The sequence below is a fragment of the Kogia breviceps genome, chromosome 16 (assembly GCF_026419965.1).
Source record: "Kogia breviceps isolate mKogBre1 chromosome 16, mKogBre1 haplotype 1, whole genome shotgun sequence".
NCBI classification, from domain to species: Eukaryota; Metazoa; Chordata; class Mammalia; order Artiodactyla; family Physeteridae; genus Kogia; species Kogia breviceps.
In genome coordinates, this window is record NC_081325.1 from 66841309 (window position 1) to 66913397 (window position 72089).

Consider the following 72089-nt stretch of genomic DNA (forward strand, 5'->3'; position numbering starts at 1 on the left):
GGTTAAGAATCCACCTGCCAATGCAGGGGACACGAGTTCAAGCCCTGGTCCAGGAAGATCCCACATGCTGCAGAGCAATTAAGCCCATGCGCCACAACTACTGAGCCCATGTGCTGCAACTACTGAAGCCCATGCTCCTAGAGCCCATGCTCAGAAACAAGAGAAGCCACCACCATGAGAAGCCCACGCACCAGAATGAAGTGTAGCCCCCGCTCGCCACAACGAGAAAGCCTGCACGCAGCAACGAAGACCCAATGCAGCCAAAAATAAATTAATTTTTTTTAAAAGAAAAATTTCTTTTCTCTATCAAAAGGTTTTTTTCATTGATTTGTTTACATACTCAATTTCTGCATTCTAATTCTTTTTCTTTTCTAAAGTGCTGAGATATATCACATTTTCAAAAGAGACACATTTATTTTGCCCCTTCCTTTCCACTCTTCATATATACTTCTGTTTCTCAACTGTATTAGGAGCCTGAGAGGCCAAGAAAATGTTTTCTGCTCTCTTTATAATTACCAGTAGCATTTCATAGGTGCTAAATGTATTTGACTTGTCCTTCCCCTTTATGGTTAATCAGAGATATGTAGGCTTTTATAGGAAGCAAAAGGAATCAGGGTCTTATAGCCAAGAAAAGCACTGGTCATATTACGAATACCCTCTACTAACTTGTTTACATTAAATTCCTTGCATAATTGCTTCTTGCTATTGTCAGAAAGTCCCAGAATACAGTGTATTTCCCACTTCATCCCACCTTTTCCAACATCTTTCACTGAAGCAAAGAAAGGAGCTGGGTTTCCATGGTAACACAAGTGTGACAGTTGAGGATATATGGGCATAGGTGAGATAATTCTCAGATTCAGAGGGGAGAGGAGAAATGAAGTTTTTCTCTTTTCTTTTTTTTTTTCTCCCAGCAATGTACTTCTGAAGCTAAAGAGACCCTGAAGTGTCAGTGTACACTGTTAAGTTTTCACTATCATATAGATTTACAGCTCTTGGAGAAAATTCAATTTTATTTTATCTCATTTTTATTTTGTCTTTCCCACAAACAAATGGAGACATTTTATTTCTAAAATCACTCTCAGAATAGATAGGTCATGCTAGCATAGCAATGAACACAATTAAGAGATCAGGAGATACACACCCAATTCCCACCCAAATATTCAAAATTCTCTGCACATCCCAGCATCCTTTCTTTTAGCAGCTAATTCTTCTCTTTCACATAGAGCCTCAAATCAGGTCACTACCAAGACAGAATAGATAGGAAAATATGCTCCTACTTAACATGTTTTTTTTTTGAGTCTTATTGATTAAAAATCTACCCTTATGGCAGCACTGAGAATGAAAATTGAGGCCTGTCATTATGAGAAATATAAATGAGCTACACTACTCCAAGAGCTGTAGTCTCTACACTTCTCCTTATCAAGAAAGTTGGCACTGATGAAAGGTCAGGGAAAATAAACTGAGAAATGTCTTTAAAAACCTCTCCTCTCTCTATTATGCTAAGTAGAGTAACTGGGCACCGACTCACTATTTTTTTGTGACAACTTCTATCAGATGCACTCCAATCCAGAGCTTCTCAACTTTTGGGGACCTAAGAAATGAAAGCAGTTGCTTAAAGATACAATTTGGACCCACAATCCCAATGCAAATTTCTTTTAAAAAAAAGTCACTGGACATTTACTCCTTGCAAAGTGAATGGTTTTTCAGTTCCACTGTAATTAATACAAGGTACTACACAGGTTGTAACGATCCATACAAAGAGAGAAAGTTTGATGCTTCTTGGCTCTATTCAACCCCTAACAAACCTAGGGATTTCTTATGACTACAATACAAAAGTTGGATCTTAAAAGAGACAGTATGTCTTTTCCGTTAAAGAAGCGTAGCTGTTACCAAAGAAACCACAAAAGGCATGTAAGTTTTACACAGTATATGAGACTACTAAAAAGCTAGTTCAACACCGTATTCACCAACAAAGTCCTCTTGAAACATGCCTGCCAAAAAAGCTCAGATATGAAGCTTCACTTCAAATCCATGTGAGCTCTTAATTTTAATTCACTTATTCACATTACTAGTTTAAAATGAGGTATCAGATGCTCTTTGATTTCAATTCTCATAAAACTTTCCTCTTGATTCTTAGTTGTTTTGCAATCTGCCTTCACTGTTGATTCTGGTGGCTCAAATATAACACTCATATTTTTATAAGTAATGAAGAAATAATGATTTATATTTTACCACTTTTGTGTGTGTGTGTGTGGTACGCGGGCCTCTCACTGTTGTGGCCTCTCCCGTTGCGGAGCACAGGCTCCGAACGCACAGGCTCACCGGCCATGGGTCACGAGCCCAGCCGCTCCGCGGCACGTGGGATCCTCCCAGACGAGGGCACGAACCCGTGTCCCCTGCATCGGCAGGCGGATTCTCAACCACTGCGCCACCGGGGAAGCTCTTACCACATATTTTGACAGGACACTTGCCCGCAATTATTTTAAGCAAAAACTTGGTGTGTTATACTATAGCAAGATAATGCAAGGGTAAGTTATTCATTTTAAGATAATGGAGCGATAGGGCTGTAGGACACTGCTAAATCTGAGTACATCTTTGTAGTAGTTTGATAATTGACCAAAAAAAAGATAAAAGAACATCTCTTTTATTGATAAACTCAGACCAAAATCCTCTCTACATGATGACCTTGTGCGGAAGAGGAAGGCTGAAGAGGTATACCATGATCAAATCTTAGAACTATAGAAACTTATTATTCCCAAGAAATGTGAGAAGGTAATGGATGGGTGTAGACTAGTTCGAGAAGGACATAGATTAAGGAAGGTAAATCCAATTACCAGTTATTGCAAAATATAATCCAGGAATATTTAGGGACATAACTTCTCCTAAATTTGACGTTATGGGTGGGAGAGAGTGTGTAATTAAGATCTAATGCCACAGAGAGAACAATAAGTTTCAAAAACGTTTTCGGAGGCACGCATGGAGGACCCATGCAACTGCTGCTGTACGTCTCTCTAAGGATCCGAAATTTTCTCACCCCAAAGAGTCCCTGTTTTGTCAGTTCATCCCACTTTTCAGCCCACATCCCTCAGCACTATTTCCGTGTCTAGCAGAATGCCACGGAGACGACGTTAAAAGTGAAATCCATCACTCTCGCCCGCAACACATCCTGTTCCTTTGCCCGAATAGGGTGCCGCGACCCACCCCTCAATCAATGACTCCTCCCAGACCCCACCAGCTCTGCCCCTGTCTCCACACTACCGGCCCTTGGTGGCACGGAAACCGCGAATTCTGGTTGGCTCAGCGCATGTTTCCGTCTTTCTTCAGCTCACCTATGATTGGTTGGCAGAGTGTGCGCAGGGGCAAACGCCCAGCCTGGCCAACAGTGGCAGATGGGATGGCTGAGCCTGCGACTAGACTTTTCCCCCATTGGCTGATGGGTCAGTGTCACGTGGCATGAAGCGGCTCTCTATTGGTCGAGAATGATACCACGGGGTCCAAAAGCACGGGCTGGTTGGCTGGAATGAATCCCAGCTTCCTACTAGGTGCCCCGGCTGGCTGTTGCTATGAAGTGTCCCCGGGCCTTCTGGCTGCTGCTTGGGGATCCGCTCTCCCGGTTTTCCAAGCGCCCGTAGCTGACAGGGCGTGGGAAGAGCTCGACTTTTATCAAGCACTGAAGAAGGGCGGGGCTGGGGAAGGTGGGCGGGACCCCCGACGATATCACAGAGCTTGGGCCCGGCTTCCGCGGTCTCTGGCCTTCGCCGCCTCGGGCAGTGGGCCGGATGGGGGTCTGTCACTTCTCCCTCAGTGTCCTGACGCTTAAAACAAAGCTGCATTTCATTGTATTTATGCTCCTCCCTTAAAGCTTCTTATGTTTATACAAGATAAAACCAAAGCTCTCAGGAATGCTGACAGACTGGGTGGTGCCCAGCAAGGCCCTCACGCCAAGGCCTCCTTCTGGACCTTCCCAGTGTCTTCTCCCCGCCTCAAGTTAAAAGCCCGGAGATTGCTCTTGCCCCTCCAACATCTCGTCTCCGCCAAATTCTGAACGTGGCGTTCTCAGGTAGAAACGGGTCCTGTCGCAGGAGGAAGAACTGCGCGTGCTCAGTACGCAGGGCCCCGGGGTTCAACGGGGCAGACAGGGTGGGGTGTTGTTGAGTAACCTAGGTGGCTGTTTATCTAAACGCGGGCCGAGGCTTCCGCGCCGCGCCGAGCTTCCTGGGAGCGCGCGCGCGGCCGGTCGCCTAGGCGACGGGGAGAGCAGGGGCGGGGCTGCGCCTCCGGGCTCCGCCCTGGGCCGCCGGGCCCCGCCCCCAGCAGCGCTGCGGCTCGGGCTCGGGCGCGCGCTTCGGCGCCGGGAAGAGCGGCGGCAGCGGCGGCGGCGGCGGGCGGGGAGCTGGGCGTGGAGGCGCGAGGGGCGGGGCCGCCGGCACTGCGGGCCCGCGGTTCGGGCGGCTCCGTCGGCTCCTTGGCTCACACTCCGTGCTCGCCCTCAGTGCCTGCCGGCGCTCGCGGTGCCGCATTGCTGCCCGGCTCGGCCCATGCCCAGGGCTGCTGCTCCCTCCGCCGGCGCCCGGGGGGCTGCGGCGGCCGTGAAGTGGGGGCGGCCGCGGGAGGCGGCGGGGCCGGCCGCCGGCGCAGGGTCCGGGCGCGCAGCGCGGCGGGCGTAGGTCTATGTCGCGGGCAGCGGCGGCGGCGGCGGCCGCGGAGGGACGATGCGCGAGTACAAAGTGGTGGTGCTGGGCTCGGGCGGGGTCGGCAAATCCGCCCTGACCGTGCAGTTCGTGACCGGCACCTTCATCGAGAAATACGACCCCACCATCGAGGACTTCTACCGCAAGGAGATCGAGGTGGACTCGTCGCCGTCGGTGCTGGAGATCCTGGACACGGCGGGCACCGAGCAGTTCGCGTCCATGCGGGACCTGTACATCAAGAACGGCCAGGGCTTCATCCTCGTCTACAGCCTCGTCAACCAGCAGAGCTTCCAGGACATCAAGCCAATGCGGGACCAGATCATCCGAGTGAAGCGGTGAGAGGGCCGGGGGCGCGGGCAGGGGGCTTCGCGGTGCGGACGGCAGCCCCTGTCCCGGGGCCAGAACTCCCTCCCGCGCGCTCTGGGGTGTCCGTGGGCAGGAGGAGCTGTCTAGGGAGATAGCTCTGCGATCTTAGGCTTTATGATAATTTTTTTTTTTTTTTAACCAGCATCCTCCTCCTCCTCATCTTGAATCTCAAATTTGAGTGCTTTGTTTCACAACTCAAATTTGGCATCCCGTGAACCCACAGCACAGCTCTTTGTCTCTTGGATATTACTAGTAGCGCTTGTGCAGAACCCCAAAGGAAACAAAGTTTAAAACTTGCAGTGGGGGGAGAGGGGCGGGTAGGTTTCTGCTAGGAAGAGGGCAGCTGTGCAAGTATAGTGGAGACATTTTCAGATTGAACAACAACAGAAAACCTACCTTTGCAGTATTTGACAGCAAAAATTGCTCACACGTACGTGGTTAAAAATGTCAAGTCCAAAGAAGGAGACCTTTCTCGTTTCATAAAAGATTGAATGGTGCCAAGGCGCTTTACAAAAATGAACTCTCCAATTAAGATGAAACTTTAAAGACAGATTATCAAATTATTTGAAGACATGGCTCAATGGGATTGAGATAGTATATAGGAGCACAAGTATACCATTCACATTAAAGAATGCGACTTAACTATTTTTTTTCTTTTTGGTCTAGCTTCCTTATTCCCCTCAAAAACAAAAAAAAGAAAGAAAGAAAAGGGAGGGAAAAGGGCATACCTGGAAATAATACAAGTTTCTTCAAAGGTGTGACTCAGATATTAGCTAATTTAAAGTTAATGCAAATAAGCTCTTTCCTGATATGAACTTTTTCTAAAGTGTGCATTTAGGAAATATGGCTGGTGGCATAAATGGCTTTTATGACATTTGTGTTCTCTTAAGTGGACTGAGTATATTTTTTCCTATAATTTCAAGCATCAGAAGTGTAATATCTCAGTTCAGAGTTTCAGCAAATTTTTCTAATTACTGTTTACGTGTTACTGCTTTGTCTGATTCTTATTATTAGTTAATAATTGCTAATAATTTTGATTTAGTGTAATTTTGTTTTTCTTACCCAATTCTACCTAGAATCCTAAATTTGTAGACATTTGCTGAAAACTAGTTGTAAGTGTCTGTAGATGTAGTCTCATTTTTAGTCAGTTTGAGTCTACCCACTTTGAAAGAGCAAATACCAAGTCACATATACTCAGGGGTTGCTCAAAAATTCATTAGAAGAAGCAGATTTTTAATGCCACGTATGAGATCAAAGGGGAGGCCCTCTCCTGAAGCTCTCCCCACTTAATTCACTGAATATGCACTTTAATAGCTAACCTAAAATTTGGTATGTTACTTCTTCCATTAAATTTCAAACTAGAATAAAGTGGATATTTTTATAGCCTCTTATGGTGTTCTGAGATCTGTGAATCTGATAGCGTCTTACTTCTTCAGTCTCATTTTCTTGAAAGTTAGTTATAGTTAACATAGGAACACTTTTGGTGTTCAATGTACTAAATATCTGATATTTAAGAGGCCACATTCAAGTGACTCAAATCTTTAATTCCCCCTTCATACTACTTTAAAAAAAAAAACGTACAAAGCAGGGCAATCTAACACATTGTCACATGTCAATCTTAGGCCATATACATACATCAAATGATAAAGTAAATGCCCCAACTCCTCCACCCTTTATATTTAAACATACACAGATCATACCTGCATTGATAAAAGTCACATGCCCAGGGCGAACTTCTTGACACAAGCCTAGGGGACAGAATATGGTAAAATGACATTGGATAGTGTAGTCCATATGGTTTTGTAGTTTCTTATGATTTAGTAGAGATTACTAATAATGAGTTAGTCTAAACATAGTGTATTGGATCAATTTGTTAGCACTGTGACCCAGGAAGAAAAAAAAAAGAGTAAAATTCTATTTGCCCAGATGTCATTTACTCACTAGTCTCAGTTCCTGATGTAAAATTTGAAAAGACCAGCTGAAGTGTAGTTCATAAACTCTTTCATGGGAATTCATCCATTGTGTCCTTAAGAACCACTTGGGCCCTTCTGTGTCCTGATATTTTTTACTTCACCCTAATCTCATCATCTGGCCTCCCGGCCTATAGCCTATTATAAACAATGTTGAAAGAAAGAAGGAATCTGTGTATACTATGTATTTTACAATACAGCATATATTACGCACATACTGTGCTAAAGCAGGCATTCAATATGTTGGTTCTTTAACTTTTCCCACTTAAAGAGAATAAAATGTGATTTTCAAATAAGTGAATTTTTTTCTTTTTTGGGAATCAGTTTTTAAATTAATCAGTTGCTGTAGGAGGTATTCGGCGTTGTTCCCTCCCCTCTGCCAGTTACTGCTTTACATGTTTTATACAACAGTTGTTTGGGGATATTTAATACCATCATAATGCAGATGACATAAGTGAAGTGCAGAGAGGGTTGATATTTTGCCCGAAACTAGTCATTGGTGGAGAGAAGATTTAAAACAAGATCTGCATGAATCCATGTACTCTTCTTTTCTTCTATACCACGCTGCCTTTGACCTTGATGTTTACTGGCAAATTCAGCAATGCAGCCTTTGGTCTAGGGTAGCGCTCTTCAATTCAAATATAGTTGTGGGCCATGTGTGTAATTTTGAAACGTCTACTAGCTGATTTTTTTTTTAAGTGTGAAGCAGGTAAAATTAATTTTAATAATATATTTGATTTAACCTACTCTATCTAAAATATTGTCATTTCAACATGCAATCAGTATTCAAAAGTTGAGATATTTTAATAGTTTTTTTTTCATACTAAATTTTCAAAATCTGGTATTCAGTTTACACTTACTGCACATCTCAGTTCAGACTAGCTGTATTTCAGTTGCTCAACAGCCACATGTGGCTCCAGGCTACCGTATTGGACAGTGTAGGTCTAAGGTGTATATATTTTGGGGAAATGCTTGCTTCTCTGAGCTCCATCTTCCTTGTAGAGTATAGCATGCACCTCTCAAGAGTCTTTGTTAGGATAAAATGAGATAATATATTTTAAGGTGTCCAACACAATACCTTGAACACAAAAATTGCTTCAAAATCCCAGCTGTTCTTTAACTTTGTCACCCTGTCTGCTTAAAATTTTATCCTTGATATAAATGTAATTTGAGAGGAAATAAATTTGATTGCATTTTGAAAGTCATTACCTAGTATAGACAAGATGATACTAAAAAAGCAGTGGTGACCAAAACAATCCTTGGAAAAATTTTGTTGGTATTCTCTTAAAATATTTTTTCTTATTAAAGACCTTATGGGAAAGGGCAAGAGAATGAACATTTAACTTTAACTGTAGCACCAACGCACGGCTGACAGTGAAATGGAGCTTTTCCCTGGATTGTTCTTGTATGGAATGTTTTGCTTATAAAAAGTATAAAACAGATCCCTACTCCCTTAAGTGTCTGTAGGTTCACGGACATCCATATACAGGTTCCCCCCTGCTATCTGAAAGTAGAGAGTTCCTATGAAACCTTTACTAAGCCAAAATGGCATAAAGTGAAGACGCAATTACCTTAGGACGCATCTTGCTTACAGATGCGCAAAAAAAAAAAAAAAATCTAGGTAAAGCGCAGATGCTCACAGACACAGTTCAAAGCTATAGCAGCTTGATGCTGAGGTGCTGAGTGTGGTTCCTGGGGAAGGAACTTGGAGGTGCCTCTCTCCCTGATGGGTACGTGCTACCTCTCAACTGCTCACAGCAAACCAAGTGCTGGACGCTATTTTTACTTTTTGCCTTTTTTCATAAAAGCAAAAATCATCTTCTGATTTCTTTGGGTTATCAAAAACAGGTACTAACGTAGGTCTTTCCTGAAAGTGAAGTGTCACGAAGCAACTTTTTTTTTGGCCTCTCCTGTTGCGGAGCACAGGCTCCGGACTTGCGGGCTCAGCGGCCATGGCTCACGGGCCCAGCCGCTCCGCGGCACGTGGGATCTTCGCGGACCGGGGCACGAACCCGTGTCCCCTGCATCGGCAGGCGGACTCTCAACCACTGCGCCATCATGGAAGCCCTGCTTTGTTTTTCTAAATTGACTTTGGATGAGATCAGACACATAGGGAAGAGTGACGAGGATACAGAAAATGTTTCAATTGAAATAAAACTCAAGTTCTTTCTAATTTCATAGTTGCTTCTCCCATTCCTCCCAGGGTGAGCCGTGGTCCCGACTTGAAGTACCTTGGAACATGCAACCCAATGCCTGTTCTTAGGATAAAGCCCAGAAATCTTCAACATGGCCTTCCCCGGCCCAGCAGTGCTCTTACCCCTCCCTGCCTTTCCTCCTTCACCTCTGGCAACCTTCCTCGCCCCTTGGATTCCAGCACCCAGACCTTCTTTTAGTTCTACGAGAGTGCCCGTCTCTGGGCTTTCCTTCTACATGCAGAAATCACCCACCTTTTTGCAGAGTTAATTCCTACTTCTTGGCCCCTGCTTCGAAGGTTTCCTCCTCAGGGAAGCCTTCGTCGTCTTCCCCGGCTGACCCAATTCTGTCCTGTCTTCCCACGCTGTATTAACCTCACGCCTCACCCCTTCCCTCGGCCACCTGCGTTTCAGGCCTCAGTGGCACCCTGTGCCCCACCACTGGTAATGCTTATCAGAGTTTAATTATCTGGGCGGTAATTTAAGTACAGCCCGTCTTTCTTATTAAACTGTAATCCCATGTGGCTAGAATGGCTCCTGGCACATAGGAATCACTCAAGAAAAATGTGTTGAAAAAAATTAGTATTCAAAGAGAAAATTATTTTAGTGGCCTCAGTTTCCCCAAGCATTGGAATTTTATGATGGAGGAGGTGACTCTTTAAAGCCCATTTTGCAGCTGGAGTAGACGATCTCTGTTCCACTCTAACATTCTGGGAGCGTACTTCTATCTATCTACTAGGGGCGACCAGGGAAGAGGTAAAGTTTAATAACAAACTTGAAGAATCAGAAGCCTGGTGTCTTCCAGATGGAGGACACGGCATGGGAAATGCATAGGGTAGGTTCACTGGCTGTTAAATAGACCAGGTTGGCCAAACCAGGACTTTGTATAGAAGTGTGAGACGAGGTAAAATACATAAAGCTAAATTACGGAAGGTTAAAGACTCTGGACTTGCTCCTTCAGTCAAGGACTGTGATCAGAATTGTTATAAAAATAGCAATATGGTGGTGATATGATAGATGGCTTAGTGGTAATAGACCAGAGTCAGAAGAAGGAGTTGTATTGTCGTAATGTCATTTCTACATGAAGTATAAAGATTCTGAATTAGCATGGAAAGAATGGATGCAAATAATGTTGTAAAGAATGAATTAATCAAACTTAGTGGAAGAAGGAGAGGGAAAGGTCAAAAGTAACCTCGACATTTTGCACATGAGCGAATAGGATTAGAGAGGAATAGCTGGGGGAGATTATTTTGGCTTTGGAGATGGTAATCATCCAGGTAGATGCACCTAATTAGCAATCAGAATACTGGACTAAAGCCTGAAAGTTCAGTTTATGTATGAGTGTAAAGACTCAAAATCATCTATATAATTGACATTTGGAGAGTAGATGAACCCTGCTGGGTAGTGTATAGAGAGGTAGACGTGAATGGCCAGGAATAGAAATTAGAAGTGAATGTGGCCAAGGATAGAACTTGACATTTGTAAGGTACCTAGAGGAGACTTTATACATTGCATTAGGCTAGAAGGCATGGTGCATTTTATTTTTTTTTTAATTTTTTTATTTTTTCATTATTTCAAAGCCACCTTTTATTATTAATCACAGAGCAATAAAAGGCAAACAAGCAACAACAGCAGAAAAAACTATTTACAAAACGACTTAAATACTCTTAGGGCTTCCCTGGTGGCGCAGTGGTTGAGAATCTGCCTGCCAGTGCAGGGGACACGGGTTCGAGCCCTGGTCTGGGAAGATCCCACATCCCGCGGAGCAGCTGGGCCCGTGAGCGACAACTACTGAGCCCGCGCGTCTGGAGCCTGTGCTCCGCCACAAGAGAGGCTGCGATAGTGAGAGGCCCGCGCACCGCGATGAAGAGTGGCCCCCGCTTGCCGCAACTGGAGAAAACCCTCGCACAGAAACGGAGACCCAACACAGCCAAAAATAAATCAATGAATAAATTTAAATAAAATACTCTTAAAAACTTTTGACTTACTAATTATCTATGAAGAAGTTCTACATCAGATAAAGCATTGCAAACTTTAATACCTTAATCATTTAAAAACACCTTCATTATCCAGGCTTTAGGAGCCAGTGTCCTTTAATGGACAACAGACTCTTGAATAGTCCTTTATTGGACATTTTAAGAGTTACACAACAATAAATATTTTGGCTTCACAGAACCTGCACCATATCTACCTCATTAGCCTACCTTTGGGTCCTTTCTGATCTGGCATTTCTTTTCCCTCAACACTCAGAAATACTGCACTAGATGGCCTTTTCATTTTGGGATAGCCATTTCATTACTTATTTTTATGTGGCATGGTGCATTTTAAGACTGAGAAGAAAAATGGGGAAAGGGTGGTTATTTGTACTACCCAAAGTGAATAAGTTACTTTTTTTTTACTGTTATTATTTCATATTTCTGTATCATTTAAGTGATCACTTTTAAGAGACCCAGCTGATCGTGTGCACATTTTCTCCTCACAGTAAGTTGCCCTAAAAGCCCAATCTAAGGTAGAGGTGGACCGCCAATTGCCAACACATAGGTCAGGACCCACAACAGATAGGCACTGTGGAGCTGAAACCAGGAAATACATCCAATGATGTTGGTCCCAGTAAGTGATTTCTGGAGTCTGCCACCAATTCCTTCTTCCCCAAACACCTCCTTCCCCAGTTTGATACCTCCAGAGACCATAATTGTAATTGAACGCTCCTCCAAGGTACAGAGCCTAATAGCTGTGAGTCACTTTTTAGAGCCCAGAGTTTTTTCCTGCAAAGGAAACTTGGTTTTGCTGCCTTGTAAAATTAGAATATTACAGTAGAGTCATTTCCTTTTTACCATCCCAAGAGTAGAATTTTTTAAGTTCATTTTGTAGATGGAGTAGATGATCTCCCACCAGCCCTACATTCTGAGAATACTTCTATCTCATTGGCACAATAAGGGAAAAAATAGTTTAGTATGAACCTTAAAGAATCATCAGCCTGTGACCTGCAAATCTTATCTATTTAGGGGTTTGTGATAATTGTATCAATAAAATCTCTAATCAGAGGAATCATTACAATGTTGTTTTTTTAAAAAAAAAACGGTAGAGGGGCAGAAAGGATTTAAATAGCCAGCCAACAATTCTACTGCACACAGACAAAAGATATCACCTATCCCTGAATATTGATAAATCCTCTGACAAATGGAACAGATGGGTGATTTGAAAGGTGATTTGACTGGCCACTGAATGAGAAGTATTCGGGCCCCAGGTGGGTGGATGACATTGACTTTCTAACTCTCCTTTAGGAAAAAGTCAGATAATTGACAGATAAACACTAAGAAGGGGGAACTAATAAGATATCAATGGATGACCCAACCAACAGGGAGAGCCAACACAGCTGGAATCTTTTTATTTGTTAAAATTGTCCAGTAACAGTACACTTGGGTGATTTAATTCTGTATGCCATCTTTTCAGAAATTATATATGGCACATTTAAATGCATAGATTATATATTTACACGTTTCTAAGCAGTGATCTTTACATAAAACTATGTACACCATACACAATCTGTGATTTTAGACATCTGCATTTCAGCAAAGTATATAAGTAAAATATAAGTATATAAAGATTAAGTTTATCAAAATATATTAAAGGAGCATATTTCTAGTTGCTAAGATTTTGACATGGTATATACTAAATACTGTTTATGTACTTCTAAAAGATTGGAACCTCTTTGGAAATGTCGGACCTAATATTTCAACTATTCACCTTTTATTCTTGTAGGAAAATTCTACTAAAAAGCATCACATTAGCCTGATTTTTAATAAATTTCAGTTTAAATTAAAGGTCACTGCTATGAAATAAGATTTTTTTTCCAGCATGTGAGTCAGAATAAGGTTATTGGGTATCCGAATCAAATGTCAGCAGCATGTTATATCAAAGGCATGGCTTGGGAAATCCAACAATAAAGCAGCATTGGAATTCTTTGGAGTTTGATGCATTTTATTACTTAATGTTGGAAATGTACTTATCACACATTGCTAAAAGCTCTATCTGAATAAGCTATTTAAAATAGATTACAGCATGTGAATAAAGTATACTTGTAAATTATACATTCTTTTTAATCAAACTGGTGGAATTGGATAGATGGTTGGTTTTCTTTTGTTTTTTTGTTTTGAAAACAAACCAAATTGATATTTTATGGAGAAATGTGGTGATTAATTTTTTTGTGGGTTTTTAAAGTTCATTTTTATTGAGATATAATTAACATATAATACTGCAATCGTTTTACGGTTTTTTCACTCAGTAAAATTACGCAACATTGTAAACCTTTACATAAAACATTTAGGAGTTATTTCCCATTAAACATGATTTGATATGTGCATATATTGCAAAATGGTCACCACAGTAAGTTTAGTTAACGTCTGTCACCACACACAGTTACAGGTGTGTGTGTTTGTGATGTCAGCGTTTATGATTTACTCCCTTGGCAGGTTTCAGACATCCAATACCGTATTGTTACCTGTAGACGCCGTGCTGTACACCAGCCCCAGGACTTACTTATCGTTTATCTTATAACTGGCAGTTTGTACCGTTTTACTGCCTTCACCCATTTCACCCCCTGCTCCATCTGTTCTCTGTATCTGTGAGTTCAGTTTTGTGGTTTGTTTGTTTTAAGATTCCATATATAAGTGAAATTATACAGTATTTGTCTTTTTTCTGTCTGACTTATTTCACTTAGCATAATGCCCTTAAGGTCCATCCAAATTGTCTCAAATGACAGGATTTCCTCTTTTTTTATGGTTTAATAATAATATTCTGATATATATATATATATATATATATATATATATATATATATAAAAACACATTTTCTTTATCAGTTCATCCATCAGCGGACACTTAGGTTGTTTCCACATCCTGACTGTTGCAAATAATGCCGCAGTGAACTTGAGGGTGCACATATCTCTTCGAGATAGTGATTTTGTTTTCTTTGGGTAAATTCAGAAGTGACATTGCTAGATGTTCTATTTTTAATATTTTGAGGACCCTCCATACTGTTTTCCATGGTGGCTGCACCAATTTACATCCCTACCCACCGTGCACAGGAGTTTTTCTTTTCTCCACATTCTCACCAACACTTGTTTATTTTTTGTCTTTTTGGTGATAGTCATTCTAACAGGTGATATCTCATTGTGATTTTGATATGCATTTCCCTGATTATCAGTGTTGAGCACCTTTTCATGTACTCTTTGGCCACCTGTATGTCTCCTTTGGAAAAACGTCTGTTCAGATCCTGTGCCCATTTTTTAATTGCATTTTTTTTCTATTGAGTTGTATGAGTCCTTTTTATATTTCAGGTATTAATCCCTTTTAAGATATATGATTTGCAAATATTTTCTTCCATTCTGTAGATTACCTTTTCATTTGGTTGATGGTTTCCTTTGTTGTACAGGAGCTTTTTAGTTTGTTGTAGTCCCATTTGTTTTTATTTGCTTTTGTTGCCTTTGCTCTTTGTGTCAAATCCAAAAAATTATTACCAAGACCAGTGTCAAGGAGCTTACTCCCTGTGTTTTCTTCTAGGAGTTTTATGGTTTCAGGTCTTATGTTCAAAGCTTTAGATCCATTTTGAGTTGATTTTTGTGTGTGGTATAAGGTAATATTCCAGTTCCATTCTTCTACATATGGCTGTTCAGTTTTCCCAGCACCAGTTACTGAGGAAACTATCCTTTCCCCATTGCATATACTTGGCTCCTTTGTTGTAAATTAGTTGACCATATATGTATGGGCTTATTTCTGGTTTCTCTAGTCTGTTCCATTGATCTATATGTCTGTTTTTATGTTAATACCATACTGTTTTGATTGATATAGATTTGTAACATAGTTTGAAATCAGGAAGTGTGATGCCTCCAGCTTGGTTCTTCTTTCTTAAGATTCCTTTGGCTATTTGAGGTCTTTTGTAATTCCACACAATGTTAGGATTGTTTGTTATATTTATGTGAAAAATGCCATTGGAATTTTGATGGGGATTGCATTGAATCTGTAGATTGCTATGGGTAGTGTGGACATTTTAGCAATATTCTTCTAGCCCATGAGTACAGAAGAGCCTTAGATTAATTTGTGTCTTCTTCAGTTTCTTTCATCAATGTTTTATCATTTTTTAAAATTGTTATTATCTGTCAAAAAACAAAATATTAAAAACAATAACTCTGCTTCTTTGTATGCACTCAGCAGTGGCTTTTACATTTTCTTAATCATGGCTCTCAGGAATACATTTTGCAGTGTACATACAGGCATAAATACGTATAACTGAAACCAAAATTTCGTGAAACAACAGTTACACTTGGTATGTTGCTGGTATTATATTTTCTGTTTTATTCTTTTCTGTTTTATTTCATTGTTTTTAAGTGTTCCTCTTGATCCACTAAATTGATCTCATCACACACAATCTGAAAACTGCTATCCTGGAACATTTTACTCTAAGAAAAATAAATGGAACTATCTCTTTCATAGTTTGAAACAACTTTTATCTTCTCTTCCTGCTTTTCCATTTTCCAGCAATGCTATGTAAATGCTCAGAAAGTGAAATGAATTTCCCAACATGAGTTAGTAAATGTTACCTCTGTCACAGAGAAAGATAACGTTTAGTCAAGGAACAAAGAGATACATGAAGTGTATCTTTTGAGGAAGCATTTATTACTGTTTGTTGGGCATATTACAAATATGAGGACATTTTTCTCTTGTACTTTTGTTTGTTCTGGTAAGGCAGGATAGCTCCTGCCTTGTGAAATTTAGAACAGAGAAAGGGATGTTGCAGTAGGATCCCAACCAGAATGTGTTCATTACTACAGCAGGTTGCTGTGGGGACTTGGGAGACTGATCTTTATGAGAGGTTTGCTGCATCTGTCTAGGATGATGTTGATTCAGCTCTGCCTTTAAGACAGTAAAAATAGATGAAGACGACCATAATTACAGCTATCTTAAAATTACTTAGTAAAATTACCCCAGAGAAACATTATAAACCTTTACTTAAAACATTTAGGAGTGTTGTTTTTCATGCTTTTTTAGGAGCAGCCCTTAAAAATTAGTAATTCGAATGTGGAAGTCCTACACCATATTAATATTTCAGTACATCTTAATGTTTTCATCTTACCAGATGTCTTTACATCTTTCTGCAAATGAAATCTTAGAGAGTTTTTCTCTGGTTTTGGATGGAAAATTTTTGTTTTGTTCTTAATTCTAAGTACATGCATCCTTAGGTTTACAATGAACATAACAAATGCTGTATATATTATAATTGCTCTCAGTCAGTATTTAATTTTATTGGGCATACTGATCTTATCTATGAAGACCATTAATTGTTAATCTGGTTATAGCTGAGCTTCGGTACTTACTAGTCATGATTTAGGAGCAGGTTAGCATTCCCTGCATCTCACCTTCCTCATCTGGAATATGGGTATAATATAATAACTAATGAGGTAATGAATGTCAAGTTTCTTTACATAGTAACTCTAAAATATCAACAAAAAAGTTTCACCAAAAATCACAGAAATAGAAATGAGACCCAAGCATTTTCTGACTTTATAGATCAGTATACTGCCACATGATTTCTTAGGCATTACACTCACTTGCCTTCCCGTAGCTAGAAAAATTATATATTAGCTAATCTAGTATTGCATTTCCATTTTTCCATTGCTTTCTTGCCTGTGTCTGAAGTGCTCGTACAGTGTGTGTATTACAGAACTTAACAGCATAGACCCTGAGCACTTTGTGTCTTTGGCTTCCACAGGAGACCCTCTTGCCTATAAATGGTGACAATATGATTTTGTGACTCACAAAGAATTGTGATTTTTTTTTTAGTACATGTATTTAAAATATAAAAAATATAGAAAGTGATCAGGCATATAATAAGTATTTGTTAAGTAACACTTTTCTTTTTAAAAAAGTTTATAATGATAATAGACCTTTTATGAATACCAAAACTATACATGGGGTGAAGAAAATTTTAATAGTGTTTATAGCTAAATTACATATATATGTGTATATGTGGGGGCAATGGAGGGAAATGTGTTGACAGAGCTTTTTAATAAATTGATTCTAGAAGTTTTGTCTTTGTATAAAAGTCATCACTGTCAACATCAAATACTATGGTTTAAACCACTTTATTTGCATAACACTGCCCTGAGCATTATGCAGAATAAGTACAAGATACTATCTTTGTCCATCTGGCATGCCAAAATGTACTACAAATGAATGTATATTTGACAGTGTTGAGTTTATTATATATGGAGAGAGAGACAGAATACATTTTTTGAAACAATTTGATTTCTAAGTTTTAAAGTATTATTCCACCAAAAACATTGCTTTTGCTAGGCCACTTTTTTTAAGGAATTTTTTTTAGGGGTACAACTTTTTTTCCTCTCTTCTTATTTTATTGAGATATGATTCACATACAGCAGTACATAAGTTTAAGGTGTACAGCGTAATGATCTGACTTACATACATCATGAAATGATGACCACAGGAAGTTTAGTGACCATCCATCATCTCATACAGACAGAACATTAAACAATAGGAAATTTTTTTTTCCTTGCAATAGGACTCTTAGGATTTACTCTCTTAACTTTCATGTATAACATACAGCAGTGTTCATTGTATTTTATCATGTACTTATAACTGGAAGTTTGTACATTTTGACTACCTTCATCCAATTCCTCCCCCAACCCCCAGACACCCCTGCCTTTGGTAGCCACAAATCGTTCTGTTTTGCTATGAGTTACTTTGTTTTTGAAGCATAATTGGCCTACAACTCTATGTGAGCTCCTGGTGCACAACATAGCGCTTCGGTATTTCTGTATTGGGTTGGCCAAAGAGTGCCTTCAGTTTTTAAGTCAAAATAAAAGACACATTTTTCATTTTCACCAAGAACTTTATTGAACAACGTATTCACACTTTTGTGCCACTACCTTCTGCCATTTCTCAGGCAACTCCATAATTCCATCTTCCCAAAACTTTTTATCTTTTCGAGCAAAGAACTGTTCCAGGTGCCTTTTACAGTCTTCCAGGGAATTGAAATTTTTATCCATCAAGAGAATTTTGTAAAGACCGAAATAAATGGAAATCCGAAGGTGCAATGTCTGGCGAATATGGTGGATGAATCCGAACTTCCCAGCCAAGCTGTAACAGTTTTTGCCTGGTCATCAAAGAAACATGCGGTTTTGCGTTATCTGACGGAAGATTATGTGTTTTCTGTTGACTAATTCTGGATGCTTTTCATCGAGTGCTGCTTTCAGTTGGTCTAACTGGGAGCAGTACTTGTTGGAATTAGTCATTTGGTTTTCCAGAAGGAGCTCATAATAGAAGCCTCCCTTCCAATCCCACCGTATACACAGCATCAGCTTCTTTGGATGAAGACGGGCCTCTGGTGTGGTTGGTGGTGGTGCATTTCACCTGCCCCACGATCTCTTCCTTTCCACATTACTGTACAGTATCCACTTTTCATCACCCGTCACAATTTGTTTTAAAAACAACGTTTTCATTACATTTAAGTAGAGAATCGCATGTGAAAATGTGGTCAAGAAGGTTTTTCTCACTTAACTTCTGTGGAACCCAAACATCAAAGCAATGAACATAACCAAGCCGGTGCAAATGATTTCCAACGCTTGATTTGGATATTTTGAGTCTGTCGGCTGTCTCCTGCTGACATAGTCAAAATATCCTGATTGTTCTCAATTAATGTCTCAATTTGATCGCTATCAATTTCACCTGGTCTGCCTAACCTTGGAGCACCGTCCATCGAGAAATCCCCAACACGAAACTTCGCAAACCACTTTTGACACGTTTGGTCAGTCACAGCACCTTCTCCATACACTGCACAAATCTTTTTTTGCGTTTCGGTTGCGTTTTTACCTTTCTTGAAATAATAAAGCATAATATGCCGAAAATGTTGCTTTTTTTTTTCGCCTCCATCTTCAACGTTGAAATGGCTACACAAAAATTCACCAATTTTGATGTCTTTTTTAAAATGCACGCTGATACGATAGCTGTCACATACAGTCTAACAAAGGTGTTTCAAATGAAGTTAAAGACAACTAAGTGCTACTGGACCCATCTTACGGAAAAATCTGAACGAACCTTTTGGCCAACCCAATATGTTACAGAATGATCACCATGATAAATCTAGTTACCATCTGTCATCATACAAAGATATTGCATTATTATTGCCTGTATTCCCCTGTACAAATGTATACTGTATATTTCATACCTCTGAATCATTTATTTTGTAACTGGAAGTTTGTAGTTCTTAATCCCCCTCACCTGTTTCTCTCACCTTTTCTCAAGGTTTTTTGATGCATTCTAACTCATTATAGAAGGTCAAAATTTGTCTGTAAGACTAATGCCAACAATTATATATTTGCTTTGTTATATTTAATACATTTTGATCCTCCCTGGAAATGAAATCTTACTTTATATTTGATTGTTGAATGGTTTGAGCAGAACTGTTATCTTAGAAAGCATTAAAAAAAATTAACTGATTTATGGATAATTGAGAGAAAACAGCGTAGATTAGGTAGTACCCAGGGAAGATAGCTGGGAGATTATCTAAAGATAAAAGTTCGTTATCAGGGATAGCTTAATATAGATTAAGAAACAAAACAAAACAAAAAAGCATAAGCTTTATCTTAATATCAATTCTTTTGTCTTTGCATTTAGTGAAGCTGAAATATCCAAATATGGTACACATAAAACTATACTATCCAGGACTTCCCTGGTGACGCGGTGGTTAAGAACCCGCCTGCCAATGCAGGGGACACAGGTTCGAGCCCCGGTCCGGGAAGATCCCACACGCCGCGGAGCAACTAAGCCCGCGCGCCACAACTACTGAGGCCACACTCTAGAGCCCGCGTGCCACAACTACTGAAGCCCGTGTGCCACAACCACTGAAGTCCACGCGCCTAGAGCCCGTGCTCCACAACAAGAGAAGCCACCACTATGTGAAGCCCGCGCACCACAACGAAGAGTAGCCCCCGCTCACCGCAACTAGAGAAAGCCCGCGCACAGCAACAAAGACCCAACACAGCCAAAAACTAATTAATTATTTTTAAAAAAAAAAAAACTATGCTATCCAAAATATAATCCCCCACCCACCCAGATGACCCACATACACTTGGACTGTTTTCTGCTTCGTGAACCAACACTCCAAACAAACTTTGTCCGTCAGTCATAGTCATGTTGGCACAGTAAGGAGCTGCGTGCTCATTGTTAAGACAAGTGCTATTACATATATGAACACTAACTAGAAAGTTAAGACAATTTTTAGGTTTATTTTAGAAGAGATGGAGATGAGAAAAGAACTTTTCAATGATTAATCAGTTTACACATAATACTGATGGCTCGAAACTTTTTTCAGTGGTCTTGCATTAAAGAGCTTAATGTCTGCATAAACTCTACTTGTTCTTGCTCTCAAATGGCCATCAACCAGTGTCGGCATACTGCCCCCTTCAGGGAGGAAGGATATAAACAGAGTGTTGGGTGGTTGGAGGCCTCCCAGAGGTACAGCCATTTGAAAAGACCACGCTTTTTTTTTTTTTTTTTTTTTTTTTGCGGTACGCGGGCCTCCCACTGTTGTGGCCTCTCCCGTTGCGGAGCACAGGCTTCAGACGCGCAGGCTCAGCGGCCATGGCTCACGGGCCCAGCCGCTCCGCGGCACGTGGGATCTTCCCGGACCGGGGCACGAACCCGTGTCCCCTGCATCGGCAGGCGGACTCTCAACCACTGCGCCACCAGGGAAGCCCGAGAAGACCACTCTTGATCACATTGTTCATTCCTCAGGCTACCCTGAGCACATCATCTGGTTTTACTGAAAGAAATACTTGGACATTTATGGAGGAAGGGAGTATTTGGGGGAAGAAGATTTGTTCTGTTGCTCTCATCAGCACATCCTGTTAAAATCCTAAGTACTGAAGCTTTTCTAGATTGATTAGCTTCTAACAATCCCATAAATACTTCCTTTGAATAAGTACCACTGCTTTGATCTGTTCCTTTTCTCCAAAGGTGGCCGTACGTCTCTTAGCCTGGGACAGTTCAGGTTTACACCTGTTGCCTTGGTACATTTATTTACAGTGCCCCTTTCCATCTCAAAAGTGACTCTTGGCAAAAATTATATGGTCCCTCTAGGCTCTTACCTTAATTTCCTTGTTTTTAGAATTATGTCCATTTCAATCCCATTTTTACTTGTATTTTTGTGATATCCAGTCTGTATAAACAGTCTCTTTCTTTGACCTGGCCGACATCCTTCTGTATTACATTTCTGAATTTGGGGCAGCAGACCCTCATGAACTGGAAATTTTATTCAGTTTAAAAGATGACATCTTTCGGACTTCCCTGGTGGCGCATTGGTTAAGAATCTGCCTGCCATTGCAGGGGACATGGGTTCGAGCCCTGGTCCAGGAAGATCCCACATGCCTCGAAGCAGCTAAGCGTGTGAGCCACAGCTACTGAAGCCCGCATGCCTAGAGCCCATGCTCCGCAACAAGAGAAGCCACTGCAATGAGAAGCCCGTGCACCGCAACTAGAGAAAGCCTGCGCACCGCAAGGAAGACCCAACGCAGCCCAAAATTAATTAATTAATTTTTTTTTTTAAAAAAAGGTGACATCTTTTTTACTAAACATGCTGGACTAAAGATGGCTGTGGATTGTTTGCCATGACTCCCAGAGAGAGGTGGGATCTATTTCCCCTCCCCTTGAATCTGGGCCGACCTGTAACTACTTTGACCAAGAAGTGATGCTCAGCAAGTTTCGGGCCTAGTCTCTTAAGACGACAGAGCACCTTCCACCGTGGTCTTCTGGAGCCCTGAGCTGCCGTGTGAGAAGTCCAGCTACCCTCCTGGAGAACACACGAAAAGGCCCTGAGACTGTGGAGAGAGAGACGGAGGTACCCTTGCAGCTGTGGCCACCAGCGGGCCGGGCCTGAGGTGAAGCCAGCTGTGAGACCCCCCCCCCAGGCCAGCCCTAGCCGAACACCACTGAGTGAGCCCAGCCAGTGCCACACGGAGCAGAAGAACCGGCCGCCCGAGCTCAGCCCGAGTTCCTGACTCACACCACCGCGAAACAGAATAAAAGGGTTATGTTAAGCCATTCGTTTGGGGGTGGTTTTTGTGCAGTGATAGTTATCTGGAACAGTAAAACATTTGTAGGTGAACATGTTGATATTTTAGAAATTATTTTGATAAGAGTACCATTGATCCTTCGGATTTCTCTGAAGATCTTTAAAGAATGTGTAATGAGGATGAGTGACGAGTGAAAGGATGTATTTTACGTCTGAAAAGGTGGCAGACTGACGCAGGCATCCACCAACTGCCTTCACACTGCGTCTGTCCCATGTATCTGTCCCGTGTCATTTTACCATTCACACCCACATGTGATTAACTGCACTTTGAAGGTCATATTTAATTTTATTAGAGTGTAGTTTCAGCAGAAAAATCTGCCCATATGTATACACTTTGGAACTGCTTGTAATAGTAGTCTGCACTGCCCATCCCCATTCACTCTACCCACAGTGTATATTCTTTCTGAAAGTAGTTGACATATACCATCTAATTGATGTTAACAAAGAAAGCTGCTTCCGTGTATGTATTTGGTGGTAGTCTACTTCAGTTTTGATATCCAGCACCTGGCACAAAGAAAGCATCCAGTAAATGTTTGTCCAATTAGGAATAGAGATCCCTTCAGTTCACTACCTTATGGATTTTGACCATTTTCTTTCCAAATATCTGGAGACCCCTTATATTGCAAATCAATTTAAGCATTTTTGTCATCTAATGGAAAGCATGATAAAGAATAAAAAATAAAGCATTCTAGATGGTGTACTTCCAAAATGCTTTTTTAGCCTGGTGACCATGGATATGTTTGCATTGTTTCTGTGACATTTTCACTATGGGCTACATACAAAAACTGTCATACTTGAAGATAATCACGTCATTGACTCATTCTATGTTGTATGGCTATAAGCGTCAAGAATTGATTTCAGCACCGGAGATACAGCTACCTAAAAAAACATTCATGGCCCTTGCCTTCCTGAGGTCCCAGATCTAACTTGAAAGGTGGCACAGCTGTTTTAAAGCAGAAGCAAGACTTTATCTCAGAACACCTAATTCTCTTCAGTTTTGTTTTGTTTCCATTTTCTTTTTTATTATCCCACATTGTTTTATAGGACGTCAGAGCCATGGTTCATATCTAGTAACTTGACTTAGCAGTGCCTGGAGCAAGAAGATGAATAGAGTAAGGAAAGATACTTCTGTTCAGAGAAGATGGTAAATTGTCAGCTTCTGATATCAGAGGCAAGAGTATCTATCCTGTTTTTCTTACACTGTTCCCATAAGAACTAATGGTCTTTAGAGTAGAAAGTTAGGTTTGGCCATCCTGCCAGGGAATGGAAGCTGGAGATAGGAAATAAGGTAACTATGTGACAGTTTTTGTTACCATGTAACAATAGTATTTGCCAGTATCCATAACCCTTCAATGGATAATTCACGTAAGCTGCTGAGTGCAGTGTCCGGCGCCTCCTAAGCCCTCTACAGATGCTGGCTATTATTAGTAAAGTCATCACCGCCATCTTCCATAACATAATACCTACGGATCAGTAATGTTTGTTTCACAGATAAGGAACAGGAGGCTCAGAGAGGTCCCCATGACATATCTGAGGGAGCACAGCTAGACTTTCTAGGTCCACTAAATTGACATCCAGTTCTCTCCCCCTTGCGGTGCAGTCCGTCGTGATTTTAGCCAGTGGCCACATTGTGGTTGACCTTGACTGTTAACGTAGAGATAGCCTTTATCAAGTGGTTGTAGAGCCAGCACATATTTTTCTTAGGTAGTGGTTTGGGGGGATGGGGAGAGAACCGTGGGCAGGGTTTTACGAGAACTACTGTGGAAGTGGCATGTAGGATAGACTAGAGGGGTGAGAAATTGGAGTTGGGACCAGCTAGGAGACTGTTGCATAGCTCAGGTATGACTTGTTTTGGAAATGAAAGGGCTTTTGTAGCGGGAATGAGAACGAAGGGACAGATTTTCTCACATCAAGTAATTCTCACCCTGTCTGTCCCCTGTAATCACTACTGTTCCAGACCTCTCGTTAGAGTCTCTCATCCCAAACCTGATCACTTTAGAGACTGGTGAAGACTTGTGCTTACCACCCTTTCTCCCTCACTCTCACAGTGACTTCTTATAACTGTTTCTAACTTCTTTTAGTTCGCTGTTGACTTGAATCCTGTCAAAATACCGGCAGCTCATCGTTCTCCATTGGCGGCCGTTGGGCACCATAATCTCTGCCAATAATGATAGTTTCCAGCTCCTTTCTTCATTGTGCATTTGTTTTGTTTTGCCTTTGCCATCTGTCACCTGTTACTTCTCCCGCTTCAAATGAAAAAAACCTTTTTAATAGACTTCCCCAGTCAAACTTATGCCAGTTGAACCAACCAGTTGCAACCTGTCATGCATAATTGATATGCTCGTCCCCTGAGCTGCTTATTGCTGGAGAGAAGAAAAGCTAATTCTTCTGGTCTGATAACCTGCATTTTCTAGAGATTCAGTGTGGTTTTGTGTTTTTAGTTTTGTTTGGTGCTGTTTGTATTTAGTGATTCGGAAATAAATATTTTAAGATCTTACTACAACAGTAGGAAAATACCCCAGGAAAAATACTCTTCTGTTCATAATTTAAAAGTTTCTAAAAAGTCTTAGCTCTTTCTAGCTTTGATGCATCTTTAAATCTTCTTCAGTCAGAGGTAACTTTTCAGAAGTACTTGTAACTGAACTTTAACTGTGTATCAGATATATATGAATTTTCATTCATCAGCATTTTTGCCAAGAGTTTGAAATGAGGGGATGCTGAGAAGATATATCCTATAATTTGATATAAATTTAGATAACAGTTCAAATAACTTGCGTTTTCCTGAGCAATTGACTCAATTTAGTCTTTTCAAGTACAATAGTTGGACCTGTTTTTTAATGCAGAGGTTTTTGGATTTCGACTCTCACCAAAGATAAAAAGCATGTTTTATGTCTGAAGGCCTTTGTTCCTTAGATAGATGAAAGTTATGTGTTTTTCGAATAGGTGTCCAAACTTGAATTTTCCCTGCTATTTAAATTATGTAAGAAGATGCATACTTTGTTGACAGGTTATTTGATGACTGAATATACATTAAAATGCAGATTGAAATTTAACTACACGTTAAAGTATCAAATGTGGACGAACAACTGCTCTCCTCCGCCTTATTTTGGATATCTTGGATATTGTGCTTTATAAAAAAAAAAAGGAATAAACTGGTTTATTCAGATATTTTTGCAATTAGTTTCTAAATAACAAGGTTTAAGGCTTCCAGTTGCAAACATTTCCTCACATATGACACATGACTGGGGCAGATTATCTTCATTTCTAATAAGTAAAAAGCCAGATTGAATGTGGTCATGATTATATTTTCTGTTTCTAACATGGATATTTGAAGTTCTCTGGCATACTGTGGCGTCTTGGTATGGCCGAAAAGAATTGTGGTCAGATGGGTGCAATTTATAGATCTGATGGTGAAGAAACTGCTCAGAGATATTATCGTCTTTATTTCCCAAAACATATACTTTAGTATAGCACTCCTTATGCTTTCAGTCTTTCGCCAGTTTTGAATATAATATAAACAGCGTAGGACGTGGACAGAAATTTAAAATGGATTAGCAGTATTCAGGTGATAATATACTAACTGATCGACTTTATCATGCACTCTGTGTGACTTGCACTCCATAACCAACATGCATGCTCACTCAGTTTGTCTTGAAGGCTATTTTACCATACCTATTTCGATGAGGAAATCATTTAGATAATTATCTCATTTATTGATTTTTTTTTTCCGTTTCAATTTTTTTTTTTTTAATTGATGTATAACTTTTGTGTAGTGAAGTACACAAATTAAGATTAGACAGCTAGGGCTCCCCTGGTGGCGCAGTGGCTGGGAGTCCGCCTGCCGACGCAGGGGACGCGGGTTCGTGCCCCGGTCCGGGAAGATCCCACGTGCCGCGGAGCGGCTGGGCCCGTGAGCCGTGGCCGCTGAGCCTGCGCGTCCGGAGCCTGTGCTACGCAACGGGAGAGGCCACAACAGTGAGAGGCCCGCGTACCACAAAAAAAAAAAAAAGATTAGACAGCTAGATGCGTACTCCAGGTAGCCAAGTCCCGGATGAAGATGTGGCACAAACATTTCAAGCAACACAGCAGGTTCCTCATGTTCCATCCCTGTCACTTCCATGCTCAAAGACCAGCACAGATTAGTTTTGTCTGTTATTAAGCTTCTGGCCTTTATCATTAACATCCTCTTTGTCAGATTCATCCATGTTGCTTGTAGCAGTAGCCGATTCTTCACTGAGGTACAGCAGTCCCCCTGTATGTCGTCGTCTTGTATGATTTCATTCTTTATTCTGTTGATAAGTATTTGGGTAGTTTCTAGATCAGGGCTATCATGAGTAACACTACTGTGAACATTCTAGTACATATCTTTTGGTGCATGTATGTACACTGTCCCTTGGTGTATACCTCGGAGTAGAATTATTGGGTCATAAATGCATAGGCTCAGCATTAGTAAATACAGTTGACCCTTGAACAACATGGATTTGACCTGTGCAGGTTCACATATATGCAGATATTTTTCAAAAGTAAATACTGCAGTGCTACACAGTCCATGGTTTGTTGAAGCCCTAGTTAGTTGTGGAGGAACCATGGATACGGAGGGCCAACCATAAGCTATATGCAGATTAACTCCCAAGTTGTTAAAGGGTCAACTGTACTGCCCAATGGTTTTCCAAAGTAGTTGTACCGATTTACTCTTCCCCCAATAAGAGTTTCAGTTGTTCCGCATCCTGGTCAACATTTGATGTAGTCAGTCTTTTAAAATTTTAGCTTATCTGATAAGATTTTAGTGGTACCTCATTTTGATTTTAGTTTTTATTTCCCTGATGTATAATGATGAACACCTTTTTGTATGCTTAATGACTATTTGCCTATCTTCTTTTAAAAAATACCTGCTCAAGTATTTTGTCCACTTAAAAATTGTATTGTCTTATTACATTTTGTAGAAGTTCTTTATACATTTTGGATAGAAGTCCTTTGTCAGATATATGTATTGCAGATACATTTTCCTAATCTTGCCTTACCTTTTGACTTGCTTAATAGTTTCTTTTAATGGGCATAAATTCTTAATTTTAATGAAGTCTACTTTATTAATCTTTTATGGTTCTTCTTTGTGTCCTAATTAATATATCTTTGTCCACTCTAAGGTTATGAAGATTCATCCTCCATATTTCTTTCTAGAAGGTATATTGACTTTCATTCTATGATACATCTGTAATTTGTGTTCGTGGTGTAAGATGGGGGGGGGGTTCAAGGTTTTTTTGGTTTTTGGTTTTTATCCACATATGGCTATCCATTTGACCTAGTGCTATTTATTTAAAAGACCATTTCCCCAGTGAATTGCAGATGCACCTTTGTCATAAATCAGGCAAATCTATATGTGTAGGTCTGTTTCTAGACCCTCTATTCTGTTCCATTTTTCTATTTCTTCTTATGTGTAAACCACACCGTCTTAATTATTATAGCTTTATAAGTCTTGATATCTGGTGTCTAATACTCACGCTTTGTTTTAAGTCTTCAGATTTGCTTTGGCTATTCTAGTTATTTTGCTTTTCCATAGAATTCTTTGCATTTCCAAAAATCATCTGTGAGTTACCCCACGTGCACAAAATTATCAAAAACCTGCTGTCATTTTGATTGGGATTACATGGAATCCATAAATCAATTTGTGGAGAATTGACGTGTTAATGTTGAGTCTTCCGATCAGTGAATAGTACATTCCTCCATATATTTAGGTCTTCTTTAATTTCTCTAAGCACTGTTTTGTAATTTTCATTGTAAAAGTCTTCTAAATCTTTGATCAGATTTATTTCTGGTATTTGATAATTTTTCAACAAAAAGCTGGAGCAGTTAGGCATGTATAACCTAAACCTCACCTCTTAACAAAAACTAACTTAAAATTAATCTGACTTAAATGTAAAATGCAAAACTACAAAACTTTTAGAGAAAATCTTCATGATCTAGGGCTAGACAAAGAGTTCTTCACTTGACACTAAAACCATATTGCATGGGATAATAATTGATAAATTGGTATTTAGATGATCTATTTCATATGAGATGAGTTGTGATAGTTTGTACTTTTCAAGGAATTGGTTGAGTCACCTTCAATTGCCTTTGGACAAATTGGGTACCATTCACCTTTTCCCTAGTTGAGGCCAGAACAATGACTGCTTTTACCAGTTTGCCCTCCTCTTCCCTTTTGCCCCACCCCATGAAACAGTAGAATTTTCCAGAGTTAATTTTTTTAATGGTCTGAGGAGAGCATAAAGCTGAAAAGGCCATATGGAGAAGTATAACTTTTTCTTTCTTAGGAAGGCCTAAGAAGAGGGGACAGTGTTGGAGTTTTTATTTATTTATACCGTCCCTCCAATCAAAAAAAAATATTTGAAGCTTCTTGTTGATTGACTTAGTATTCTTCTAAGATTTTTAAAGACTTGATTAAAGTAATAATTCGGAAAGAGCTAAAAATACATCTATAGTGTTGGGTAATTATCATTCACAAACTTTTAGAAATAATCAGAATATCCAAGTGTATGGTAGAATTAGAAGGCAGAAATCTTACTCTTTTTCTATTGGTAGTAATTTGAGAGTATGTAGAAAGACCTTCAACAAGGTGAAATTTGAGTGGCCAATTTCTTACATAGTAAAAGAAAAGTTCATATCTTTAAGTTCATACATCTTTAAAAAGACTCCCAGGTAATCAGTAAAGGATAGGTAGAAATCCAGGAATAATATTAAGGTAAACATGAAGTGAGTAGGATATTTAGAAAATTAAACTTATATAGGAAAAGGAAGTAGCCCCTTCTACAGGAAAATCATCATCGAATTTTAAGCTAAGAGGGAATTGTTTTTAATGTTTATTAAGGACTCCATGGCATACCACAAGTTTCTTTGTAAGAAGTAGTGATTTGATAACCAAGACAATTTTAAACATGATCACAGTACAAGTGTATTAGAAACAGGGTAATAGGAGGCATATGGTAGTTCCCCTTGGGGTCTCTTAGGTTCTTAGTCATGAGATAAAACTATACTTGTAAAAGCAATAGTTTACCTATGAATATTACTGATTTGTCTTTTTTGTCAGACCACTACCTGCTTTCTTCTTCAACCAGTCCATTATCATGTCTTTGTTGGTGCTGCCTCCGAAATATATTTTAAGTTTTATTTCTTAATACCGTCATTGCCATCATCCCAATTCAAGTCATCGTTGACTTTTGCCTGGAACAGTACAATCATCTCCTGTCTTCCTGCTACTGTTGTGCCCCTAAAGAACATTTTCTGTACATTAACCACACTGATCTCTTAACACGTAGACCACCTAATTTTTTTTGTTAAAAGACCTTCAGTGACTTTCTCCTGTTCTTACAATAGTGGCCATAGGTCCTTCTTCAATCATCCCTCATGCTTTTCTTCCCCCTTGCTCTTTATGCTGTAATCGTTCCAGTCTCCTCTTTGTTCCCTGAATAAGCCTAGCACTCTTCTACAACCTATCCTTTATATTTTCTTCTGGCTAAAATGTTTGATTCCTGGTTTTCTCCCATGGCTGATTCAACTCTCAGTCTTCAAGTTTCTGCTTAGAATTCATCTCCCAGAGATGCGTTCTTTGATCACCTCATGTAATATTGGCCTGCCCAAGTTACTGTACATTAATCAATATTGATTTTCTTTGAAACAGCTATCACAGTCTTTAGTTACATTGGTTGTAGGTTTATAGTGTTACCTTCAACTTGAGTGTAAACTCCAAAGATTTTATTTGTCTTATATCTCTAGTCCTTCACACAATGCCTAGTAGATACTCAAGAAATAAATTGATGAAAACCTATGAACCCCAAATTCTTAATGATATAAAATGTAAGTAAGAGTTCAGACAAATGAGCTATTTATAAAAGGAAGATTGTAAAGGAGATGAAATTTGACCTAAATTTTGAATGGTAGTTAGAATTTTGATTGGTAGGGACTTCTATCGTTAGAGGACCATCATGAACAAGGAAACAGAATTTACAACAGAAGATTCTCTTTGGAAAGTTGTAGGAGATAAAGTTGAATTAGATATGAAGGGCTAGAGTTTGGAAACCTGAAGAAGCTAAACAGAGGGGTTTAGGTATAATATGATCAGTAGTGGAGAGCTGTTGTCACCCCCTGAGAAGAGGAGCATGAATGACATCATATAAGTAAATTTTTTCAAGGAATTGGTGCATTTCATCTAAGTTTTTATTTCAGGAGCATATTCTCTTTCATGTCTGTAGGGTGTGTAGTAAGTTTCCTCTTTCTGGTATTGTTAATTTGTGTCATCTTTTTTTCTTCATCAATCTGGCTAAAAGTTTATCAGTTTTGTTGGTCTTTTCAGAGAACTAGATTTTTAATTTTGTTGATTTTCTATATTGTTTTTGTTTTCAGTTTCTTTTATTTTTGTTCTTCATCCTTCTGCTTAATTTAGATTTATTTTGTGCTTTTTCTAGTTTCTTAAGGTAGTAGCACAGATCATTGATTTAAGACCTTTCTTCTTTTTAAATATAAACATTTAATGCTATAATTTCTCTCTATGCAGTGCTTTAACTACATCCCACAGATTTTGATATGTTCCATTTTCATTCAAATAAGTGTTTTCTTATTTTTTTAATGATGTCTTCTTTGACCCATGGATTATTTTGAAGTATATGGTTCAGTTTCTAAATATCTGGAGGTTTTTCTTGATATCTTTTTGTTACTGATTTCTAGCTTAATTCCACTATGGTCCGAGAATATATTTTGTATCATTTCCACTCTTTTACATTTGTTACAGTTTTTATAGCCAAAAATATGGTCTTTCTTAGTGAATATTGCAGGGGCACTTGACAGGAATATGTATTCTGCTTTTATGGTGTACAGTGTTCTATAAATATTAATTAGATAAAGTTGGTTGATATCCTTCTGCATTGCTACACGGTTCTCACAGTTGGGGTCATCTTCCTAGCATAGTGGGCAGAGAAAAAAGAAGGAAAAAAACTAAAGATTTCTCTCATTCTCTTTGGACCTTAAGGAGCCCTTTTTTCAGTGCCTCTAACCAGAAATTTCTAATGAAGTCTTAGCTGTTGACATTGCCCACTACCCCAGCTCCACTAGGGGCCCACTGTAGGTGAGTCGTGAAAGGAAAAACAAGAAAAAAAAGGAGGTTTTGGCTTCCCTGGTGGCTCAGTGGTTAAGAATCCGCCTGCCAATGCAGGGGACATGGGTTCGAGCCCTGGTCCAGGAAGATCCCACATGCCGCGGAGCAACTAAGCCCATGCACCACAACTACTGAGCCTGCGCTCTAGAGCCCACGAGCCACAACTACTGAGCCCGCCTGCCACAACTACTGAAGCCCGTGAGCCTAGAGCCCGTGCTCTGCAACAAGAGAAGCCACCACAATGAGAAGCATGCACACTGCAGTGAAGAGGAGCCCCGACTCACCGCAGCTAGAGAAAGCCCACATGCAACAATGAAGACCCAACGCAACCAAAAATAAAATAAATAAATTTATATATTTTTTTAAAACCCTTAAAAAAAAGAAAAGAAAGGAAAAAAGGGAGGTTTCCCCACCCACACACATACTCCAGCTCACAGAGATCCCTTTACCCTGATCTTCTGGATAGAAAGACAGAATTTCTCCCAGAGTTCTGGCTGTGTGCATACCACTGAGTGCCCACCCTCAGCCCAAGGCCACAAGAGAAAAGAGGAAAAACTAGGAAATTCAACCTCCATATGGGTCTTCTCTTTTCTTTACTTTTCAGAGTTGTTTGGTAGTTGCTGTTTGTATTTTGTCCTGAGTTTTTACCTGTGATTAGTGGGATATAAAGACTTTAGTGGACTTAAGCCAACTTGGCAACCCTAGTCCTCAAGTAGCTCTTTTTAAAAGACTTTATTTCTTGGACTTCCCTGGTAACACAGTGGTTAAGAATCCGCCTGCCAATGCAGGCAACATGGGTTTGATCCCTGCTCCGGGAAGATCCCACATGCCGTGGAGCAACTAAGCCCATGCACTGCAACTAGTGAGCCTAGGCTCTAGAGCCCACATGCCACAATTTCTGAGCCCGCGTGCTGCAACTACTGAAGCCCACAAGCCTAGAGCCCACGTTCCGCAACAAGAGAAGCCACTGCAATGACAAGCCCGCGCACCACAACAGAGAGTAGCCCCTGCTCACTGCAACCAGAGAAAAGCCCACGTGCCTCAACAAAGACCCAATGCAGCCAAAAAAATAAAAAAATTGTGGCGAGCATTGCCCTCTAGGAAGGCGCCATTAAGACCCTCATAAGCCTCAGGGCCCGATTGTACTCTCCTTGGTATGCATCCTGGACTTTATGGTATGAACGTAAAAAAGGAGATGGCCTTTGGCCACATCGCTCCAGGGACCTGCTCAGTTACTGGGAGTCCCTGGTTGTTCCCTAAAGCTAGGAAAAGCAACCCTGGAGGGGAAATTGGTGCCTTTGAGGGAGAAGCCGAGAAGCCAATCAACCAGCTGATGCCGATAAGGCGTGACTAAGCAAATTCCCTGCTTTAGGGGGATAGAGATGGCTATGCTTTGTTATTAAACTTGCCTTGCAACCATCAGCTGCTTGTGCCCTTCTGATCCCATACCTTGGTGCGTTCAGTTCCCTACCCCCTCTCGTCGATTATTGCTGCACTTTGAGGACCCGCCGCGGCTGGCGGCAAGTGGCGCCCGAACAGGGACCGGACGAGAGGGACATCTGAATCTCGGTAGGTGAATCCCCGGAGTGAAGAGTGAAAGTGTGGCCACATAGTAAAGTTGATAGTAACTCGGGGCAATAGTCAGAAGTAAAAAAATATGGGACAAAAAGTATCCAAGAAGCGACCTGAGATCACTGATCAAGAGAAGGAGTTGTCCACCAGTGCTTTCCAGGCTTTTACAGCTGGAAAGAAATGGATGGACTAGATGATCTTGAAAGCAGTATGTTGTATTACAATCAAGCAGTCATCCTGTATCATGTCCGACAGTATACAGAAGCCATATCCGTTGGTGAAAAACTTTATCAGTTCATAGAACCTTTTGAAGAAAAATTTGCCCAAGCAGTGTGTTTTTTGATCGTAGACCTGTATATATTAACCTACCAAGCTGAGAAAGCTTTACATCTTCTTGCTGTTCTAGAAAAAATGATTTCACAGGGCAACAATAACAAAAATGGAAAGAATGAGACTGGTAATTACAGCAACAAAGATGGGTCTAATCATAAAGCTGAAAGTGGAGCTCTAATAGAAGCTGCAAAGTCAAAGATACTATTTTCGTGTTGAAGTATATGTAGGAGGACAAGGGACTTTACTGGCCGGCCAAAGGTTAAAGCTGTTACAAGTTTGAAGTTTCCCTCCTTTTTTCCTTCTGATTTTCCCCAATCTGATTTTGAATTCTCAAATCTGGTGCACCTTAAATTATAATAATGGTACCATTTTAATTTCTTCAGTTTCTGTTACTAACAATAGTTTGTTTCTTTTATAAGCATTGGGATTTGGGGAAGTTTGCATTGTCTTATTCTTATCAACCGGTTATTACTTGTGTTACACCTTCATATGCCTTGCTAATAGGAGATTTACAGATTGAGTTTACTTCTGGTTCCTTAGGATATAATATAACTTGTCAGAATTGTATTTTTAGTACTTGCATTCTGCCTATGAAAGGAACTTTTTCTGTTATGATGTTAAAACAACCTTCCTATGTAATGCTGCCTGTAAATATTTCTGAACCATGGTATCATAGTACTAGCATGCAAGCTTGGCTAGAATTATCTGAAGTTTTAAAAAGACCTAAATGATTCATTGGAATATTAATATGTAGCATATTAGCCTTAGCCGCTTTAACAGCCACAGCCGCTACCGCCGGTTTAGCATTAAGTAAAACTGTACAACAAGCATATTATGTTAATCAATTGTCTAAAAATACCAGTATTGCATTAGCATTACAAAGTCATATTGATACTCAACTAAAAACTGAGGTTGATGAGTTAAAAAATGCTCTCATAGATTTAGGAGACCAAATTATGGCTTTAAAATTGAAAATGCGTTTGATTTGCCATGCTAAATATACTTGGATTTGTGTGACTCAACACGCTTATAAAGAAACTGACTGGGATTGGAACAAAGTAAAAATGCACTTTTTAAGTGTATGGACTGATGGACACATTAGTTTGGACATACAAAAACTTAATGCGGAAATACAAGCAATTCAAGAAGCTCATCTACAAGAAGACGGGCCCCAACAATTAAAAGGACTCTTGGATCAGCTTCAATGGTTAAACCCAATGCATTGGTTTCAAAATGGACTCACAGAATTGATTACCGTGGGGTCATGTGTACTGTTGATGTTAATCGCCTTACCTTGTTTATTACGTTGGCCGTCTCGCTGCTCTTCGTCAGGAGGTGTATGGGTTGAAATTGCATCATCAAGCTTTAAAAAATAAAAGAGGGAAATGTGGCGAGCATTGCCCTCTGAGGAAGGCGCCATTAAGATCCTCATAAGCCTCAGGGCCCGGTTGTACTCTCCTTGGTCTGCATCCTGGACTTTATGGTATGAACGTAAAAAAGGAGATGGCCTTTGGCCAAATCGCTCCAGGGACCTGCTCAGTTACTGGGAGTCCCTGGTTGTTCCCTAAAGCTGGGAAAAGCAACCCTGGAGGGGAAATTGGTGCTTTTGAGGGAGAAGCCAAGAAGCCAATCAACCAGCTGATGCCGATAAGGCGTGACTAAGCAGAGAAGCCAATCAACCAGCTGATGCCGATAAGGCGTGACTAAGCAGAGAAGCCAATCAACCAGCTGATGCCGATAAGGCGTGACTAAGCAAATTCCCTGCTTTAGGGGGATATAGATGCCTTGCTTTGTTATTAAACTTGCCTTGCAACCATCAGTTGCTTGTGCCCTTCTGATCCCATACCTTGGTGCGTTCAGTTCCCTACCCCCTCTCGTCGATTGTTGCTGCACTTTGAGGACCCGCGGCGGCTGGCGGCAAAAACTAAAATAACAGAATTAAAAAAAAAAAAAAAAGACTATTTCTTCAGAGTATTTTAAGGTTCACAGCAAAATTGAGGTGATGTGGAGGTTTCCTGTATAGTCCCTGAGCCTGCCCGTGCATAGCCTTTCCCATAAGCAGTATCCCCCACCAGACTGGTACATTGGTTAAACTGATGAACCTACACTGACACATCATAATCATCCAAAGTCAGTAGTTTACCTCAGTACACTCTTGGTGTTGTACGTTACGTGCATTTGGGAAAATGTTTAATAGCATGTATTCATCATGATGGTATCATACAGAGTATTTTCACTGCCTTGAAGATCCTCTGTGCTCCACCTCTTCACCCCTTCCTCCCCACCCCCACCAACTCCTGGCAACTGCTGATCTTTTAACTGTCTCCATAGTTTTCCCTTTTCTAAAATGTCATATAATTGAAACCATACAGTATGTAGCCATTTCAGATTGGTTTCCTTCACTTAATGCACCTTTAAGTTCCCTACCTGTCCTTTCATGGCTTGATAGGTCGTTTCTTGTTAACGCTGAATGATGTTTCATTGTCTGGATGTACCAGAGTTTATCCGTTCACCTACTGAAGGATATCTTGGTTGCTTCCAAGTTTGGGTAGTTATGAATAAAGCTGCCATGTACATCCATATGCAGGTTTTATATATTCATAATTATTCACCTTTGGGGGTAAATACCAAGGATTGCTGGATTGTATGATAAGAGTATGTGTAGTTTTCTAAGAAACCACTACACTGTCCTCCAAGTGGCTGTACCATTCTGCATTCCCACCAGGAACAAATGAGAGTTCCTGTTTCTATCTATCATTTGGTGTTGTCAGTGTTCTAGATTTTGTCTATTCTAGTGGGTGTGTAGTGGCATCTCTGCTTTAATTTGAATTTCTCCGCCAAAATATGATGTGCAGCATCTTTTCACATGCTTCTTTGCCATCTGTTTATCTTCTTCATTGAGATGCCTATTAAGGTCTTTCGCCCATTTTTTTTAACTGGGTTGTTTGTTTCTTGTTGAGTTTTAAGACTTCTTTGTATATTTTGGATAACAGTCCTTTATCGGATGTCTTTTGCAAATATTTTCTCCCTCAGATGTTTTGTTAATGCAGCGTTCAAAATGCCTGGGTTGCACTGTCATGATCAGTCGGTCCCTCACCATCAAACCGCTCTTCTGATACGGTGTCAGCTCGTAATTTCTATTAAAACAGATTATTTTTATCTACATCGGTTTGGGGTATCCATGATAGCTTTGAGTATCTTTTTAGTTTTATTATGCTCCTAACGTAATTTTTACATTACATTTACAAATTTCCCTCTGTTGTTCAGTATGCAGTCTGAAACCAAGGGAAAGTTGCAGCATAGAATTGTGGTTTCCTTTCATTACTCGAGCTAAGTTACCAGAAGTGCTCTTTTAAGATGAAATATTTAATCACCTCAAAACAAATCAGTCTAGAGGAAGACGGAAGCCTTATTTAGCTTATGTTTTCCATCCTGACGAGAAGTATTGATGTTTTATGCTGGCAGGCTGTGGTAGGAGCCTTCAACTCCTAGCCAAAAACCATTCTCTTTCTCCAGAACTGCCGTAATACTTTATTGAAAGATTAAAACTATCAATCCCAAGGGTGGGAAACAGGCACTCTTAAGCACTGTTGGTTGTAGTATAAATTTCTGGATGTCAGTTGAGATTGCATGTATGTGTGCGTGGCACACATACATGTGTGCTAATCTAGAAATGTGATTTTTCTGGTTTAGATGGTATGCCACACACACACACACACACACACACACACACACACACACACACATGCATACCTTTGAGAAAGAAGTTATACCTCTAGGTGTAGTTCACTAGATTGCTGTTTGTTCGTGAAAAAAATGAGTAGAGGGAAACTCTCCATGCACAAATGGAGGAGGAGTCATTAAATTACGGTATGTTTATCGTAGAGACTCTATAAGATGGAATACTGTTTAGCCATTAATATGATGTATATCACTTATTGATATGATATACAAAGTCCATGATAAGTGAAAATCGAAGCTGGTATAATCTCCTTTCATAAAAATTTCCATTTATATAGATATGTATAGGAAAATAGTGAAACGATATACACCAAAATAGTTATAGCAATTATTCTCATGGAGGTGAGATTAAGAATGTTTTTCAATTTCCTCTTTACCTATTTAAATATTGCCATGGTTTGTTTGTTTGTTTGTTTTGCGGTACGCGGGCCTCTCACTGTTGTGGCCTCTCCCGTTGCGGAGCACAGGCTCCGGACGCGCAGGCGCAGCGGCCACGGCTCACGGGCCCAGCCGCTCCGCGGCACGTGGGATCTTCCCGGACCGGGGCACGAACCCGCGTCCCCTGCATCGGCAGGCGGATTCCCAACCACTGCGCCACCAGGGAAGCCCGCCATGGGTTTTTAAAAAATCATTATGTGTTACTTATTTGACCAGGGAGATGGAGAAGAAAAGCTATTTTCATTTTGGAGAAAAGATTTCTAAGTTCTCAAGCTTACAGATCACAGCTCATTAGATAGGGATAAACTTTAGCACCGACTTTTTAACACTAACATTGAACAGAACTGACAGGAAGGACAAAATGGGTTGCCTGAGATATGATTTCCACATCACTAAAGATGTTGAAATATAACCATTTGGTAAGATTGTCATGGAAATGATTAAAGCATCAGGTGTTCTGACATTTTGCCTTGAGACCCTCTTGGTAGGTTTTTAACAACGGGTGGAAGGTTGAAAAGGGGGACCTTGTAAGTAAAAATATTTCCAATTCTCATTTCTGAATTTAAAGAGAATTGTATTTCAACCTGCTCTTGAAAAAGTGACGGAGAAGACAGCAGTCTGGTAAAATTCATGTGAAGCATAGCCTTCTTTTAATGTGCTACAATGCAACACCCTCAAAAGGAAGTTAAAGGAACTGAGCGTAGTGGTCTCTGTCTACAACTTATCATTGTTGAATAAATGCAAGGAAAAAGGAATTGATCCTGGACTCACCACAGTATAAAACCATGAACTATACAGAATACAGTATTGTTTGGGGTCACAACATAGCAGATCAGGCCAGTGATTCCTAAACCCTGCTGAACCTCACAGTTAGTCTTCAGAACTTATAGATAGGTATTTTTTAATAGGGTCTTGAGTCCTGATCCCACAAATTCAGATTCAGTAGCTCTGGAGTCGGGCCTGAGAATCAGTATTTTTAATTCGCAAGCTATTTTGGTGATCAGCCGAGTGTAGACACACCCAGAATAAAATATACATACACATATACCCATATCAAGACAGTTACATAAAGACGGTTGACAAACTCCAAATGCTTTGAACTGTTCATATTTACGGAGCTGCCTTCACTGAGAAGCCGTCAGCATTCTACAGCTCAGTGATACTCAAGCCAGTATTTCTGAAGTTTCATTCAATGCATTAAGCAGAGCTGCTCAAAAGAACTAATTTTATTTATCAGTATACTATGTAATCATGCTCATGATACAGTAAACAACATGAACATTCATGTTAATAAAACAGGAGTCCTCAGAATATAAACAAAAATAAAAGTGAGATGCAGAAGCCACTGTATGATCCTGCCCTCAAAGGAAACATCAAAGAAGTTATGCTGAAGTTGATGAGAAACGAGCTGATGTTTAAGATGTGGACGGCGTGGTACTCTGCTCTTAATAACGTTAACGATAATACATAAATTAAATATTTTCGGAATTTTGCATCTTCATCTTTGTTCCCAAGTGATGTGTTTAGAAAAGGGAACAAATAAAGACAACTCACGGAACTATTATAAATACAGAGCACGAAAGTGCTGCCGTCACCTGCCAACCGAGTACCTAGTCCTCCTAGGTAATCTAGCTGGCCCTGTCGTAGACGTCACGTTTGTCTTGTGAGGCCACTTTTGCCACCCAGGTGCCAAAGTTCTGTTTAGCCTGAAATGAACAGGTTTCCTATGCTGCGGGGTTTCTGGCTGCAGGAGTGGCGGGAGGCTGTACAGATGGGCCCCCAGCCATCACGCACACTCGCACCAGCTTTCACACTGCCTGGCCTGTGTCCTGCCTGGCGTGCTCTTCCCCAGACGCCTGCTTGGCAGACTCCCTTACACCTTTGCTCACATGCCACCACCCCCACAAGACCTGTCCTGCCCATCTGGTTGAAAGTAGCACCTGGGCTCCCAGCCCCCTGCCTGTTCTGCAGTTTTTTTTCCATCGCCCTTAACACCACTTAGTAAACCAATAATTTACGTATTTACTTAGGTGTATTATCGATGACCGTCTCCCGTGCTAGACTCTAGGGCAGAGACCTTTGTTGTATTCACTGATGTATCCTAAGTGCCTGGAACAGTATCTAGCACATAGTAGGCCCTTATCAAATAAACATGTGTTAAGTGGATGAATAAATATACAGCACATTGATTGTTTGTCACTAGTTATTTATGCAGCGGCAGGCAGTTTTCTGTAGAGCCTTCAGTACTTGCATCGCCAAAAGCATCCCACGTTTCTGTGTTGGAACAGTGGTGTCAGTGAGATGGAGCTGCCGGGGCCCCGAGTGCATCTCCAGCTTCCTGGGAGGCGGAGTGCACGGGGCCACCCGCTCCATTCGCCAGGTCGGAAGGCTCTGCTGCCTGGGGACTTCGCCCCACTGAATCCGACGACGTCACCCCTGCATGTTGGCCTTACTCCTGAGGCGTCCATCCGCATCTCTTGTGCAGCTCAGCCTGTTGGGTGCTGTTCTTAGAGCAGTGCTGGGCTCTCAGCAGTCACTCAGTAAGTGATACGTGTTGTCTTGGGAGTGACCTGCTATGTCTGTGCTGACTTTCAACTTTCAGGGCTTAAGAACCCCTTAGAAATTAGCTAGTCCAGCTCATTTTACAGTCCAAGAAGCCACGGAACAGAGAGATTAAGTTAATTTTCTAAATTCACAGCACTGGCGAGAAGCAGTTCGGGAACTGGAGTCCTGGTCTGGGTGTTTGGGGTGTGTTTGTTTCTTAATATACCGTATAGCCACAGTGGAGAGCAGGACCAGTTCCTCACACCCTCACTTTATTCTGTCAACCTCATCCTTTGCTGCTTTCCCTTTTCTTTCTCACTCATCTTCCTGAAGGAGGGTCCAGCTTTCTCCAGACCTTCCCTCCACACAGAGGACCGATTCTGTCATCCCAGCGCAGCGCCTTTGCAGATCCCCCCCTCCCACAGGTACACACATTTGGGGAGGGCTCTTCCGCGTTTCCTGTCCCCTGTTGTTAGAATGCTCAGCCTAGAGAGGGGGCGGGGTAGAGTACGAGAGGCTGCTGTCAGGAGGCTGCTGTATCCCTGTGACTCCAGGCCTGCCTCTGCTCCTCACCACCCAGATGGGTGCCCCCTCCCTCCCTCCCCCTCCCCCTCCCCCTCCCTCCCTCCCCCTCCCCCGCCTCCCCCTCCTCCTCCCCCCTCCTTCCCACCCCTCCCCCTCCCTCGCCTCCCCCTTCCCGCCCCTCACCCCCCTCCATCAGTTCCCCCTCCTCCTTCACACTTCCTGAGGCCGTGGTCTCCTATCCGCGGGCAGCAGGGGAAAGAACACCACCCTTCGTTTATGCGGCACTTGGTTTTTTTCTAGATTCTCTCACGTGACCGTCACAGCAACCTTGTGTGTTAAGTGGGAACAGATACTCTTACTCCTGCTTTCCTGATGAGGAAATGAAATGCAGGCGAGTAGAGTCACTGATTTGCTCAGCCTTGCAGCCTCTCAGTGGCCCAGCTGGAGGCTGAGCCTCCAAATCCCGTCTCATATGTTCACGTTAACCGAAGGAGCCGCCGAATCGATCACTGTCTGGTGTTCTGAAATGTACATGATACCGTTTTTTCTTAAACATCTTACTCAGTCTTTTAAAGTCTTCTGAGAATATTAATCTGGATGTCTCTAGCACCTTTAGCATCTTGGTTTTAGGAAAGACCACTGAATTCAGTGTGTGATATAATGGACAAGGTCTCTGATACTGACTAAGTGGGCATTTTGGTTTAACAATCATTAAATACTGTTGCATGTGGACCTATGTTTGCAGTGTTCTAGTTATTACCCTTTTGAGAATCTGTTAGATTTATTCAGATTCTTGATTCAGTGTAGCATACAATGGTTAATGGTTTGGTTTTTTTACACGTTTTGAAAATCCACGTATTTGTAGTTTTTAATTAAAAGTGTAAGAAATATTTCTTTATGTATAAAAGCATGATATTATACTGTGTATTTAAACTAAAAAGTATTCCTTAAAAGAGCTATCACTTGATTAATAATAGAAAGGGATGCCTTATCACTTTCCTTTTTATTAAGTATTATAAAGAGGTTGAAATTAATTTTACTTTAAATTTAATCACTAAATTTTACTTAATTTTATTAATGTTTATGTTACTTCACTTCTAGACAAAGTGTTTTAAACACACAGTGATGTATAGCCTCTTATAAGAAAAACAAAATGCAGTATGCAAAGCACTGATTGATAGTGTTTGTAATACAGCTTCATTCTCACTGCCATTGTCCTCCCAGAGGCCAAGGGGTACACGTAATTGTTTGCATGTGAGGGTCCTAGAAGATGTGAAAAACTCCTGTGTCATATGTTCAGAGCTCTCAGTATGATCTGAGATCAGAAAGCCTAGGCACCACTGAAAGACAGTAAATGCATGGAAAGTCCTTTGATAAAAATTGGAATTGTCTAGATCCATTTCCTGCAAAATGATAATATCCAAATCTTAGATTCACCTTTGATATTGTTATCTCCACTAGCCCCACTCATTTTTAAGTTGCTCGTGTATTTCAGATTTCTAAGGAGCACACTGTCTGAGGTATGCCCTCTTGTTGAGACCATTCTGTTTGATCTTGTGCCGAAGAAAAAAAGATAGACTCTGTTGGGAATATAGTTTGCTTTATAAATTAGGGTGAGTAGAGAGGAACCGTCTTGCCAGGATGATGAAGCTGTGGAACGTTAGCTGCCAGCCTGTTACTCAAGTTTCCTGAATGATAGAAACGCTGTACAAATCCTGCCTTAGTAAATCCTGACTATGTGTCGCTTTCTCTTCTAACGGATTAGCTGTATCCAGTCACCTCTGTTATCACTTGTGTGCAGGTTTGTAGTTTGCTCCTTTATAAATTAGAGATGCATTCTGCTTAGGGGTAAGTACACACACAGAGACACAGGTATTGATGTATCCTAAGATCACAAAAAGCTTTTAAAACGATGTATAAAGTACAAATGTGTTAGCAACATTGCTTAGAACAAACATAAACACAAATAGTAAATAAATACGCACAGTAGCACCGGGTGTTTTTACACCATGACTATAACCATTGTAGAGAGAATCATCGTTAGTACCAAAGTGACTTAGGACCTCGTTGTTCTTTTCATATTATCTGTTGTCTGTTAGTTTAGCTTTTTCCAAACGTCTTTACTTATAGACACCTTACCTGAGTCCAACTGACTCCTATAACAAAAATACAATAGACTGCATGGCTTAAACAACAGAAATTTACTCCTCCCAGTTCTAGAGGCTGCAGAGTCCAAGATCAAGGCTCTGGAAGATTCAGTGTCTGGTGTGGGCCCACTTCCCTAGTTCATACACTGTCCTCTTTTCATCATGTCTTTACTTGGCTGTAGGGGCAAAGGAGCTCTCTGGGGTCTCTTTCATAAGGGCACAAATTCCATTCATGATCTAATCACTTCCCAAAGGCCCCACCTAAATACCATCACCATCGCTTTGGCGATTAGGTTTCAACATGTGAATTTTGGTGGGACACACATTTAGGCTGCAGCACGCTGGTTCTAGTTAGGAAGGAAAAGAAGTGGTAACATCAGGTAAAGCTAATGATTGGAATGTTGAAGTCCTTGTCAGGCTGAAAAGAACCGTGGTTGTCTTTCAACAGACTAATCTATAACAGTTTGTGTAAAGGGATAGAGTGTAGTTGTGTTTGGTGGGTTTCATCCTAATGAGTTCTACTAGCTTTTTTCTTATTTGGGAACTAGTAGAACATGATCAGTTTTGTATACTTCTAGAACATAGTAAAATGCTGAAATTATATAAAACTATAAATTATTCGTTTAGTCACAAGAGCTATTACCTCATCATCTGAATTTTTGTAAGCATCTCTTTAAAATGAAAAAAGTTTAAACTAATCCATCTAAAGGGGTTTATCCTGAGATTCTGAGAATAATTTTCCAAGTATATCTGGAAAGGTAAATTGATTTTAAAAGATGTATAATTGATTAACTTAAAACAGCATTTTGGAAAAACCCATTTATGGCCTACTGTGAGAGCTGCTTCTAAATGCCTTCTGGCAAATGTCAAACCAACTGGAGCAAATAATTGTTCATGTAACTAAAAAGGATATTTGTAGTAGAATGTAGTGAAAAAAGAGAAAATACACTTTACCTGCTTGGCGTTGTGCCGACTTCTCCAACATCTGTGTGTTTTGTTTATCCTCTCGTAGGTATGAGAAAGTGCCAGTCATCTTGGTCGGGAACAAAGTAGACCTGGAAAGTGAGAGAGAAGTGTCCTCCAATGAAGGCAGAGCCCTTGCGGAAGAGTGGGGCTGCCCCTTCATGGAGACGTCGGCCAAGAGTAAAACAATGGTGGACGAACTCTTTGCAGAAATTGTGAGGCAAATGAACTATGCCGCGCAGCCTGACAAGGATGACCCGTGCTGCTCTGCATGTAACATCCAGTAGCGTTCACACGTGGCTGTCCTGGTCACGAGCTGCGCTGAATCGTAGGCGCTGCCGACCTCGTCTGCTCAGCGGTGGAGCTTGCAGGATGTGTGGTGTGACTCTCCAGTGAAACAGCAGGCCTTGTTCAGAGTGCAGCAGTGATGGTCAGCTGCTGTCACTGAGTAACGTGTGGGTTCGGTAACTCCAGTCTTCACCGTCGTCCTCAGTCTCCTCTAGGCACCTGCAGCTTCAGGCGTCGCCAAGTCGATCTACAGGGTGTTCTCCTTTGAAGGCTGTCATGGCATCGTCACTGAGTTGACAGAAGCAACTGTGGTGTATGTTAAAAATAGTCACGGGCAAGAAACCAGAAGAATTCCTGTGGCCACTTACCATTAAAATATTTTGTCGTCTGTTAAAAAAGAAAAAAAAAAAAAATTAAGTAAAGGAGAAATATTTTCCTACAAGAGTACTGAATTTCAGGAACTGAGATAGTGCTTCTAACCAATGTATCACGTCAAGTAAGATAACAACAGCTGACCTGCCAACAGCATTACAGGGAGAGATTCTTTGCTCAGCTGACCTATTTGTTTTTTTCAAAATCGATGCTTAATTGTAGGTGTTATCCTAATTTGTGACACAGAACTAACTCACACATCAGTCCTTGATAGAGCAAAAGTCACAACAGGTTGTGTAAAAATACAGCCTAGTGTTAGAATGTTTCATCACCTGCTTTGCCCAGAAAGTGGAGACTCTTACAAGGGTTTGAGCTGAATTAAAACCCCAAACCCACCCTCTGTTAACTAAGCAGAGATGGTCCTTATTACTTTACTGAACGAGAAGGAAGCAACTGTGACGGAAAGAGATTGTGTAGCCTTACTAACGAGAAGTGTTCTAGTAGATTAACTAGTACCGTCATGTAAGGAAAACGAAGCCATGTTGCATCCACATGTTCCCGTTTGCAGAAACCTCACAGGACAGTACAGATATCTTGCATTTTTACGTTCGTTAAAGCAGCAAATTCCTTCTTGCCTTTAAGGGCTATGGTTGTGGTGTGATTCTTAGCTAACCTGCTTTCGAAATCAAGTTTTCTATAGCAGAGCTTTATCACAGGCATTTAAAAAATTGAATAACCATGTGAAATAATTTGGGCTTAAAAGTAGAACATAAATTATAGAGTGGAAGTTAAGAGACAAAAACAAACAAACAAAAAAAAAAAAAACCTTTAATTTTCCTGGAGAATTATATAAAGATTTTCTTATAACAATTTTGCCCTGATTACTGAAGTGGCAAATAAAGCTAGAGTGAATATTTTGTTTTGAAAAGGTGCTCAAGTTCTGACATTTTTGGTTTTCATAGCCGTAAAGTATTTATCATTTGCATGACTAAAGGCACATGAAAAACCTATTCATAAGTTTTACAATCAAGTGCAGAAGGGTTTTCAACTAACTTCAGAGTTACAAATGCTGAAGAGAGTATCTTGAGCGGATCCTCTGGAGATAAATTTGGCCTTCAGAACTGCAGTATCACTGAGCCTGTGATCTACATACCGCCCCACATTTTGTTGATTTCACGCTCTTGTGCAAGTAAGCTCCGGTCTTATGTGTGTAACTGAGCGAAGAGTGTATGTTTGCGTGTGCACGTGTGTTTATTGTTCCTACGAATTTGGCACAAGTCAGAGATAACTGCCTATAATGAGAACCTGTACTGCAGAATATAGTGTATCAAAACCATTTTTTTCTTTTAAATTATTTGTTTTTATACATTATTGAAATCATTGGTAGCCCCCCAAGTGTTCGGTAGCCTGACATTAAGTTAGAGGAGAGAAAAATGGTGGAGAGTCCTTTTCATAGATGAGAAAACAGAGATCTGTGGGTAAAACCAGGCCATGGTTGGCAGAAGTCTTTGAATTGTGAATATTTGCATTCTTCAAGATAGTTGTTTTTTTTTTTTTTTATGATCCCCAATTCTGAAGCACCTTGTTTATAGGACAGAAAGTTCTAACCAGTTTTATTGAAATAAATTTCATCACGTAAAAGGTGTTGTGACACAATCACGAAGAGAAATCAAAGATTCAAGAAGTGTGATTTTTATCAACTGAATTAGAAATATTTGTTAGCGCACTGTTTGAGTTTTGAAGCCTGTAACTTCTCAGAATGATTCTGTTTTTTAGAATTCCATATTTGGTAGCAACTTATGGCAACAGATTACATATTAAAAACATCTCTAAAGATTCTACAGTTTTACATTGTGGATTGCTATGCAGACAAGAAAAATAAGTTAAATGATATGAAAGGTATGGCAAGATATAAGGTGGAAAAGGTTATCTAAAAATTGGGGTTTTAGTTAGACGTGTTTGTCGGACAGTAAGGTGGTTTTTTGCTGTAAAGATGTTAATAACCAATTTGGCTGCCTGATCAGTGTTTCCACCCAGCCCTGACTATTTAGCGACAAAGCATCAAAGATATGCAGAGGGCTTCCCCGGTGGCGCAGTGGTTGAGAGTCCGCCTGCCGATGCAGGAGACACGGGTTCGTGCCCCGGTCCGGGAAGATCCCACATGCCGCGGAGCAACTAAGCCCGTGAGCCATGGCCGCTAGGCCTGCGCGTCCGGAGCCTGTGCTCCGCAACGGGAGAGGCCACAACAGTGAGAGGCCCGCATACCGCAAAAACAAAAAACAAAACAAAACAAAGATATGCAGAAATGTGGAAACGCTTGCGTGCTCTTACTGTTGGTATTTCATCTGGTTATGGATATAACTCAGCTTGAATGAATGTGTTTGTTGAGATGTCAATACAAAGCTTAAGAACAGGAAGATGAAATTTGCTGGCACATGAAATAATAGTGGCTAAAAGTTGGTGACCTCGGGTCGCTATTTATTTTATGCCCTGATTAGACTAGCAACTAGATAAGTGAAAGTTTTTCTAACATGCCTTAAAAATGTTATGGTTTGATCCAAAGACCCACTTTTTCTTTAGCTACTATGATAAGGTTTTCTTTTTTTTTTTTCTGTCATCTTGTTTTACTTTTATACAAAGGCAGCATTTTTTTTAAGTTTTTTCGTTCTATATTGCAACTTTTTTTTCTTTTTTTTTTGGTTCTTTTAAGCTGTGATAGTGATGGTAACTGGTGCCTTTCATTTTGTTCAACTCATACAAAACAAGCCAGCATCTGATCAAAAGTATTACATAAAATCTTCCTTAAACTGTTGAAAGGTGCTTTGATGATTTTCTCCTTTGGTTTGTAGAATTAGGACTGAAATTTTGACTCTGATAGCTACAGTTGCCATCACTTTTCTGTGGTAAAACTACTGATATTTGCTCTTCTGTATAAAGAAATGTTGCCTAAGGGTGTCTGCTGTTCGTTTTCAGGAGTTGCCCCCTGGGGGTGTTGTCTATATGTATGAATATGAAAGTGCTTATTTTGCTTGTTGCCATTGGTTTTTCGTTTGTTTCGTAGTTTTTTGTTCTTCTCAGTAGTCTTGTGTTAGCACTTGGGTAAGCTTTAATTGTCTCCTTAGCCAATCAAATGTTAAAGACTATAGGGGTCTTTTTTTTTTTTTTTTTTTTTTTAACGTGTCATTGTGCATCTCTTAAATCTTGATCAGGGTTTCAAGAATGACTGCAGTGGGTTTTGGAAACAGACTTATCCTTATTGATTTGGGATTTCCCAGAGATAAATATAGTTCACAGTTAATTGTTGAGCTCTAATACAACTGACCATTTAAAATTGAACAACAGTTTATTGTTTTGTAACAATGTCAGTTGTTAAACCTTGACATTTCAATTAAAACATGAATTGTAGTTATAACTCAATGCAAATTCAACAGTTGTATTTGGAGTTAAATTATTTTAACAAATAAATTTATTTAATGAAATTTCCTCTGGGTTTGGGGGTTTTTTTGGTTCTCGTTGTTTTGTACATGTTCATGAGTGAAGCGTATTTAATGTATTTTTTTTCAAAAAAAACCTAAAAGTTGCCATAGAATGGATTTAATACTCTTCTTACAGAAATAATCAAGCTGAATTAAATTCATCATGGAAAAAGGGAGGTTAGCAGATCATTTTCACACCATTTAAAAATTAAAATAATGCGAGAAAGATTTTTAAATCAGTAATTTCAAATATAAAGTTATCTTCATAAATGGTATTTTGTATTTTTTGATGATAGCTGGCTAATTTGAAATCTCAATGCTCTTGTTCACAGAATTGTTCTAGATAATTAACATTAATTAGCTGTTGCTTTGTAGCCCTGCTAGTATCACTAAAATGTATCAGTGTCCTTCTAGTCATGGCTTGGGGCTTTTTGTTGAGGTCTTGTGGATTTTAAGGTACCAGAAGCTGGAGGTTGCTGTTTAGTGGGGCTGTAGGGCCTGCTTGTTCTATATACCCACGTGTTAATGTTGACAGATGCTGTTAATTATATACAGCCTTCAGCTGCTGCTAAGGAGCCCATTCATTCCCTAAGCCAATTTAAACTGTGCCTTTTGGTCATGTCGCCTTCAAACTCTGTTGAAATTTCCTGGCAACATTCCACCAGTTTAGAAGCCTCATTGTTTTGGAATATAAGAATAATTTGAATGAATATAACAGAGGCACTGTAGACAGAATCTCAAATATTTAAAGGAAAACATGCCTATATTTTAGTAAAATAAATAAATACCTACTGGTTGGCTTCATAATCTCATTTGAAGCATTTGTAAAGTATTTAAGCCTATCAAATTCTAATTTCAATTGGGAGCAGGGAAAATAGTATTTTGAAATTCTCATAAGTTGTACCATTTATTGATTGTTAGAGGTTCATGAGTAAAACTATAAATAGCTGAAGGAATAAACTGCCACCAGCTGGGAACCCATCTGACCTCTGGGACCTGGGAAGCAGAGAAAATTGTCACAAACTCCCTAAAAAAGCTGCTAACCTCTTATTTGTTTTTTAATTCAAAACATCTATGTTTCCATGTGACTAGGAATAAAACATAGCAGCACTTCATTTGTTAAACAGATAATTTAAACTGGTTTTACATTTTTCAATATTAACTTCTTTCCCCTGCTTTTTGTTTTTGTTTTTCCCTTTGAAGTATTAGGCTTTAAAAGATCTGCTCTTCCAGGTAAGGTGGTTTGTTACTTCTTTCAATATTTTCTTAAAACAGTAGTCTTCATATCACCTTCTAAAGATTCCTCCAAGATTAATGGAGAAAAAGGTAGAAGACTGTCTGCTGGAAAGATTAAAGATGAAGACCTATTTATACACACAAGTTGGGAAAAAAGAAACTGAAGGAATGATACTTGGTTGGTTTTATGGGAATTTTTATAAGACTCTCCCATTTCAAAAACTTAAAAATATGAAAGATTTCATTTTACCATATGATTACAATTTTACATTGACAGTATTTGGGGTATGCTTTACACTTTTACCTTAAAAAAGATCAAATATTAGTGAAAAGCACAAAATATAAAGGGAAAAGCCACCCAATTTCCAAATTCCCTAAACAACCATGTTAACATTTGATGTAAACCATTCTAGACATATTTCTCTGCATATACAGATACACATACGCAGGTAGTGAGAAGGATAAATAATTCTATGTTGCTTATAAGAAAACTGGCTCTAAGTGCCAAAAATGAATCACCCATGGTCACTCAACTAATAAAAGTGGCAGAGTTGAGATGCAGACTCTTCTAACTTTAAATCACCTTTTCCCCACAATTACATCTTTTTTATAAATGGTATCCACTCATTCCCGGCTCATTCACCTGTTACTCCTTGAGGATTACTCACATCTGGCAGCCATACAGATAGGCACATACACATAATCCCTGATAAAAAAGACAGTTCAATTGTCTTGCTTCCTTCAAGCTGCTATGACAAAATACCATCGACTGAGCGGCTTATACAACAAACAACTATTTCTCACACTTCTGCAGACCTCAGCGTCCAAGACCAAGGCTCTGGCAGATTTGATGTCTGGAGCAGGCCCTCTTCCGGGTGGCAGACGGCTGACTTCTCCCTGTGTCCTCACGTGGCAGAAGGGAGAAGGCAGCCCTCTGAGGTCTCGTTCATCAGGGCACTAACCTTGTTCATGAGCAGCCCACCCGCATGACCTGATCACCTCCCAAAGGCCTCCCCACCTAATACCATCACTTGAGGATTAGGTTTCAACATAATGAACTTTGAGGGGACATAAACATTCAGCCTCTAGCACTAGTCCTCTCTGTTGCCTTTCCTGTTTACCCCAAGGCAGATAAGAATTAGCCTCCTGGCAAGAATTAAGTAATCTGTACCTTTCCTACTCTTGCGTGCTGGTGCTCAGTAAGCCAAGAGGAGCCAAAGTCCTGGGCACACAGCCCACAGAGACCACAGCTGGCGCCGTTCTTTGTTTCTACAGCCAGTGCAACAGACCTTAGCTGTTTCATCCTGGGAATTTGAGGAGTCTCTGTGGTGGGTGGGGATGGATGGCAGTACAGCAGGGCCCTGGGACTCTGCTATTAGAGCAAGTGTCTGCTTCCCCAGGAAGCGTTCAGGCTAACTACAGGGTCTGCAAGAGCCATGCCCCTGGAGGGTGGGAAGTGGGGGCACGGAGCTAATTTAGGACCATTGCAAAACTAAGGGGGGGCAGAGGTATGTATAGATCAGAAGAGTCAATGCTAGGTCTATGGCTACAGTTAAATAGTAGACATTTTTAGGTTTTAGTGACATTTATGATTAAAAACATCAGGAGTAGAAAGTTATTTTCTAAGACGCTTCAACAAAATGAGTGATTCACATATACTTAGAGCGATTGAAAGAAATCATTGTTCAGTGGGAAACTACTAACACCAAGAAATGCTGTACTATTAGTGAAAAGGCAATAGTATTTCTGTGAAGATAGTCACGAGATCTGAGTTAGGAAATAAAAAAGTGTGAAAGCAACCAGGGGCTTCATTTATTTAGTCCTTCCTCACGTCTGTGTGGTAAGAAAGTGAGAAAGTCATAGCCTAGACTCTGAGTCCAGGTTCCAGGGGGAGATCTGCCAATGAGATGTTATAGCACAATGAGCATCACTTATTTCTTTGGATACTTTTTACCCAAGAGTTCTGAGGCAGCCTTATACCATGAGATATTTTGTAGGAAATGATTCTAGAATCAAGTAAGTTTGGAAAACTCTGCATAATAGATCTCACTTCTTGGAAAAGGCTCAGAAAAATTCTGCTGGTGTTTCTAAATCTAACTTGCCTGCAGGATACTTTCTTCATATAAGATCTGCAGCAAAATTTGGGAAACACTGCTATTAGATATTTGCCTTACAAACCCTGCTGTGGGGACTCCGTCCAGGTGAGGGGCCTGGATCAGTTGTGAAGCTGGCAAGTCTAGTCTTGAGAGAGAGAAGAGGCACTGTGGTCTCTGTGTATTTTGCTTAGACCCATAGTTAACCTTGGCTCTCAGAGCTTACCTTTTTGAGAGAGCTAAGAAGGCAGAAAGATAAAACCAAAGAAAAAAGTCTAAACTAGTGACAGTTTTCTCCTTAAAGCCTCTGCTGGCCAGTGTATACGTCTACTCCTAGGCTCACTCACAGCAGTCTGGACCCTGCTCCCCACATCGCAGTAGCCACCCCATTGCACTGTGATGCACAGTCTCCTTGACTTGGGTCCATATCAGAAAATGATGAGTTGGGGTACCATTAAGAAAGCATTGGCCAAAACATCCAGGAATCCCTGAATCCCTGTCCTCCCTGTGGGAGGTATAAGCTCATGGGTACCCACCCGCACACAATCTCTCTCTCTCTCTCTCTCTCTCTCTCTCTCTCTCTCTCTCTCTCTCTCTCTCTCTCTCTCTCACGCACACACACCCTAAAATACCAGAGTGAGAGAATGGCAATTACTTGCTGGAGCTTTCATTTTAAAGCTGCAGTGCAAAACCCTAGTGTACTGACTGGACCCCCCCCCGCCCCCAGACTCAGGTTGCCAGAGGAGCCTAGCATGAGAAGCAATCCAAAGACCTCTGTCTACTTCTGTCCTGGAGCCTGAATCCAGATCCTAAATCTTGCCTCTGCAATGCAAGGAAAGGCCAGAGCACCTCAACTGGTGTGAAGAACCAAAAGAGAAGAAGCAAGTTTGATCTGGAGTCTGGCAAAGTGCTCCCCGAGGCCATCTCCCCAGGCCTGATAGCAGAATGGGGGAAGGCTCACAGGCAGAGGACCCTCCTGGGGGAGCTGCCTCCAGTCTCATCTCATTTCACGAGGGAGAAGAAAGAAGGGCAGGGAGACCCTGGTCTTTCTCCTGCAAGGGGCCATCTGGGAAGCTGGCTATTGTGGCCAAAGTGAGCTTAATCCGCCCATCCTCCAGCAGCTGGCCCCGTCCTGGGAGAGGAATGGAGAAGGAAGTGAGGACAGATACCAGTGGAAGGACAGCCTTTCCTCCACCAGCGTCCACAGCACCTTTCTTTCTTTCTTTTTTTTAAATTAATTTGTTTATTTGGTTTTGCACTGGGTCTTAGTTGCGGCAGGTGGGCTCCTTAGTTGCGGCTCACGTGCCCCTTTGTTGTGGCTCACTGCCTCCTTAGTTGCGGGATGTGTGCTCCTTAGTTGCAGCCAGCGGGCTCCCTAGTTGCAGCTCATGGGCTCCTTAGTTGAGGCACACGAACTCTTAGTTGCGTCACGCATGTGGGATCTAGTTCCCTGACCAGGGATCGAACCCGGGCCCCCTGCATTGGGAGCGTGGAGTCTTAACCACTGTGCCACCAGGGAAGTCCCCCAACACCTTTCTATAAGTAGAGTTTGAATACCTTTTCCCTCAGTTTATTTTGTTTGCATCATCACTCACTACCTTTCAGTTCATTTACACACTCTGTATTAGTTATCTATTGCTCGTAACAAGTGACCCCAAAAGTTAGAGGCTTAAAGCAGCAAATATTTATTATCTCACAGTTTCTGTGGGCCAAGAATCCAAGCATGACTCTGGTCACTCACTAGGCTGCAATCAAGCTGTGGGGCTGGGCTTTCAGTCCTCTTAAGGGTGGACTCGAGGTAGAGTCACTCCCAAGCTCCCTCAGTAGTTGTTGGCAGGATTCAGTTTCTCTAGGGCTATCAGACTGAGGACCTCGCTTCCTTGCTGGCTGGGCTCAAGGCTGCACACATGGGCCTTGGCATAGAGCAGCTCACAACGTGGCAACTGACCTCATCCTAGCAGGCAAGTGAGAAAGCAAGAGTGGAGTGTAAGCAAGACGGAAGTTACAGTCCTGTATTTTCATCTCAGAAGTGATACATCACCACTTTTGCCTTGTTCTTAGCTAAAAGCAAGTCACTAGGTTCAGCCTACGCTCAAGAGGAAGAAATTAACCAAGAGTTATGTGTCGACTTGACTGGGCCATGGGTGCCCAGATATTTGGTCAAACATTATTCTGGGTGTTTCTGTGAGTGTATTTTTGGATGTGATCAACATTTACATGGAAAGATAGAATAAAACAAGATTGCCCTCCCTAACGTGGGTGGGCCTCCTCGAATCCATTGAAGACCTGAATAGTACAAAAAAGCTGACCTTTCTCCAGGTAAGAGTGAATTCTCGCCTAACAGCCCTTGAACTAGAACATTAGCCTTTTCCGGCATTCAGACTTAGACTGAGACATTGGCTCTTCCTGGACCTGGAGTCTGCCAGCCTTCAGACTGGAACTCTAGCACTGGCACGCTTGATTCTTGAGCCGCAGACTGGCCCTACATTATTGGCTTTTCTGGGTCTCCAGCTTGCTGACTCACCCTACAGGTCTTGGGACTTGCCAGCCTCCATAATCTCATGAGCTAATTCCACATAATAAATCTCCCTCCATATATAAATAGGTGGTAGAAAGAGAGATAGGTGGATAGGTAGGTAGGTAGACAGAGAGGCAGAGAGATACATAGATCCCATTGGTCTGTTTCTCTGGAGAACCCTGACTAATACAGGGTTGAATACCAGGAAGCGGGGATCATTGGGTGCCATCTTGGAAGCCTGCCTACCACACAATATTGTGGATTTTATTATATACTATCCCCCTACTTAGATAATTATAATTTACAGTCTAAAAATTTCACTATATACCCCTTTTTCCCCATTTATCTTGACTTTAATCGCTCCCATACAATCATGTATACCACTATATCTAGAAAAAACTGTCCAGTGTGCCACAGACATGTAGGAAGCCTTGTTAACTACAGTGTTAACTTAAAAGGCAAGGACTAATTATGTGTAAGTATTAAATATTAAATAGGCATAAGTTAAATTCAGTTTTCCTGATCAAAGCAAATATTCATCTAGCACCAGTACAGTATTCAAAGGAAATTGATTGGCCTTCATTAAATGATATACTAGCATTTCAACAGAATATGCTTCCATTGGTGGATCCTGGAAGTTACTGTGCTGTTTGCAGGGAGAGGTGGGACGGTTACATCTTTAAGTTGCTTCTTTTTTAAAAAAATAAATTTATTTATTTTTGGCTGCGCTGGGTCTTCGTTGCTGCTCACAGACTTTCTCTAGTTGCGGCGAGCGGGGGCTTCTCTTCGTTGCGGTGTGTGGGCTTCTCATTGTGGTGGCTTCTCTCTTTGCAGAGCGCGGGCTTCAGTAGTTGTGGCGCACGGGCTTAGTTGCTCCACGGCACGTGGGATCTTCCCGGACCAGGGCTCGAACCCGTGTCCCCTGCGTTGGCAGGCGGACTCCCCACCACTGTGCCACCAGGGAAGTCCTTTAAGTTACCTCTTTAACCTCTCTTGGTCAAGGCTAATGAAGACGTATTAATGAAATTAATTTTAAAATAGCAAATATCTGATTCCTTTTTTCTTCTTTGTAAAAATTGGTTCAATAACAAAACAGTTTAAATGTCCAGTGATGGTTGATTTACTGTCAATGACCGGATTTACCTGGCTGCAGGTTAACTGGTTTGGTTTGCAGACTATCCTAACAGCCCATGAAAAGAGATTATTTTCCTCCCTAGAGAGATTTTCTCCCAGAGAGCCTTGGTGCTCAAGAGACAGCTGATAAGATCTGGCGGTAGATATCAGAGTGGGAGGGGCTATCTTGATTAAATCAGGAGCATGAAACCTGGAGCTGTCCGCTCCTCCCCCATCAGATCACCAAGCCCTAAGGCTTGGTTCCTTTTGCTGCAGAAGAGTCAATGCACTCATCAGGTCGACCTTATTACTAAACCCACTCCAGCCAACCTTCCCTAGAAAGTGACAATAACACAGGTGACTGCAGCACCTTAACCAGATTTAGTCTACAAACCAGTTAATCTACATTGGATTAATAAGGAATTTACTACAGTTTGAGGTTGCTTTTTTTTTTTTTTTTAATTGACCTATAACACACATACAGTAAAATGCCCAAAACTAAGTGTTTTATACCTCAGGGAACTTTTACATCTGTAGCCACCAACCACATCAAGATATAGACCTTTTCTGTCGCTCCAGAGGGCTACTTCATGCTCCTTTTCAACACCCACACCCCACAAGGAACCCCACAAGGAACCACCGTCCTCACATCGGTCACCGTGAGTCAGTTTCGTCAGTTCCTGAGCTTCATATAAAGTAAATCATACAGTATGCGCTCTTTTGTGTCTAGGTGCTTTTGTTCAGCATTATGTCTGTGAGATTCAGCCACGCTGTTACGTATAACAGTAGCTTGTTCTTTCTTATCACTATACAGCATTCCTGTGTTTGAACATACTTCCATTATTTATACAATCTACAGTTGATGGACTCTTGCACGGACCCCGCTTTGAATCTATTATGAAAAAAAAAGCTGCTATGGACATTCCCATCGATGGCTTTTTGTGGTGGACAGACACTAGGCTCATTTCTCCCAGGTAAATATCTAGAAGTAGGATTGCGAGGTCACAGTAGACAGTTTTCTCAAGTGGTTGTACCAGTTCACACCAGGACAAGCAAGTTGCACACGTCTCTGGAATGGGCTACTTGGTCAGCAGACTCCGCAACAGAGCTTAGTGTGCAGGATGTTTATTACAGAGTGCCCTTGGGATCAACTCCTGTGGAAGGGAGCGGTAGGAAGTAAGGCTGGACAAAGGGAGAGTGAGATTGAGCTGCAGTGCAGGGCCAGTAACAACCTGGGGTCGGGGGTGCTAGAAATGGCCCCTCAGAATTATCCTGAGTTGGGCAAGTGGGCTAGCCCTTTGTCCCCCTCCATCAGTCACGGTGACTTTGGATGAGATGCAGTGGAGGCAATCGCCAAAGGACTGCAGATGGAGGCTTGTCAGCACTCTCAAGCATCCGGGGCAAGAATCATCTCATTGAAAGGAGATCCAGGCACTGCCTCACAGTGTCTACCTACTCCACACACCCACATGCATACCTAGTGCTGTCAGGGATTTTCATTTTAGTCATTGGTGGGTGTGTAGTGGTTTGCCATTGTGGATTTTACTTTGCATTTCTCTAAGGTCAATAACATTCACATGCTTATTGGCCATTGGTTATCCTCTTCTGTGATGTACCTGTTCATGTCTTTTGCCCATTGTTGAAATGGGCTGTTCGTCTTTTCCTTGTATATAAATATTAGTGCTTTATATTTTCTGGATGTATATTTGTAAATGTACTATCCCAGTACAATTTGGCCTTTTCACACTCTTTGGAGTCTTTCGATAAACAGAAGGGTTTAATTTTAATGAAGTCAATGTACCAATCTTCTCTTTTATGATTAATTGTTTTTGTATTCTTTTAAAGAAATCTTTCCTCACTTCAGGGTTGTTCTTGTTCTTATCTATGCTGATTTGACCTTAACATAGAATAGTTACTTTAAGCACACAGAAATTGTTGAGCCGAGAGAAATACAGCTACTGTTATTAGTTAGTCTTTGTTTCACATTATTACTGAAACATTTAATTGACAGGTTTGGCTCTTGGCCAGTGTTTCCCTAAGTGTATGTCACCAAGCACTATGTCTGTGTTGAAAAAATAAAAAGGGCTTCCGTGATCAAATAAGTTGGAGAAACGCCTGGTTAAAAAAGTTAAGCAGGTTCTTTACTGTAGAACTCCTTGTGGTCTTCAATATCCTAATATACATTAGATAACTTCAAGAGAGATGGCGGATACTTTCTATCCCCAAATTATTTGACCACAGAATGCTTTATCCCCAGAGCATTTCACAGGACTGGTGTTCCACAGGTGACTGGTTTAGTAAATATCTCTCACGACAAAAGGTATGATGTCCAACAAAAAAGAAGTCAAAAAAAATCTGAATCCAGGAGTCCATAGTGATATTTTTAAATACCTCTAAAAATCAGGGGGGAAGGGGACTAGCCATTTTTTATAGAAGGAGACTAGTTAATGAAAGTAGAAAGACATAGAATCAGGAAATCATCATTTTGCAATCCCCCACGTAAAAGTAGATTCAGGCAAAGATCATCAATAAATGCTAAGACCATTGGGTAAAAAGGTTATGGGGAGATGAAACATGGTCTCAATACAACATTCCACAAATTACTTCTTAGCTTTTCAGTGGAAAGATCTGGCTGACACCAACTGAACCGGGTGATCAAACTTAGTACCACCCACAACGAGACTCAAGTCCACAATGGTTCTCTGCTCTGACACATGAGAAGCACCCCATGCGCTCCACCTATGTGGTATCCTTGCCCCAAACATCTGCCCTGCCTCTAATCACAGGGAAGAAATCAGGCAAATCCACATCACAGGCATTCCACAAAAAAAACTTTGAATGCTGCAAAAAGGTTTGTCTCAAAAGACAGAAATGGCGAGAGGGGGGTTTTCTAGATTTAAGGAAACTAAAGAGACATTTTTAAGAGTGGAAACATTTTTTCCACTCTTTGCACATGGGAAAGCCTCCTCGTCTTTCCCACGTGCAATGTGGTTCCACAGACAAAATTGTATTGCACATGGAACGCCTCAAAAGAAGGAAAACGGGGTCCCACCCCTAAGGGAGTACATCAAAAATCGATGTTTTGGGCTCTGTAGAAAAAGCCAGTCTTTCCCCTGATCTGGAAACTCCACTGTGGATTGGACTCCACTCCTTTCCTGCTGAGAATCAGTGAATTAGTTAAGGTTTTTCCATTAACATAAGTGATACTCTTAATACTTGCTGCCCAAAGAGCTGGACTTCTGGGGGTTTTGGGGGGTTTTTTTTTTCCCACTTTTATCGCTGAACAATACAAACTAATGAAAACCCAGACTACTGTTGCCCTGTGGCCAAACGAGAGCATGTAAGTAATTTTGGAGTTTACCTGTGAAACCTGAGTGGAAGATTTAGGATAGACGTCAGCTGTCCCCTTTACACCAGCCCAGAGTTTCATCACATGCTTCCTTCCTTCCTTCATACTTCCCTTTGGCCTCATTTGTCACCATATCTTCCATGCCCTGTGTGGCTGGATTTTCTCCACATCCTAAACACAGTTGCTATTTAAAGCATTCACATTATTTCCTTTTGAGAATGATTTTGGTCTGGTGGTTGCTCTTGTTTTTCTAGCAATAAATTATCTCACTTCAGCAATTTCCGGTGTTTTCATTTCCCAATCAGGGACCTGTGCTTTGTAACTAAAACAAAACAAAGACACAAGAAACTCTTCTCATTCAGTCATACCTCTAGTATTCATTTTGTAATTTTTTTTTTTAATTACAAACTTTTTTTTTCCCCTCAATCATACATAACAAAACTGATTTCTCAGCATTTACTTTAAAGCAGGACAATAGTGATTGTGACCTCTAGAACCTCCCAAAGCCACCCATGGCCATGGCCTGGGGCCAGGTGGGAAGGACAGGAAAGAAGCCCCAGGGCCAGGGGCAGCATTGGCTGGGATACTGGAACCAGCTGGGGAACAAGGACAGATGCTTCTTGGGACTCAAGGGGGAGAGTCTTTTCAAGGGTAAGTCCTGGCAGGAGGCCAAGATGGAGAAATATGATAGTAAGAAGTGGAAAACGCTAAAATAATGGCTGGCCCTCTCATTCTTACTTGAAGGAATTCCAAAGAGGAGCAAAGGAACACATCTTTTCTTTTTGTTTTATTCTATCTGCAGAGTTCCTTCAGGATGACTGCGTCCTCTTATTTTCTTCCTACAAAGCTTTGTCAGCCTCAGTCCTGAACAAATATCGTCTGACATATTAGCACATCAGTAGGTTAGAAAAATATAATTAAAGGTAAAATGTGTACTAGAACTGAATGATACAGATACCCTAGTCATTCACTTTTAATTACATTTGGATGGATTTTTTTCGTTGCCATGGAAACTCTCTATCCTTAGGAAATTTGAGAGGCAGGGATCTCCTCCAAATTTCACAGTTCTGTATCTTAAAGAAATTTCTCGTTCTATTTATGAGTTTAGAAGATATTCTGCAACTTTCCATTAGGATAACAGGCAAACTTATCTGTTGTCAGTTGCTCAGAGAAGTTAACACAAAAGGCATTGTCTGCTTTTCATTGTTACAAATCGTTACAAATTTCATTGCTACAAAAAATGCTATCAATTCTATAGGGAACTATTTTCTTTATTGTCTGTAGGTTGTTTGATTCATTAAACTTGTATGTCCAAAATGGCAGCCACTAGCCACATTCACATGTAGCTATTTAAATTTATGTTAGATAAAATTAAATATTCAATAAAATTGCAATATAATTCTTCGGTGGTATTACTAGCATTTCCAGTCCCACTAGCCACATTGTAAGTGCTCGATAGCCTTAGGTAGTTAGTGGCTATGTATTAGCATAGATACAGACCATTTCAATCAACACAGAAATTTCTATTCAATAGCACTCCATTAGAATAAAAATTGCTTGCATCAGATCTATTCAATTTTCTTTGCTTAGAAACAACAAGAGACTTAAAACATATGCAAAGCTAGTTTATGGGTGTGCAAACTGTGTCGTCATAAATGGCCTTGCATTCAAGGAAGACCCCATGTATGGCTTAAGGCTCTGTTCTCACAATCTTGAAATTAATAATTTTAATACCTTTGACTGAGGGACTTCACATTTAGGCACTGGACTCCTCTCAAATTATATAGCCAGTCCTGCACATAAGAGATGGTGCTTGGATGTTGAGTTCTTGGTTTCCCTTCCCTTGTAACAGGTTTTTTTCTACCTCCTCTCCTATAATCTTTAGAGACTGAGGAAAAACATTTGGCACATGGGATAAAATTTAGGTGCCTGGAATCTTTTAGGCCATCTCATCGGAGACCCTCATCAGGGATTCAGTTTAAATAAGGTCTGTTCCCAGGAATTCCAGAAGCCTACAGTTGTGTCCTGGCACCTTCACTATTAAGGGAAAATTGAGTTCCCTTTTGAACCGGTGTTTTCTAACAAGGATTCTGAGTTGCCCACAGTGGAATTCCTTTCCATTCAACAGCCTTGCCAGGGCTCATGTTTAAGCTTTAGCCTGATTGGTTTTATTCACCATTCTTTCATTCCTTTATTCTCACTGTCATTCATTCAGCAAACACGAAGCATCTATTATATACAGGACACCGTTACAGCTCTGAATTTAAAAATTACATGGCACAAACCTACTGTTACCATCTGGTAAATTACGTGCTGCAATTAACCCAACATTAACGATAGATTCAGGAGGACAGTAAAATCAAAAGCAGCCTGAGTATCATCAAGGGTTTATTAGCTACTGTCCATGTTTCCATGGTCACATTAAAACAAGAACAATAAAAAGAGAGTAATGTAGCAACAATTCTGACTGATTCGTGTATTGTGTTATGAAGGGGAAAGTTTTCTTCCAAACCAAATTTTGGTTAATTTTTTTTTTTTATAGATACAGTGTACCCGCCAAAAAAAGAAAAATATAGCACAGATAAAAGCAGTGTTAGTTATAACAATACAGTAAATACTAAAGTCATTTTCACTTACTTTGGGAATTCATTGCATTGAGGTACTTTTCTGAACATTTTGATTGCTTATTATGTTTGAATTAAGCCAACATTCACATTGATGTTGCATTCTGTGAGCTTATGTGATTCAAGTGTGTACCAAATGGCAGAGAGAAGGCAGTTATGTGATTAAACTGGCCAACAAAAATTTGCAAAGCTAGAAACACTCATACTGAGAATTGAACTGTCATTAAACGTATTTTTCTCTCCTTTCTATACCTTGGAAAATCGTACCACAAAATTGACTAGGTAATAAGGGAAAATAGAATACAAAGTAGAAAAATAAGAAAAAAAGAGGGGGAGGGTGAAGTTATTATTCACAATGTATGCCAGATGGTCCTGTACTTCTGAAAGCTGAGCTCTTCCTACTTGATTCTGAGTTCAGGATATGAGAACAGCCAGAACCAAGTGCTTTTGGTCCTCAGCAGAAATCACTGGATTCTAGGGCACTGAAGTGGGATGGATGGTAGACTTTCATCTCAAGGGATTTTTCCTTATTGACTCCAAGTTTGACATTCTCTAGTCCTAGTCTGAAAAACTATACATTCTAGTGGGAGGTGAAAAGAACATGTGTAATGGAAAATAATGGCGTGTGGGATAAATCTTATTAGGAAAAGCTGATAATAATCTTACCTCAGAAGACTGAGATGCTTAAGGAAATGAATCGAATTTTAAAGTTAATTAGGGAGGCTTCCCTAGTGGCGCAGTTGTTAAGAATCCACCTGCCAATACAGGGGATGCAGGTTCGAGCCCTGGGTCCGGGAAGATTCCACATGCTGCAGAGCAACTAAGCCCATGCGCCACAACTACTGAGCCTGTGTACCACAACTACTGAAGTCCACGTGCCTAGAGCCTGTGCTCCACAACAAGAGAAGCCACCACAATGAGAAGCCTGCGCACCACAAAGAAGAGTAGACCCCGCTCGCCTCAACTAGAGAAAACCCACGCTCAGCAACGAAGACCCAACGCAGCCAAAAATATAAATAAAAAAATAAATAAATTTATTTTTAAAAATAAAGTTAATTAGGCATTAATATATTGCATCATTTGTTGAAAATCCTCCTAAAAAGTATGTGTTTAATTTCAGAGTTAAAGTAGCAGGAAGTTTTGGAGTCCAGGTACATTTTTCCAAGTCCCCATTAAATAGCCCATGAAAATACTGAAAACTAAAAATTGACAAAATGCCAAAGTCAAGGTAGGATTTCTATTAACTGCATTATTCCTATATTTTACTACAGTTTAAAACATACACACACACCCTCACACACACATCTACATTAACTTAAAGGCAAAATACTAGAAATAATTTCGGTATCGTAAAGGACAAAAGTGATGTTCCTTATAATTACCATGTCATCAACATTTAACACTGTTCTAGAAGTTTTGCCTAATTCATTAAAACAAGGAAAAGATAGAGATAAGAAATAGAAATTAAGAGAAGAAAATATTGCAGATACACAATTGTTTATTTGGAAAACCTTAGAAAATCAAATAGAAAACTATTATAACTAAAAAGGAACACAAATAAATATACACAAATCAGTGCTAACTACACTCAATTAAAATATAGTAAAGAAAAGCTCCTGTTCATTTTGGAGAAAAAAAGCAAACAAGCAAATAAAAACACCTTAACAAGAGAGGTGAAGAAGCTACATTGGAGGGAACCACAAAATTAAATAAGACACGTAAGGACATGATGCTGCTGGAAGATCCAGTACTATTAAGATGCTATTTTTCTTGAATATACTGTATACCCTTAATGCAACATCAGTCAAACTGCCAATTTTGAGGGAACTGATAAAATGATTGTATATAGTTCATATGAAAAATAAAAGCAAGGGAAGAGATCAGAACATTTTAATAATGTAGAGAAATGTTGGTGGGGTGGATCTTGGGTGCCTGATCTTAAAGTGTGTGATGAAAATTAAATAAATAAAATTTTATATATGCTTCAGAGTCAGACCTGATTGAAGCTGTACCAACTACTACTAGCTGGATTATCTTAGGCAAGGGGCTAAACTTTTCTTTTCTTTTCTTTTCTTCCTGGCTGCCCACTCGGCATGTGGGATCTTAGTTCCCCAACCAGGGATTGAACCCACGACCCCTGCAGTGGAAGTGCAGAGTCTTAACCCCTAGACCGCCAGGGAAGTCCCAAGGGGCTAAACTTTTCTAAGACAGACAATTTCTTCATCTAGAAAATCATTATAGTTATATATATAATTTATTTATGTATAAATATATAGTCATTATATATTATATATTACATTATATAGTCTATATTTATATATAATTTATATTTAATATAAATATATATTATATGAAGGATCACAGGTATTTGGATTCTTCTTAATGGAGATTCTCTATATAATGAAAATTACAGAGTACCTATATTCTGTACTACTAAGGAAATGAACATGACACTTGGGACATGGCAAATCTTGGTGAAAATTCTAATTTACTCACTTGCTATCTGTAGGTCTTGACTTTGTCCAAATTATTTCACCTCTACCAACTTCAGTAATCAAAACTAAACAATGGGGACAATTTTAAGAGTTGTTTTGAGATCATTCCTGACACAACTGTAGCTAGGATTAAAAATCCAGGCTCTGCCCCAGAGAACTAAAGTCAGGGGACAAAATTTTAAATAAAAAATAGAAAACAATGTGCAATTTAAAAATGTGTTGTATTTAGAAGATAAGAGCATACTCTTATGGCAGCACAGAAAAAACTAAGTTTAGGACAGAGTTAACAGAAACAAATGGCTAAAATCGGAATAACAGACCAGAGGGTGTGTTTAAAGCTAGAGTCACTAGTTTGATTTCTTGGGGGAGACAGCCCCACCCTACCTTGTTCTTCCCCTTTTCTCCTTTATATCAAGGAGAGTTAGAAATTGTTTTTTGTGTTTTTTTGAATTTTATTTTATTTTATTTTTTATACAGCAGGTTCTTATTAGTTATCCATTTTATCCATATTAGTGTATACATGTCAATCCCAATCTACCAATTCATCCCACCACCACCACCCTCCCCCCGCCACTTTCTCCCCTTGGTGTCCATATGTTTGTTCTCTAAGAAATTGAACTTTCTAGTAATTTGAATATTCTGATTCACTGATACTACAATAAGTACCAAAGCCATCTTACACATTCCCTAATAACTACAACATTTTAATAAAATATACTTCATCTGAAACTGCTCTGAACATAATCATAGACTGGGAATCAGAGATGTGTCTGAGTCTCTGTAGATTCAAACCTTAGCTCAACATCTTACAGTGCCTCAGGTTGTCCATTTAAACATCATTCATACAGACAGTAAATAATAGCCTGATTACTTTCACTCTATGGCTTTCTGTCTACTTTTTACACACTTTTTGAATAGGAGTTTGTGACAACAAGTGTTATAATTACAGCTATGGAAAAAGATAAATTACAGTACATTGGGAGTCTCTTGTATTAGACCAGGAGCAAATTGGGGCAGATTTTGTGTGGATATACATAGAGGACTTAGATATTAAAAATGGCTACGTTTAGAGAGTTGTCTTGGAAAGTGAATAAAAATTAAATACTGTGGCATTTCTATTTTGGTTATTAGTATTGTAAATGTACACATTGACCTTTTGAAAGTCAGAAATTACCAGGGCCTAGGCAAATAAATGGAACATAGCAGAACATATTTTAAATCCAACCCCATTGTCTTTAAAGTATTTGGAAAAAATAAAAAGCAGCTAGAGAGAGAACTCAAGAGGAAAAAAAAGAAAATAATTAATATAAATAAAAGATTCAAAAGTCTATAAAGAAATTAATTTTAAGCAGGAGATTCAATATGAAAAGCACATTTTGGGGGTTTCCCTGGTGGCACAGTAGTTAAGAACCCACCTGCCAACACAGGGAACACAGGTTCAAGCCCTGGTCCGGGAAGATCCTACATGCCGTGGAGCAACTAAGCTCATGTGTCACAGCTGCTGAGGCTGCACTCTAGAGCCCGCGAGCCATGACTACTGAGGACTACTGAGCCTGTGTGCTACAACCCCTGAAGCCTACGTGCCTAGAGCCTGTGCTCTGAAACAAGAGACGTCACTGCTATGAGAAGCCTGCGCACCGCGAGGAAGAATAGCGCCCACTTGCTGCAACTAGAGAAAGCCTGTGTGCAGCAACAGAGACCCAACACAGCCAAAAATAAATAAATAAAATTTATTTTTTTAAAAATCAAAAGAAAATTAAAATTTTCTTTTAATTAAAATTAAAATTAAAAAAATTTTTAAAAGAAAAGCACATTTCTGTTTGGCACTCATCTTTCTGACTTTTTTGGCCCTGGACAGAGGGAAAATGTTGATAGAAGAGAAGCTAAAACATTGACTGCTGGCATGTGGATGTATGTTTTTGTCCAAGGTTGTGTGAGTTAATCATATTGGGAGAAGAAAAGAGATAGCATTTGGTTCTGTCAGAAAGAGCTGTAGAGTTTGCAAAATAGTGGGCCTGGACAATGAAAACATTGCCTCAGTGGTAGAAGGTGGAGACCACAAAACCAAAAAATCCAAGTGTTGAATGATATTTGAGAGACCTTGTTTATTAGAGTGAAACTGAGCAGGACTCTGCGGGGCTTTCCCAATGACAGATGCCTTGATGTCCCCCGCTTATTGTTGATTGGGAAAAGAGGCTATGGAAATAAACTGTAGCCACCTAGGTCTTCCCTGAGTTCCAAAGAGCAAGTTGAATCAGAGAAGTGAGAAAATGTAGAAACAAAGGAAAGCAATCAAGCAAGACAAAATAATAATAGTTTAGCTATAAAACAAGGTCAAGGACTTTTAGTTCCTCCTCAAGGGCTATAGATAATATCCTGAGCCATATCCTTGCATTATTTTGCAGATACTAAAGCCCACACCAGGTGGAAAAACTTAACTACATGCAGACCACTGGCATGTAGACCCCAGACAGGTTGGACCCAGAAGGTGGATGATTGAGATTCCCAGCACATCATCCTGTTACCTCACCATCAGCCAATCAAAGAATTGCACACAAGCTGATTAGGTACCCTGCAACCCACACCCCTAATCTTGCCCTTAAAACCCCTTCCCTGAAAGCCATCAGGGAGTTCATGCCTTCTGAGTATGAAGCTGCCCATTCTCACTGCTTGGCACCCTGCAATAAATTCTACACTTTCCTTCACCACAACTGGATGTCAATAGATTGGCTTTGCTGAGCATCAGGTAAGCAGATCCAAGTTCAATTCAGTAAAAAAGGTAGTTGCTAATTAATCAACCCACCGTTGTGCCCTGCCCTAGCTGAATGATTTCTCAGAAGCCATTTCCAACCTCTCTTAGAATTCAGCTCCAAACATTAAAAGAATAACTTCCAGCCTAATTTTTGCAACATGCTGGACAAGTATCTCAAGAATTATCTGCTAAAAATAAATCAATCTGAATTCACTTTATTTTTAAACAGAAATGGTATATATCACTTTAAAAAGTGGAAGAATGTATCAGAAAATGAAACATTTTAGAAAAACCCATCACCCAGTTGCCCTCTTGCTGATGACAGAGCATTCTCACATTTTTAAGGCATTGTTAAACCTTGGTAAATTCTACTTTTCTTTATCCTTAAGCATTATACTTAGTATCATACTTAGTTACCTTAAGACTTGAAGGCAACCTAGAGATCAGCTCCTCCAAACCCTCAGTTTTATCCATGAGGATACTGAAGCCAGAAGTTTACAACTGCCTAAGATCCATAGATGTTTCACAGAGCCAAAAATGGTACAGCAAACTCCTTCTTTTTCCTATACTCTCTATTTCAAATAATAGAGGAAGCATTCTCTTCGTAACCTTAACTCTTTTACTTATCCCCAAATTATATCACCCCCATTCGTCCATCCATCCATCCATCCATTCATCCATCCACTATTTATCCATCAAATGTTTATTTGGCATTGACTATGTAAAGATACTAAGTTAGGCCCTTTGGATATAAAGATTAAGTAGAATACAGCCTCTGCTCTCCAGACCTTGGACAAGAGGGAGAAGAGTAGTCCCAGAGTTCCAGGTAAGCCAAGCATGAGCCACTATCAGTCCCTTTGGTAGAAGCAGGAACTTTCACTTCTACTAGAAAACAAGGGTGGAAGGGAAATGGATCAAGATTATTTAGATTACAAGTGTTGCCTTCAACTTTCTACAAGGTGTTCCCAAACCAAGCAAGTGAGAAATGTTGTCATGCAATTTTAACTGTATTTTCTGCATGTCTTACGACTTGATTTATAAACAAATGATTTTTGCTGACATCCTTTCACTTTCTTAGAGATATTCTTACTTCTTATACGTACCTACCTATATGGCCTTCAACAGTGTACCCCTTCATCCTGGGGCTCCCAATTCTCAACTTAAAGTTGAAAAAGAAGCATAAACACTTGAGAATTTTCTTACTTGTTTTCGACACTATTAGAACATGATTAGTGTTAACTTGTGTGTCTAATTTATGATGTGCTTCACAAGGATACTCTATTGCAATGATAAACTTTTTAAAAATTAAAACATCTTTAGTTCTCATTACAAAAACAGTACAGGTTAATTGTAGAAAAAGCATTCAGAAGCCCTTTTCTCCTGATTTCAAGCACTGTATATTGAAAATCCATTTGTGCTTCCAGAAGACTCTTCCAGAACAGAGGTGTTAAGGACATGTGATATTTTTTTGAATTTTATTTATTTTTTTATACAGCAGGTTCTTATTAGTTATCTATTTTATACGTATTAGTGTATACATGTCAATCCCAGTCTCCCAATTCATCCCACCACCACCCCACCACCCCACCACTTTCCCCCCTTGGTGTAAGGACATGTGATTTCCTATTTACTCTCATGTCAAGGGAATCTACAGAAGGAACTTAAACGTCTTGATGGGAAAAGGCTGAGTAACTCACAGCTTGACTGAAGCTCGCAGCCTTGTGCTCAGGGAGCTGAGAGAAGGCCAAGCTTACAGATGAATTTTCTCAAGTGGCTTGATTTTAAATTAAATGTAGTTGTGCGGACATCTGACTCCCAGCCTAAGCTATAGATTTCTGTAGCCCTTTTATGAAGGTTGGGTCTGGGTTTTTCTTGTTCAGAGCTGCAGTCTCTCATAGCTAGCGTGATGTGAGACGCACAGTGAAGATGGACACATTCTACTCCCCCTGACTGAGAGTTGAATTAAACTATGATATTATGGCCCAATACAAAAATCTCTGCAAAGCATAGCAGGTCATTGTGCCTTATAATGGGTCCTTTTATTTTTTTTTTTAAAGAGGTGCATCTGGGGTGAGGGGTCTTCCAAGCATAAGCAAGCAGATTCCAACACAAAAGATAGCAAGGAGAATGTCTCCTTCAATAGCCATAATAGCTAATGCCTATCATACTTTACTATGTACCAGGCACTGTTCTAAACATTTTACAAATATTAGCCAATGGAATTCTCACAGCAGCTCCTATGTTAGAGATGAGGAAACAGAGACCCACAATGCTTAAGCCATGTTACTTACAGTCACATCACTGGTGTGTTCCGAAGGTCACATCATACAGAGCTAAGTCCAGAGTCTATCCTTAATCACCTTAATTACCACGCAGACTACCTCTTTCAAGGGTACTTGGTGCTAAGTTCTGGCCAGTAAACTGAACTCTGTAAGTTGTTTTCAGAAACTGTTCTAGGATCTGCCTTCTCCACTGACCAGGGTCTACGAAGCTGCTTGAGAACGGTTTGGCTCTAAGATTCAGGGGCATTGAGTTGCTGAGGCTCATAAACTCGGCCTCATGAGTGGAAGCACCTGGCGCTGATTGATACATGGTCACGTTCACAGCCCTGTAGATTGGCTAATCATGAGTCAACCCTACAGATCTCCATGACATCTCGTTTGAGGCTTGTGCTTGACTTCTCTTGCTGGAAAAAACTGCATTCAAAAGGATCCAATGTTTGGATGATTTAATACTTAGGGATGTGTCGACTGAAAGAAAAATATACAACCTAAAATTTAAGAACTATGTTTTTGGTTTCTTTTTGGCCACAGCTTGCAGAATCTTAGTTCCTCAACCAGGGATTGAACCCAGGCTCCGGCAGTGAAAGCATAGCATCCTAACCACTGGACCACCACAGAATTCCTGAGAATTATGGTTTATTGGGTTGGCCAAAAAGTTCATTTGGGTTTTTCCCATAAGTTGTTATGGAAAAACCCGAACGAAATTTTTGGCCAGCCCAATATTGGGCAGACTTTCCGAGGACTTCAAGTCCAGGACACAGCCTCTCAGACAACTCTGAGGGACTTATCCGAAGAGGTAAGGGAGGAACCAGGATATATAGGAGTTTTGCAACAAAGACCAGGTAGTTGGAACATCAAAAGATTACTGTTTACCAAATGTAAATTAGATAGCTAGTGGGAAGCAGCCGCATAGCACAGGGAGATCACCTCTGTGCTTTGTGACCACCTAGAGGGGTGGGATAGGGAGGTGGGAGAGAGGGTGACACAAGAGGGAAGAGATATGGGAACATATGTATATGTATAACTGATTCACTCTGTTGTAAAGGAGAAACTAACACACTATTGTAAGACAGTTATACTCAAATAAAGATGTTTTAAAAAAAAAAAGATTACTGTTAATTAAAGAAAACCAGACATCTCAAATGCGTGAATTTAGCGCCTATCTACGTATGGGGAGATGCATGAGTCTGGGCTCATTGAAATCATTCCTTTGATCTGCACCTTCGCTATCGAGGGTCAGTACCCTGTTCTTTCCCATCCTGAGTTCTCGCAGGCTCACCATCGGGGGCAGCATAGTGGCTGATGGCTTGATGGCCACAGCATCCTTGGTTTGCTGATCTGGCAAGCAACATGTTTTATCCACAGATGCTTATTGGAGGGAGGTTTTCTAAGAAGCTTCTAGAAGTCCCTCCACAGCCTTTCTGCTCCCTGCCAGAGGGTGCGGGAATGGTGCAGCCAAGAGCCCGAATCTGTTGCATCTATCAGGGTCCCCACAGGCACAGACGGCACCATCACATCAGGCTAATCCAGGAAGGGCTTATCTGTAAAGTGACTGTGGTGCAAAGGGGAAGGTGGGGCGTGGGGAAGCACGGGGATAGGGCAGGAACCTGACAGAGCGGCTGCAGTGGAGCTGGGCCCTGCCCTAGACCCAGGGAACAAGGAGAGGCAGTGGCTACCGCATCTCGAGGGCTCTAGGCAGTTGTTTGCTTTGAGAGGAGAACAGGCCTTCCAGTAAGGGATGCGGTCAGCCTGAGGCGAGCTGACAGGAGGAGAGTCAGGGCAGTAGATACTCCATCTTCACTCCCTGCCCTCCTTCAGATCTCTCGCCAGGAATCCTCCTTGGCTGGACCCAAAAGGAAGCAAGGGGGATGGCGAGCCCTTTGATAAAGTCCATACAAGGCAGCCTTCTAGGGCAGAGAACAGGGAATGGAGAAGAGGGAGGGTGGATCTGGAGAGGGAAACAGCAAACATCCGATACGGGGCTCAACGAGATGCTTAAGAGACTGAAGCTGAGGCAGAGCCCACCCCAGTGATAGAAGGTGAGGAAGAGACCCAGCACAGGAGATAGGCATATGGCAGAACAGCAGCCGTGACAAAACGGCCTTGTTCTCTCTTTGCCGTAATAACCAGCTGGGAGTCATAAAATAGCCATGGCATCTCGGCCTGTGGCTAGGGGTCAGAGGGTCATTTTGCTCTGGTCTCTGTTTTTGTTTTTGTTTTTTTTTTTTTGCTGTACGCGGGCCTCTCACTGCTGTGGCCTCTCCCGTTGCGGAGCACAGGCTCTGGACGCGCAGGCTCAGCGGCCATGGCTCACGGGCCCAGCCGCTCCGCGGCACATGGGATCTTCCCGGACCAGGGCACGAACCCGTGTCCCCTGCATCGGCAGGCGGAATCTCAACCACTGCGCCACCAGGGAAGCCCCTGGTCTCTGTTTATTACTCTAAATGATATGTAGGAAACATCTGGAAACAGAACAAAGACACCTCCATTGCTACATTTATATACTGCAAAATGATTACCACTGTAGCATTAGCTAACACCTTCATCACATCACATACCTGCCATTTCTTTTCTATGCTGAGGACATTTAAAATCTACTCTCTCAGCAACTTTCATGTATATACTACAGTATTATTAACTAGAATCACTATGCTGTACATTAGATCCCCAGAACTTACTCATCTTAAAACTGAAAGTCTGTACTCTTTGACCAACCCATATTTTTATAAATCTCTGTATACAGACTCTATGGAAATTTGAGACCAAGACCATAGTTTTATTTGAATCACATCTCTAGAATCTGACTATAAGGCAACAAAGCAATGAGAGCAAGATCCAGCAAACGATACCCTAAGGGCCACATCCAGCTTGTGTCTGTTTTTATAAATAAAGTTTTATTGGGACACTGCCATGGTCATTCATTAACGCATTGTCAGTTTCTGTGCTCAACAGCAGATCTGAGTGGTTGTGACAGGGACCGTATGGTCCACAAATCTTAAAATATTGATTTACTATTTGACACTTGACAATAACGTTTGTGAGCCCCGAGTTAGAGTCAGTTTTAAGAGTAGAATGTGATGTATGGTGACATCACCAGCAGGTTTGAGGTGACTGCCCATTTTAGTATTTACCACTGGACTCAAACTGGGAAAAGACAGCGAATACATCTGTTTTGCATATCCAGTTCTTAGCTGCATCCTGTTCATAGCACAGGACTTAGCACAGAATGGGGTCCAACAAATGTGTGCGGAGTCTATATGCATTTAGGGAGGAAGTTAGACCCAACACCATCATTCTCCAAAGAAACTTCCCCTTAAAGAGACGGGGAACATTTACTTACTGTGGAATTTTATAGTATTTGTCCATAGCTGGCTTTGTTTGGGATTTTTTTCTTTATCTGTCTCCCTCGCTTCATTTGAAAAGTCTGATTTGAACTGTGTGAGGAGGAGGAGGAAAGGGGCACTTGGCAATTGTGTACAGAGTGAATTCATTTCTCACCCAGTCTCTGTTCTCCAGGCACGTTTCCTGTATATGAAGAAGACTGACCCCAGAGCTGACCAAAAGTCTCTCAAAGGTTGTAACCTTCAGGCTGGACTGTGCCCCTGAGCTATTTGCTGGGTCTTTCTCCGATCTTGCTGTAAAAAGGGTGAGACCTCACTGCAAGTCAATTGACCTAGCTTCCAAGTGTGTGGGTTGGGAAAGAAGGTCAAAAGCTTCATT

The 72089-nt window shown here is 40.6% G+C and overlaps 1 protein-coding gene across 2 annotated transcripts; it reads left to right on the plus strand.

The window, feature by feature from the left end:
• Positions 1-4634: 4634 nt before the first annotated feature.
• Positions 4635-47901, plus strand: RAP2A (RAP2A, member of RAS oncogene family). Of its 2 annotated transcripts, none has more exons than XM_059042034.2 (2): positions 4635-5026; positions 43821-47901. In XM_059042034.2, exons 1-2 carry the CDS (start codon positions 4713-4715, stop codon positions 44056-44058), a joined length of 552 nt encoding a protein of 183 aa, XP_058898017.2. In that variant the 5' UTR covers positions 4635-4712; the 3' UTR covers positions 44059-47901. The 2 variants fall into 2 exon arrangements, with proteins under 2 accessions (XP_058898017.2, XP_058898015.2); XM_059042032.2 differs by lacking the exon at positions 43821-47901 and adding an exon at positions 19912-20280.
• Positions 47902-72089: the final 24188 nt, after the last annotated feature.

What these genes read in the sequence shown, in the direction of transcription:
- RAP2A (XM_059042034.2), top strand. Translation starts at nt 4,713, where the DNA reads ATGCGCGAGTACAAAGTGGTGGTGCTGGGCTCGGGCGGGGTCGGCAAA. An exon ending in CAGATCATCCGAGTGAAGCG is followed by an intron (nt 5,027 to 43,820) that starts GTGAGAGGGCCG and finishes ATCCTCTCGTAG; the next exon opens with GTATGAGAAAGTGCCAGTCA.